Genomic DNA, 66,621 nt, shown 5'->3' on the forward strand with positions numbered 1-66,621 from the left:
GGAGGCAGGGGAGGCAGAGCCTCACCTGTCATACTCCAATGTAACGGAAAAACAACTAAAGAAAAACTAAATAGTAATAATAATAAAATGTCTCCACTGATCTTGTGTAAGTGTGATTTCTGTTTGATTCCAATTGCATTTTATAGTCAAAATCAGCAAATTTGCCGAGCTCCGCTACGGGAGCGATGAGAAGTGAGGCAGGCACGAGCTCTGCCTCTCGTAAGCCCACAGTAACTTGCTGGAGCGCGGGCACTAATTTAGCGCAGGCACTTATTTTGTGAGCGCGCTCAAGCCAGTTACTGTGGGGTGAGGTGAGGCACAGATGAGCTCTGCCTCACTTCAGAATGCGTCACCCCACAGAAACTGGCTGGAAAGCGGGCCCTAAGCGCATGCCTGTTACCATCTCACTGTAGGTCACCAATGTAATGTTTGTAGATCGCTTTATTACATTTATCCTCGCCATCCATTGTCTCTAAATAACTTATTTCACGTATATATGATATTTAGGCTCGCTGGTCTCATCGTACAACGGCAATGAAAAAAGCACCAGGAGAGGCAGCCATAACCTCTGCCGCACTGAAGGGGGGCGCACGTGAGCCCACAGGTTCTTGTTGCTACTGTTATTCTACCGCAAACAACAAACTAGACTTTTGAAACTACAGGAAGATAAGGAGGACTTTTACAAAACAGTAATAGAGATTGTTGTCCAGAAGGATAGCATGGACTTCATCTTCAAGTCAAGGTAAGACCACATTTCTAATGAAAATGGGATCTTACTAAGAAAGAACAATCCAATATTTAGATTTTGGGTATCCTTTTGTTGAACGGTCTGTTTGAAATGAATCGAAGCATCAGACTAAAAAAGCTTTTGAAAATAACCGAATATTTCGATTAAGGTCAAAATATAATATTTGTAAATCTGACTCAGTGAGTCAGTGCCTCACCGGCCATGAACCTCACCGGACATCACTGGTGTGTGTGTGTGTGTGACTGTGTGTGTGTGACTGTGTGTGCGTGTGTGTGTGCGTGCATGCGTGTGTATATTCATAGCTATACTTGGTAGCGAGAATGGAAATCAATACAGGGGCCCGAGGCAGCAGGAATAACCATGAGTCTTCCAAACACTATCAGGATCTCACACATACAAAGGAGGTAACATGGAAGTCAATACGTTATTACCTAAAACTGTCCAAACATACCTTTATATATAAAGTTGTGTGTGTTTGAATAAAGAAGCTGCACACTGAAACCTTTAATTGATTTTTTAATTGGCACGTGATGAGAGGTGTCACATCTCGGTCTCGATGGAGGAGCCGACCCGTCACTCAGGCGTTGCCTCGGGGGCCTGGGGGGTCTCGGAGGCGATGGTATACGACGAGCGGAAACACATTAGAACTGTAAAAAAAGATTTGATCATTAAGTTATTGTAACTTTTGTCTTTAAGTTACTTTCACTTAATATATCAATTTATGCAATTTCTACTTAATTTCATAAGTTGTTATTATTTCAACTCAGCTCTGTAAGCCAGTTCAATGACCTCTACATTCTATGAAGTCAATTTGACTGAACAGTGTGAGTTGTGATGTGTAATGTTCTGGAACTTTCCATGGCCTCTTAACATGGCAGTAGTGGTGACATATTCCTGCCCGGTGAAAATAGTCCCGGTCTCATAGTTGTTTTCATTAATTGAAGGCATTCAACAGGGACATGAGTTTTTTACGATATACAGCAAGTGAACCACCGAGTTCAATTCGCCATTATCAAAAGAAGAACTTCAACCGGACAGATTGATGACTACGAAAAGCTAAGCGGCGGATGAATACGTTTTTGTAAAGCGATGTGACAGTGAGTGAACATGACCTACAGAGTAACGGGTACGTACCATAGACTGTATATATAAAGGGTGTGACCTTTATATATACAGTCTATGGGTGTGACTCGACGAGAAATAAACGGAGGCGCTATCTGTGACTTTCCAAAAAGTATAAGTTCCTGAGTTTTTGTTACACAGCAGTATTCTTGAAGCCTTAACACCTCGGACGTTACACTAGCATAGACTTATAGCTAGTGTAGCACACTATGGCGCATTTCCACCACACGGTCGGCCTCGGCCACACTCGGTACTGCTTGGCCGCGTTGGGCCTTAACAGGGCCGGCTCACTTCATGCTGCGCTTCCATTACAGTTTAGGAACTGGGGTAGTTACTATAGTAACGCAGTGTAGGCGGAGCCGTGACGTCATCTTCAATGAGAACCCCAGAAAAACAACACAGCCGTTAGCTGTTAGCACTCAGAGCTCACAGCTCCTCATATATGTTCAGAAACTAGACAAAAGTGAAACAAGTACAAACCACAGACTGTCTGTGTCATGGTGAATACAGTCGCTGCTTTATTTATGTCTGTATAGGCCGTTGTTGTGAGTGTGGACGGTCGGAGCATATACTGCGTTAGCTTAGCCAATCTCCATCTAGAAAACACACATTTTAAAAGGTTCTTCGCCTGCCGTCTGTCTGCAGACTTGCCAAAGCATTAATTCATGGTTTTTACTAACCGGTATCAGTATGTTGTTACTTCGGCATCATTTTGAAACGTGTATTACAATTAAATCACGGTCAAATATGTCCATCTTGTTGTAGTTGTAGCCCCCTTGCCAGCGATTCTCTCTAGTTTAGCATACTCAGCCCGACTCAGCCCTGTTTGTTGGCCCCGATAGAACCACAATTTTGTCGGGCCAGAAAAGAGGTGAAAAAGGCCTAGTGGAAGCGCAACCAAAAACGGGCACGGCACGACACGGCACGCTTAAACCGCGCTCCGCGCCATGGTGGAAATGCGCCATAACAGTTTTTTACTGAGTTACTTCATGTTTATTGCTACATTTTAAAGCATGCAAACAGTTTCATAGTCTGAATGTAAGCTATCTGGTTAATGTTCAGTAAAATATGTGCATTTAAAAGTAAAAATGTATAGTCATAACTTACCTTTTCATTAGCAACACTCACTGCCAGTGAAGTGCAAAATGAGATCCGGCGCTGGTTCTCTCCAGTCTCTCCTCATGTGGAGCGCTTGTTTTAAATAGTCAGCACATCCTGTAAGGGTGGTCATGCTATCACAATGAGAATTCCTCTCTCCGCCCACCAGGAATGTCCCAATATGTAAATCAAGGTGACCCAATCTGACCAAGACAAGGCTATTTATTAAGAACATTTAGATTTGTATTATTTTATATATATATACAGGGATGCAAACTCATCAGGTATGAAACATGTGAAAAGTACAATATCTGAGTACTTCTATGTTTACTCAAGCACAAGATCTGAGTACTCTTAGAACATAATATATTAGCATTTTGCTAACTGTTAGCTTGTCTATGACGTTTTCAATGTTAAGTTAGCATTTATGTTAACGGTTAGCTTGTCTAAGCCGTTTTCAATGTAAAGTTAGCATGTATGCTAACGTTTAGCTTGTCTATGGCATTTTCAATGTTAAGTTAGCATTTATGCTAACAGCAGCTGTAGTCTGTAATGCACTGTAATCTCTCAAATCTTTTTATATTTATGTCATTTACCTAATTAATGATTAATGATTCATGGCTTGTTATTGTGACAACACGAGTCAAACTCACCAAAAATGTATACATTTGTGTTTTTCATTCTGTATTTCATTAAAGACACTAAGCTAAGGAGCTAAGTGCTACCAGCTAATCAAACAGCTAAAGATGTTGGAAGATGGCTGCTTGCACATGTGCAGTTCAGCAAAGTGTGTGTGGAGAATGGAATGTGTGTGTGGGATGCAGTACCTGCCTTGGCACTAACGGCCCGTCCACAGAGCAGCGTTAAAAAATCTTGGAACGCTTCTGCCCATTAGTGATGTGTCGGTCGCGAACGAGCCGGCTCAAAGAGCCGGCTCTTTGAAGTGAACGACGGGAGCCGGCTCGCGCCCGCGAACGAGCCGTTTTTTTGTTTTTGTTATTTTTTGTTAAGTAATACAAGACAGAATGATATGATGATCTCCGCGCTACAGCTGCTCCGTGCATGCATGCAGTGGCATGTAATATCAAAGGATTAGAGACTGTTGGATGCTGCTGTTTTGAGCATTGCAATATATTTATTTGTATTATGTTTTTTTATGATTAGAGACGGTTGGATGCTGCTGTACTGAGCATTGCAATATATTTATTTTCACTCTGTTATTTATTTATGATTATCCTTAGGCTCAGCAAAGATTTGATGTCAGCTGTTGCTGTCTTTTTTTCTATAGTTAATACTGAAATAGAGCCCAGCTGTTTGGTCAGGGCCTTTTCTTTAAATATAATTTTAAAATGTCGATACAGTAGCCCCTTTTTTTAAATGTCTATGCTTAAGTTTTTATAGGTGTTGCTATCTGCTTTGTGTGGCGTGGTTCAACAAGCAAGTCTGTGCATTCATTGGGTGGTATCAGAGAGATACAAGGGTCTGTCAATGCAATGAAAACAATTGGCCACAGCAAATAATTGATATTAAACATGTAATTTTTACTTTTGAATACTTCAGTACAAAGGATGTATTGAATAATTTAAGTGATATGTGTACACATATAAATCATTAGTCAAAACAGGGCTACATTTGATTGAATTATAAAAGGTATAATATGTGGTAAACTGAAGAGCCGTTTGGGAGCCGAAAGAGCCGGCTCTTCTTGGTGAGCCGAGCCAAATGATCCGGCTCACCAAGAAGAGCCGGAATTCCCATCACTACTGCCCATTCACTTTGAATGGGGTGACGTCACTTTGCCTCACTTTTCGCCAAACTGCATTGTGGGAAGCAGAGCGGAGATTTTCAGGATTTTCAGGATTCAAAGTTGAGCAATGCTCAACTTTTGAAGCTGAGGTGGAAGCGTCAGCCAATCAAATCCTGTGTATGCAAATCTGACAGTTCAAGCGCTATATCTAATAATAATTAGATAATAATAATCTATCTATCTATCTATCTATCTATCTATCTATCTATCTATCTATCTATCTATCTATCTATCTATCTATCTATCTATCTATCTATCTATCTATCCATCCATCCATCCATCCATCCATCCATCCATCCATCCATCCATCCATCCATCCATCCATCCATCCATCCATCCATCCATCCATCCATCCATCCATCCATCCATCCATCCATCCATCCATCCATCCATCCATCCATCCATCCATCCATCCATCCATCCATCCATCTCATCCATCCATCTATCCATCTCTATCCATCCATCATCCATCCATCCATCCATCCATCCATCCATCCATCCATCCATCCATCCATCCATCCATCCATCCATCTATCTATCCATCCATCCATCCATCCATCCATCTATCTATCTATCTATCTATCTATCTATCTATCTATCCATCTATCTATAACAATAGTCTTAATTTACAAAATAGACAATAGGCATACTTTTAAAACAACATACATCTATTGCAGTTATGATGTCATAATAACATGCAATTGTATAAAACACCATTTGCTTACATCTTTGTTCTCTTTTGAGAATCAAACAAAACAGATTTAAATTAAAAAATAATGCAAACAAACAAGTGAAATGAACTAAATTGCTGAATTGCTTTTAATTCACTGGCAGGAGCGACAAGTGAGGAGGAGCAGAAAGTGAGGAGGAGCGACAAGTGAGGAGGAGCAGAAAGTGAGGAGGAGCAGAAAGTGAGGAGGAGCGACAAGTGAGGAGGAGCAGAAAGTGAGGAGGAGCGACAAGTGAGGAGGAGCAGAAAGTGAGGAGGAGCGACAAGTGAGGAGGAGCAGAAAGTGAGGAGGAGCGACAAGTGAGGAGGAGCAGAAAGTGAGGAGGAGCGACAAGTGAGGAGGAGCAGAAAGTGAGGAGGAGCGACAAGTGAGGAGGAGCAGAAAGTGAGGAGGAGCGACAAGTGAGGAGGAGCAGAAAGTGAGGAGGAGCAGAAAGTGAGGAGGAGCGACAAGTGAGGAGGAGCAGAAAGTGAGGAGGAGCGACAAGTGAGGAGGAGCAGAAAGTGAGGAGGAGCAGAAAGTGAGGAGGAGCAAAAAGTGAGGAGGAGCAAAAAGTGAGGAGGAGCAAAAAGTGAACAACGAGGGAGAGATTGAACAAAGAGAAAGAGTAGAGGACAGAGAGAGTAATGAACAGGAAGAAGACAGAGAGAGTAATGAAGATGGAAGAGAGGGGGCAGGTTATGGAAAGGAGAGAGACAAGGAAAATGAATGTTGACAATGTGTTGTGAGCCTCTTCTGCATGTCCAGATCATTCATAGTAACAACTGATTCTTATGCATTACACTTTCAAAAATAATATATGCTGCAGCCCACTGACATGGTTTGAAATCAATATATTATCCAATTTGTAACCCCCCACAGGACTTAAAAAGCTCCTAACTAGATCATGAAAATCCCAAAAATCTCGGGGGGGTACCCCTCGAACCCCCCTAGCATGTTTGGACCTCGGTATTTAGGAAATCCTGGATACGGCCCTGCACACACACACACACACACACACACACACACACACACACACACACACACACACACACACACACACACACACACACGCACACACACACACACACACACACGCACACACACACACACACACGCACACACACACACGCACGCACGCACACACACACACACACACACACACACACACGCACGCACACACACACACACACACACACACACACACACACACACGCTGGCTCTCAGCTGGAGTTTCCGTCGTGTCGTCCTTATTTAGCTTCAAGGTTTTCACCTCAGCTCCTTCTGAGAGTCATCAACACACATTCACACGCTATGTAATATTCCCTCAAATATTTTAACATTGGTACCTAATGATGCAGAAACCTCTTCTCAGTCGCCCCTTAACGTCCACACAAACAGTACTTTAGCACTGTATAATATAATAATAAGGTTATAACTGAGATTTCTTTCAAAATGTGGAGCCAATAATGCAATAAAAAGTCTTTATGCAAACATTTTAACAGCTTTTAAAACCTTTTGAGTGGGTCGTTTATATGTTTCTAAAGCTACGATTTGAAGGCTGCAAGTAAACGGGAAAATGAATGTAATAATAATTCACATAAATCATTTTAACAGCTTAGTGGGTATATATTCTTTTAGCAAAAAGGGTAAACATATATATATTTGTGCGTGTATATGAAGCACATCTTGTTGCATATCTGAGTGCTTTAAACACAACACGTTTTATTAGTAATCTCCCCAGTTCTGCAAATAAAATGCTCTGTAATTAAAACGAACTCCGACTTCTCATTTATCTTGAAGATAAATAAAGATGAATCTGTTTTCAGGTGTATTTCTATCTCCAGCAGAAACACAGAATCTGTCTCTGGACGTTCAGCGCTCACTTATTTCTAAATGTAATGAGCGAAGAGTCATTCAATGTGAAATATAAACTCAGAGGCTTTTATTGTGAAGGATGAATCAGAGGCTTTTATTGTGAAGGATGAATGAATGAATCAGAAGGAAACAGGTTGGAGAGTTCATAGAGAAAGAAAAAATAGATTATTATTATTTTCATTATTATTTATTTTCATTCCTTCCTTATTTTTGCCACCTAGTTATTAAATTATTATATTTTACTATACAAATATGTGTGTGTGTGTGTGTGTGTGTGTGTGTGTGTGTGTGTGTGTGTGTGTGTGTGTGTGTGTGTGTGTGTGTGTGTGTGTGTGCAGAAGACAAAGCACGTCTCCAGGAAACAAGGACTGTTATGAGAACCAGTTATAGGTGATTGTAAAGAACAAACACACACACACACGCACGCACACACACACGCACGCACACACACACACGCGCACACACACACACACACACACACACACACACACACACACACACACACACACACACACACACACACACAGAGAGTGAAGGAGGACGTCTCCTAAATCTCAGCCGTTGATTATGGAGCGACGCTCACATCCTGCCTTCATTTAATATATCTGATATTTATAAAACAGAGTAACAGAAAGTCATGCCCCATATTTCTGCTTTTCTGTCGCCAGCGGTTTTGCATTTAAAAAAATGTCCATCCCAGTCTTTCAAAGCCCAACATGATGTCTTTAAATGTCTTGTTGTGTCCCTATGAAACCCAAAGATGTTCCCTTTAATATGAGACTATTATACATATTTGAACTTTTACCCATAATCTCTCTATTATCATTATTACATTAATAACAGTCTTGGAACAAAAACTGCCTTTTTTAATGCTGTTGATGTGCAGAAACTACTGACTCTCTGGAAAAGGTAGTGTCTGAATGCAACCTCAGAAGCAACGGTTGCAATGGTTTGAAGCAAGAATCTTAACCTGTTAAGCACCAAGCCTGTTTTTCATGTTTCAGGCTCGAAAATGACATGCCCAAAACAAATGACTACAACTTAACTTCTAAAAGGGTTATATGAATAATTTCTTTTATCAAAGTAATGATACACCTGTGAGTTGGATGTAGAAGTGTCAGAATCAATATAGATGTTTTTTATTTTAAAGAAAATTCAGATTTTACATAGTAAAAAACTGTAAATTATAGTGTCCGTCCAAAAATTATTTTTTACAGATAGTGAAAACTACCCTTGGATGATGGGTTAGTAGACTAAAAGCTTTAGGAATCCAAAGTACAACATATAATAAGTACCCTGTATCAAGATTGATGCAAAACAAGTGACATTTTACCTTTTTAGAGAGGTTTAGCCAAAACCACTCCACCTCTGAGGTGATTTGGGTGAAAATGTTTTTTTTTTCCATATCTCTGGCCCCCCTTGCTCGATTTTGATGGTTGACACCTCTTTCTGACCGTTAGAGCCAATAGAATCGAAGGGGGAGGCCCCCACACACACTCATTGTGAAGAGAAGAGGTGGGGGCTGCGTGCATGTAAATGTGCAGCAGAGTGGAGCGATCTCTCGCTCTGACATTTGGAAACGAAAAAGCAGTTTTATTGCTTATGGATTATCAGAAATCATTTCAAAGAGGACACAGACACATTGGATGAACCTATGGATTAACTGCAGCATCGTTTTTTTTATCGTTTTAATGCCATTGAAGACCAGTTTTGACCAAGGTAAACCATGTTAGCGTTTCTAGCTACCTAGCTGAGTGTTGAGGAGGGCACCGTTAGATTCAGTGTCTCCAGGACACCAAAAACGAGTGGTTGGCTGTGCATCTAGGATAAGTAATAAGGGAGTTATGAGTGAGTTTAAGTGCCGTTTTAGGTTACATTTTTTCGCTCGTGGCTAATTCAGAGGCTGAGTGCTAGCATTGTGGGTTTTTTTTTGGAAAAAAAAATTAAAAAGATCAGTTAGCTGAGTTTCTTCCCGTTACATGGATATAAAACATTCATAGTTTTATCAAATATTAAGATTCCTTAGACGTTGTTTCCTGCAAATGACGCGTTTATCCGCCTGGTACCGTAGATGGTGCGTAACAGGTTAAAGTATTGGACACACTACATCTCTTTGGGGGACGTTGCCCAGATTCCCACTTTAATATTAATATGTTAAAACAAAAAGTGCATTCATCTCAGTCACCATGTTGTCGTGTCACATGAGTAAAAACAGGCTTGATATGTTCGAGGATGCATTGACATCCAAACGCTGGAAACTCTGAGCTGTTTTTTCACAACATTGCACGAATGATATTTCACATCTAACTTGTGACAAAGCTCTTTAGACTATATCTGGTGCTTCTGTTTGCCTCGACTTCTCTCAATCTTAAGCTGTGGCTGAACCAAAATAAGAATGACTGAAACGTTTTCTCTTAACAAAGAAGAACCCATGATGTGCAGACAGTTTGTTCCAGAACATTTACTCAGACAAAGACAGAGGACACACAGCAAACATGATGAAAGCATCTACAGCGTCCAATCAGGCTGTCCTTTATTCATCGCTGCTTTACGATATTCCCGGACGGATATTGTGACTCCTTTATCGTTTCTGTTCACCCCTCGTATTTGGATGTAAGAGTTTCTTTTGGGGTTCCTCCTCTTGTGATGCTCGATGATTCGTTGTCTAATCTACAGCATCCAGCCTCTCACACATAAAGCTAGTAACAGAGAGACGTGCAGCTACAGGTCGTGTTTTCTAACTCACTCTTAGCTACAGGTAATGCCGACTGTATATGAAGTTTGATATTCCCTTTTATTGCTCGTTAAAGGAAGGTATTGGTTGATGCTAAAGAGACAGAGGATGGGTAAAGTCTGAAGAACCAACGCTCTGGGAGTCTGTCCATCACTCACTTTTTCATTTGGCACCATCTCTAAATGCTAAAGAAAACCTAACGCTGTGTGACGTGGAAGCTCTGCAGCACAGCTTTAACTGCATGTCTTTTCAAAATATGTGGTTCTGCAGGTGTTTCCAAAACCCAAATAGTCCGTAAATCTCCAGATGAACAGAAGGCCAGTTAGTCTGTTATCCTGTACAAACAAACGTCAATTGGTCAAAATCTAAATGTTAATAAAGTCCATTTCCTTACAGAGTAGTGACCTGTAGAAACGCATGAAAAGCTGCTCGTTTCACGCTCTGCTTTCAGAGAGATCTGCAATGCTAAAGAAACCCTCTGCTGTGCTCGCCAATAAGGAGTGCATGGATCAATGACAGTGAGTCATGGATCAATGACAGTGAGTCATGGATCAATGACAGTGAGTCATAGATCAATGACAGTGAGTCATGGATCAATGACAGTCACTTTTTTTGGTTGGAATTGACCCGAATTCCCCACTTCTCTGTCACCTTATTGGTTGTTATCCCCGGTGGCTCCGCCCTCTTCTTCTACACTGCAGCTGATAGGACAATAAAACCTTTGAATCTTTTGAATCTTAAACGGTATTTCTCTCCGTCTGTACACACAAACTGAAAGATTGACAATAAAGTTGACTTTGAAGTGAGGGTCTGAGGAGGTTCAGGGACAGTTTGGGTTCACGGTTGTTGTTGTTGTTGTTGTTGTTGTCTTGCAGACGTTGTAGAATCCTCTAGAAGGTCAGCACTGCAACGGGGAGGACAGTTAACCTCAGAGGCAGGTTCCTTCCAGAGAGGAGGGGTGATGTCATGCAGAGGAAGGAGGGCATGCTGGGTTCAGATCACTTACAGTCCGCCTCCAGCAGGGACCTCACTGTCCTGCCCAGGTCTTTGGCCTCCTGAGCGAGAGTCAGCGCCGTCCAGGGGGTCTTTCTGTGTCGGGGGGCGGGGCCTGGGGAGGACACACCAACTTTAACATCTCCGGAGCTGCGGAGGAAGAGACGGACAGGTGAGGAACTACACATGTGCAGGTGGATCAGATACCTAACATACATCCCAAGTGTTAGAACAATCTCCCTGGTCTCCGGCTTGAGCTTCAATCTCAGGATCCATGTATCTGTGATCCTCTCCAGAATGGAAGGAGTCATCACATACAGAGCATCAACTAGTTCCTGAACAGTGTCCTTCACATGCTGATATCCAAGAGAGGGAGTTACACAGTCACAAGATGGAGGAATAGAAAGCAGTATTCAATGTTTACTTCAGATTAGCTCCACGTCAGAAATGAGCATGCTTGTCATATGTCTATCTCCATAGAGGCTGAATCATCATGTTCATCACATAGCTATCATATGCCTCAAACAGTCCTGATGCTCTTCTAGGTAATCAGACATCCTGTCATGTTCACAGCTACAGTTGGGATACCTTTCATGTTACTCTCATGTTGGAAGAGGACATTCAGTGTTTCCCCAACACCAAGCATCTAAACTGCATCCTCACGTCTATAGAGGGAAATCCTGCTTTACATCAAGATTCATTTCATAGTTTCATTTCCTGTCTGTCTTCTTCTTAGTGTTTGTTAGTAAAGGAGGGTAAAGTCTCCGGAGCTGCAGAGGAAGAGCCGGACAGGTGAGGAGCTGCAGGTGAGGAGCTGCAGGTGGAGCCTTCAATCACACCTACATCCCAACTATAGAGGGACATCCTGTTTACATCACATTTAACACTTTATATTTCCCGTCTGACTTCTTCTGCTGTTCCCTTGAGTGTTTACTTCCCGTCTATCTTCCTCTCTCCCTCGCAGAATATTCGAAATAGACCAATCAGCATCGAGTATTGAACCAATGCCGTGTGATAAGGAAAGATAATAAAAGACACTGAAGTAAAGGAGGGTAAAAGTTCTTCTTCTGTGGTGTCTTTAAGTCAGGAAAGCCGCTAACGAGAGCTAACTGTGACCTACCTGTGTGTGTGTGTGTGTGTGTGTGTGTGTGTGTGTGTGTGTGTGTGTGTGTGTGTGTGTGTGTGTGTGTGTGTGACCCAGACACCACAGTTGGAGTCACATAATGAGAGATCCTGCAGAGAGCTGAGCCCATTAGCCCAGTTCAGACACACACACACACACACACACACACACACACACACACACACACACACACACACACACACACACACACCACACACACACACACACACACACACACACACACACACACACACACACACACACACACACACACACACACACACACACACACACACACACACACACACACACACACACACACACACACACACACACACACACACACACACTCACACACACACACACACACACACACACTACCTGAAGCTCTTGATTGGTGCTTGACTCTCCAGCAGGAACTCGTGAATGTTCTGCAGAACAAGAGAGAGTCTGATTAATAACTGAATATTGATCACGCTGTGAAACACAGAACTGATGCCTGACGTAGATTTAATGACTTTAAGATAAATAAAGAATAAAAGTTTGACTCTTCTTAACCTCCACGAAGCTCAGCAGTTTCCCCGTCGACAGCTCAAAGCCCTTTTTGGTCGCTTCGCTCTTCCGTAGTTGACACTCGAGGACGGCCACTTTCTTCTTCAGATCCTCCGCATCGTCCTGGGGGTGAAACCAAAAAAACAACGTTTATACTGAAACGCACGACCTCTCTTTACTACTATCCCACAACAGTATTAATGTATTACCCCAACTTCTGTGATCCGTTACCCAACTATCGGTAAATGTCTACATCTTTTTGGGAACAGTTTCCAGAAGCTTAATTAAACATTTACATCAACCACTCCCATGTTTGAAACTGGCACCCCATTGGGAGATTTCAAAAATGATTTTACACAAGTGTTATTCACATTGTTATAAAATATATCAGGACAATATTGGTAATTAAAAGTGTTTGACAAATCAAATGATGAAGTCTTGATTTGCATAATAAAAGCATTTGTGGACTTGTACGTTTTCCGATGAAAGGCCTAAAGAGTAAGAGAAAGCGTTGGAGTCATTCCTCTTCAAAGTTCAACATTTATATTTATAATTACAGCGCCCCCATCAGGCTGATTGGGGTAACTGTGTTTTTGTAATGTTACAATACCGTACAGTTTCTCACATTAATTATTGTCCATCTTTCTTTCTACAGCTATTGTACTGCACTGTTAGTGTACAGTTGTATCATTCCTACACCAGTGTTAAACATAAACAACAGGTTTTAGGACAATTTAAAGGACGCTCATTAATTTATGTCCAAAACTTCTGTGATTCATTCGCCTACTATCGGTTAAAGGTGGGGTAGGTACGTTTGAGAAACCGGCTGGAGATACACTTGTTGTTATATTCCATGGAATGCTCTTAACATCCCGATAGCAATGAATATCTGAAGTGCTTTGACAAAAAATCCATAAAGAAATATCATCTGAGGAAGCTGTAGTACTGTAAAAAGCACGACCAATCATCTGAGCCGGCCCGGCTAAAATAACTGGATGGCCTACCTGCCTGTCAGCCTTCCATCTGTGCACAAACTTATCTCGTGCCCTCATTGGTCATGTGCGCGTTCGTGTGTGTTGGAGGAGGGGCTCTGTGAGGAAGTGGCAGATTTTCCTCCGGTTGTGTATTTTCAAATTCTAGCGCACTCGAGCCGGTTTCTCAAACTTACCTACCCCACCTTTAACATCAAACATCTTAATTATTAGACAGATTAGAAGATTTATGGCCAAATTTGCACCGGGACCATTCCAATGTTTGGAACTAAAATGCAACATTTTGAGTTTTGATTACAGTGCCCCCATCAGGCCAAATGGGTTCATATTGATTGAGATTTAAGTGCAAACACTTTCAAATCATTGGTAAGAATGTCAGGTATCCACATTTCAGGGATTTGCTCAAACATGCAGCGAGAAGAAGTCATGATATATTCACAAAGTGTGTTTGCAGTGCAGCGCTGAAGTGCTCGTATGATTTTGACACTGTCAGAAAAGCCTGAGTCGGCACTTTGTGTTTAGCGTCTGTCAGCTTCAGATCTGCTGAGCTGCAGGCTGCTGGACAGATTTCTGTCAAATGAACCGGACGGAGAGAGAGGAGACGTCGCTGAACACACAGAGCAAAAAAACCCTGACCAAGATTCACTGAAGATGAAGATGATGATGATGATGATGATGAAGATGGAGGGGAAGCAGGGTCAGAAAAATACTCCTAGAAGTTTTACCTATAAAAAAGAAATCCTTGTTGGTTAGATTAAAAATGACTTATTTTTTTATGCTAATTTATAAAAGTAAAAACTGGATAATTCTGTGAATTTTCCAAGAGTTTTTACGATGAATTGGGAGATTTAAAAAAACCAAATAAAGTAAAGACAAAGACTTATCCACAGTCCCTTATAAGTTGGCTGAATTTGGTAATAAACTTTATATATATATAAATGTCTGTTGATTGTGTATATACATATTTTGATACATATTTTTTAGGGCTGTCAGTCGATTAAAATAGTTAATCGCAAATTAATCGCACATTTTGTATCTGTTCTAAATGTACCTTAGAGGGATATTTTTCAAGTTTGTAATACTCTTATCAACATATGAGTGGACAACTATGCTTTATATGTTTGTTTATTATCATTTGAACAATGACAAATATTCTGTGTGTGTGTGTGTGTGGTGTGTGTGTGTGTGTGTGTGTGTGTGTGTGTGTGTGTGTGTGTGTGTGTGTGTGTGTGTGTGTGTGTGTGTGTGTGTGTGTGTGCGTGTGTGTGTGTGTGTGTGTGTGTGTGTGTGTGTGTGTGTGATGGATCGTTGGAGCTATGTGCAGCTCAAGGCATATATGCTCGAATGGGAGCTGCCTGGACGCTGCAATCATGTTGCGCGCACTATCCGTGCTGAGTGTGCTGTCTGGCTACCTGCATCAAGTCAAGTGCTCGGCGCAGTTGTCGGCGAAATGTCGCTCCTCTGTTTTCATTGAAACAGCTCCTGATATCCGTTAGCGCAGCTAGCTAGCACCAGATGCTAACAACAACAACACGTAAGGTGTGCCTCGCCCGCCCCACACATACACACTCCCTCCCGGTCCTCCCGATGGCCAGTCCGGGCCTGCCGGTGAGCGTGGAAGTGTGGTCTGCCACAAGCGGGCGGCAGGTGCGGGGCTGTCAGCATCAGCTTGTAGATGGTATTTTAAACTCGATGCGCTCTGAAACTACGGGGCGGCCGAGGACACGTTAACGCGTTAACGCAAAATATTTTTATATATATTTGTATTCTGGATTGTGGGAAACGGTATTTCGATCTCTCTGTCTGTACACACAAACTGAAAGATTGACATTAAAGTTGACTTTGACCGTTTGTCCCGTCGATATCCTTATTTGTTGGAATTGACCCCAATTTCAACAAATAAGCTGGTCCAGTTTATTGCTCATGGAACGCACGTTGGAGAGAAATATTCCGGGTAGCGCACAAGTGTCCCGGCCCGAACAGAGAAAAGTGAGAATTTCCCAATTCTCTGTCACCTTATTGGTTGTTACCGCCCTCAGAGTCTTGAGCTCGGCGATCTCGGCCTCCAGAAGGTGGATCACCTCCTCGTAGTCCATCTCCATTCCTCTGGCCTGCTTCTGAGCCGCCTCCGCCATCTGCACCCGAGACCAGAGAGCCCGACTCTCCTCTGAGACCAGCTTCACTTCCTGTGGAGAGAAAACAGAGCTTCACTTCCTGTGGAGAGAAAACAGAGCTTCACTTCCTGTGGAGAGAAAACAGAGCTTCACTTCCTGTGGAGAGACATTTGAGAAAAAAGTCAATGTTTGAGAAAAAGTCAAATATAAATAGTAAAATATAAAATTCTGTGAAAAAAGTCAAATTCCGAGAAAAAGTTAAAATCTGATAAAAAATGTAATTCTGAGAGAAATGTCAAAACATGAGAACAATTTCAAAATGTGAGAAAAAAGTCAAATTCTGAGAAAAGCCTGTGTGTGTGTGTGTGTGTGTGTGTGTGTGTGTGTGTGTGTGTGTGTGTGTGTGTGTGTGTGTGTGTGTGTGTGTGTGTGTGTGTGTGTGTGTGTGTGTGTGTGTGTGTGTGTGTGTGGTGTGTGTGTGTGTGTGTGTGTGTGTGTGTGTGTGTGTGTGTGTGTGTGTGTGTGTGTGTGCAGCTTCACCTGCTTCAGAAGCCCACACTGTTTTTAAACTCCACATGTTCTGGTTTATTTTCAGCCTCACCTGTTTGACTTTACTGAGCTCCTCCTCCGTCTGATGGTGAACTCTGTGAGACTCGCCCATCTGCTCCTTTAGAGGGCAGTCAACAGGAAGTCAGAAACAGGAAGTCAGAAACAGGAAGTCAACGGGAGTAGAGAAACAGGAAGTCAACAGGAAGTCAGAAACAGGAAGTCAACGGGAGTAGAGAAACAGGAAGTCAACGGGAGATCATAGACAGGGGCCGTTTCTCAATCGCGAGGATATTGGCTTCCAAGGCAATATTTCAAGGATGCTACGTCATCGAGTGCCGCCGAAGGACTGTTCCAATCTCCAGCATACTTGGAATTCCACCGAGGCCGTGTCCTTGGTTTGGGGGAAATTTCGAGGCTGCACATGGGTAGACTTCGCGTCCTTAAAATCCCCACAATGCTTTGCGCACGGACCAATTTCCCCAAATCTGTGACGGAAGATGTAAGAGGCGGGGCCTCTCATATGACGCACACCTGCACACTTGCTAGCCTGTTCCACTCTTTGTTTTCCGAATGCCAGGAAGTATTCTTGACTCGCTTCTGAAGCAAGTGACTCGGAAGACATGTGCTACCAAGCAAGCGTACTCCACATTGAGAAACGGCCCGAAAGTCAACGGGAGTTCAGAAACAGGAAGTCAACGGGAAGTCAGCATTTTGTAAATTGTGAGACAAAATTGCGTGTGTGTGTGCGTGTGCGTGTGTGTGAGTGTGAGTGTGAGTGTGAGTGTGAGTGTGAGTGTGTGTGTGTGTGTGTGTGTGTGTGTGTGTGTGTGTGTGTGTGTGTGTGTGTGTGTGTGTGTGTGTTACCTGCAGCCTCTTGATTTCCCTCAGAGCCTCGATGTGTTCCTTCCTCAGCCTCTCCATCTCCTCCAGATCCTCTGAGTCCGACCTACACAGCTACACACACACACACACACACACACACACACACACACACACACACACACACACACACACACACACACACACACACACACACACACAATTAATTTAATCGATAAAGTTATTTTACATTTCTTTAAAAAACAAATCAGGCTGTTAGAGATTATTTTTCAGAATAAGAGCGTGCAGAGTGCTTTCTCTCAGGCTGTGAGAGAGGTTTTTCAGAATAAGAGCATGCAGAGTGCTTTCTCTCAGGCTGTGAGAGAGGTTTTTCAGAATAAGAGCGTGCAGAGTGCTTTCTCTCAGGCTGTGAGAGAGGTTTTTCAGAATAAGAGCGTGCAGAGTGCTTTCTCTCAGGCAGTGAGAGAGGTTTTTTCAGAATAAGAGCGTGCAGAGTGCTTTCTCTCAGGCTGTGAGAGAGGTTTTTCAGAATAAGAGCGTGCAGAGTGCTTTCTCTCAGGCTGTGAGAGAGGTTTTTCAGAATAAGAGCGTGCAGAGTGCTTTCTCTCAGGCAGTGAGAGAGGTTTTTCAGAATAAGAGCGTCAACAGATCGATGAGGTCGATGTGATCAGCTGAGAGAGCGGGTCACTTCAGGAACACACTGAATACTATTCTGTATATTGTCATTATGTTTGTTCTGAATGTACCAAATCATGAAAGCTTTGTTTTATTTCTCCACCTTTTCAGAATGCTTAAATGTTTCCCCATTTGACATAAAGTTGTTGTTGCTTTCGGCATCATTTCTTTTATTCTGCAGTGATCTCGTACCCGAGTGTTCGGCGACTCCAACAGAGCGGACAGATCTTCAGACGAGAAGCTCGAGTCGTCCAGCTGAGACCTGAACAGATCCCGCACCTGACTCTCAAAATCTGCACAAACAGAAGTTACACAAATATGCAGGTTTTAAAATACAACACAGAAGCAAAAACAACCGAAATGAGATATAATACAGATGCAAACAGTTTATAAAGCGATGCAACATGTGGAAAAAGAGAGCGAATATGAAAGAAACGTGACATATAATGTAAAGTCTGCAAAGTGAAGAGAAAACCCACAAACAACCAAGAAGGGAATCAAAACCCAGAAAGAAACGGTAAACAACATCAATTGACCAAATGTAATCTGTGCTCTGGTCTGTGTCTAGCTTTCAGATCCAATCAGAGGGGACATCACATCACAGGAGAACATGTTAAGGGTTACATAACGATAATGCATCAGAGTGAGGGGTATTTAAGGGTTAACTTAAGGGGGATTTAAGGGCAATTTAAGGGCGATTTAAGGGTATCTTTAAGGGGGATTTAAGGGTATCTTTAAGGGGGATTAGTGTTACCTGCGAAGGCCACGGTTCCTGCAGCGTCGGCTCTCAGTCTGCAGAGGAGGGTCTGCTGCTGAGACCCAGAGAGCTGCAAGCCTAACACACACAGAGCCTACACACACACACACACACACACACACACACACACACACACACACACACACGCGCGCACACACACACACACACACACACACACACACACACACACACACACACACACACACACACACACGCGCACACACACACACACACACACACACACACACACACACACACACACACATCAATACACAGTGGTGAACGTGCATGCTGTCACTCTCCAATCAAATGAAACCCTCTGAGTTTCTGCTCCATGTTTGATATTAAATAAATGTTTTTCACATCTTTATTTCCACCTGAGAGAATCCTCAGATCATAAAGAATAAAATCTCTCATTTCATTTATTTAAAAACAGAATAATTAACAGATTTGGAGGATACGTTTTCAGCAGAGGCCTGAGGCAGCATGTGACCTACAAACTGAACTGCTGACATCACACTGCGCTCAATGATATCATATAATAATATATATATAACTAATAAAATAATACAATAAATAAAATAAATAAAATAAATAAAATAAATAAAATAAATAAAATAAATAAAATAAATAAAATAAATAAATAAATAATTAAAATAAATAAAATAATTAAAGGGAAATACATAATAATAGTATAAATAAATATGCTTCTCAGACCTGCTCCAGCTTGTCCAGTTTGAGGCGACAGTTTGTTCTGAGCGGGTGTTTCCTGTGAGGAGGCTCTGCAACACAAACACTATCATTAACAACTACAAATAATTACTGTTGGTGCAACATGCCTACTGACGTGCACAAATAGAGAATCCAGCAGACTCTCATGGCGACGACGTGTTCGAAGAATGTTGGAAACACTGCAGAAAATGTCTCTTATTGTGTCCTGCTCCTTTCTAAACAAAGAGTCTGTCCACATCCAGTACAACACACGGCTCCTTATGTGAGTCCCATTGTAATAAAGGAACGCACACACACACACACACACACACACACACACACACACACACACACACACACACACACACACACACACACACACACACACACACACACACACATCATATATAAATACCGGTGTTTGTGTCTGCGCTGCTGTCGCTCTCTGGCGTCACCTCGGCTATCACTGCAGGAACGCTCACCTGCACACATTAACACATCTTAATAATGAGTGTGTGTGTGTGTGTGTGTGTGTGTGTGTGTGTGTGTGTGTGTGTGTGTGTGTGTGTGTGTGTGTGTGTGTGTGTAGACACTGTGATGGATCGTTGGAGGAGCTATGTGCCGCTCAAGGCATATATGCTCGAATGGGAGCTGCCTGGACGCTGCAATCATGTAGCGTGCACTATCCGTGCTGAGTGTGCTGACTTTTCGTACAATGTCCCACTGGCTGGCTACCTGCATAAAGTCAAGTGCTCGGCGCAGTTGTCGGCGAAATGTCATTGAAACAGCTCCTTATATCCGTCAGCGCAGCTAGCTAGCACCAGATGCTAACAACAACACGTAAGGTGTGCCTCGCTCGCGCGAGTCGCACCACACATACACACTCCCTCCCGGTCCTCCCGATGGCCAGTCCGGGCCTGCCGGTGAGCGTGGAAGTGTGGTCTGCCACAAGCGGGCGGCAGGAGCGGGGCTGTCAGCATCAGCTTGTAGATGGTATTTTACACTCGATGCGCTCTGAAACTACGGGGCGGCCGAGGACAAAAAATACACATGCGTTAATCGCGTTAAAATAATTAGTGGCGTTAATTTTTTTTTGCGTTAACGCGTTATTAACGCGTTAACTTGACAGCCCTAATAATAACCCATTCATATCTATTTTATTCATGTGTTCCTCACCTGCCTGACGCTGACGGGGGGCAGGGTCTCACAGACTGGGTTCCTGCTGGAGGTGATCCTGGTCCCCGGGGCCCCTGAAGCTCCTGAGTTCCCCAGCATCGAGGCCCTCTGCTGGGGCACGGATCCTCCCCCCGCCCCCTGCTGGGAGACGGGGCTGTGGGGCCCAGAGGAAGAGGAGGAGCGGTGGATGAAGGCGATCTCCACCGTGGGGTCCGGTCTGAACCAGCAGAGAGGACGTTAATATTCATTATAAGTTAAGATCAATATCGCACGGTGTGTTTGTACCTGAGTTTGGTTCTGGTCAGGACGCTCCTCGCCTCCTCGTACGTGACCCCGATCAGAGACTCTTTATTGATGGAGACCAGCTGATCCCCGGCCTGCAGACGGCCGTCCTGAACATACATGTTACATGTTACATGTTACATGTTTATGATGGAGATCTTTCAAATCATAATTAAGGCTAAAAAGATTGAGAAAATGTAAAAAAAACAGAAATGCTATTTTTTTTTTTTTTTATTTAGAAATACAATTCCAAATAAAAAGCTATTTGAGAATATTTGTATTAAATGATTATAAGATGTTTTATAAATTGCTAAATAAAATAGACCGTCCGCTGACCTTGTGGGCGTCTCCTGCAGGAACCACTTCCTGGATGAACACCATTGGTCCGTCGACTCTGTTAGCTCCGCCCCTGATGACGAGCCCCAAGCCCGTTCCCTTGGAAACGCAGATCAGCTGGATCCCACTGTCACTGCGAGGAGAGTCAATAAACAACAAACAATTAACAATAAACAAACTATTATTATTGTTTGTATTTGTATTTAAAGGTTATACTATTTTTAGGCATATATTACAGGTCTCAGATGTATACAAATATATAAAAAACATGTCTCTGAAGTGTTTTGCTCCAAATACCAAACAGATCCTTCTAGCCTCACCCCCCCCCTCTCTCAGCTGTTACTAAAGAGATGATTCTGGGTCTAACACAGACCGTATTACTTCCAGAACACGTCTCATTGTTTCTGACAGCAACGTTTCTGATTGGCCCGTGGGTGTAAAGCCCGCCCACATTTTAGTAATGTCGTCATGACGCAGCAAATCTGGATCAGCTCCGTTGTTCCCCCGTTTTTAGAGATGTGGGTACGGAGGAAAAGAGAGAGGGGTTTATTTCCTGACACTTTGAGAGTCTCCTGACACACGGGGGACACACCGGGGACACACCGGGGACACACCGAGGACGCACCGGGGACGCACCGAGGACGCACCGGGGACGCACCGGGGACGCACCGGGGACACACCGGGGACACACCGGGGACACACCGGGGGGGGGACACCGGGGACAAACCGGGGACGCACCGGGGACACACAGGGGGGACACCGGGGACACACCGGGGACACACCGGGGACAAACCGGGGACACACCGGGGGGGGACACCGGGGACACACCGGGGACACACCGGGGACACACCGGGGACACACGGGGGACACACCGGGGGACACACCGGGGACGCACGGGGGACGCACGGGGGACACACGGGGGACACACGGGGGACACACGGGGGACACACCGGGGACACACGGGGGACACACGGGGGACACACCGGGGGACACACCGGGGGACACACCGGGGACACACCGGGGACACACGGGGGACACACCGGGGGACACACCAGGGACACACCGGGGACACACCGGGGGACACACCGGGGACACACCGGGGACACACACCGGGGACACACCGGGGGACACACCGGGGACGCACGGGGGACACACCGGGGACACACACACACAGGGACACACCGGGGACACACGGGGGACACACCGGGGTCACACCGGGGGACACACCGGGGACACACCGGGGACACACGGGGGACACACCGGGGACACACGGGGGACACACCGGGGACACACACACAGGGACACACGGGGGACACACCGGGGACACACGGGGGACACACACACACAAGGACACACCGGGGACACACCGGGGGACACACCGGGGACACACCGGGGGACACACCGGGGGACACCGGGGACACAAGGGGGACACACGGGGGACACACCGGGGACACACACACAGGGACACACCGGGGACACACGGGGGACACACACACACAAGGACACACCGGGGACACACGGGGACACACACCGGGGACACACGGGGACACACGGGGGACACACCGGGGACACACGGGGGACACACCGGGGACACACACACAGGGACACACCGGGGACACACCGGGGGACACACCGGGGACACACCGGGGACACACCGGGGACACACGGGGACACACCGGGGACACACCGGGGACACACCGAGGACACACGGGGGACACACGGGGGACACACCGGGGACACACGGGGGACACACCGGGGACACACGGGGGACACACGGGGGACACACCGGGGACACACACCGGGGACACACCGGGGGACACACCGGGGACACTTATTGATGTAGAGAAGACATCACAAAGTGACTCTTGTATGATAGGAGACCTTTCAATAAAGCGTCCTACCTGAAGGCGTGCAGGGGGGGGTGCGCGCTGGGGGGCGGGGCGCTGACCCCCTCTTTAGGACTGAGCAGCTGAGGACTCTCCGACCGGGAGGAAGAAGAAGAAGAGGCCGTGTCCGTCAGCCTCCCTGACACCAACGAAGAAGAACAGAGAGGATGATGGGAAATGGAGTCACTTAGAGATCACTTTAATAACATCGTTTTTGCAAAGTGAGGACGTTTCAAAGAAATGTCCATGAGGTTAGCGACTTCAGGACAACATGAGAACAGTGAGGACAATTTAAAAAGGTGACGACATGTGTGCAGAGTCAGAAGAACGGGGACACCTTGCAAAGTGAGCACAGTTTTGCACAGTTAGAAAACGTTCTTTGTGTGTGTGTGTGCGTGCGTGCGTGCGTGCGTGCGTGCGTGCGTGCGTGCGTGCGTGCGTGCGTGCGTGCGTGCGTGCGTGCGTGCGTGCGTGCGTGCATGCGTCTTACCTGTGGTGGTCTGTGTGGGAGAGATGCATCCTGAAGACGAGACATTATTGGATCCGTATTTTCCCATCAGCTCAGTGAACTCCCTCCTGACGGAAACACAGAAACTTAATCAAATAAATGTTTGGAGGAAAGCGTTAGTGATAATATTCACATTCACGTTGTGCATTCAAACGACTGTAATTTGTTTGCAATAAAAGTAGGTTTTTGGCTGTAATTAACCTTATTTTTATTATGGTGATTTAAGACTTTTATTGACATGCATATCAAGAGAAGTGTAATAAATCAAATAAACTGAATGTGCAGAAAGTATTAGGATTAAGAAGGAATATTTACATATGTTTAAATATATTTAAAATATTAAATATGTCACGTTTTCTTCTGTCAAAGCTTTGCATGCAAAATGATATTACACTTTTGAACATTCTTTTTTTGAAAAAAAATGTGTATACATATTTTTATTTTATTGAGTTTGTATTGCATATTTAACTTCTGTGTAATCGTGTTGTTTGTCTTCCTAAAATGTTGAACTACTATTTAGTTTAATTTGGATATTTGAGTTTAACTATAAATCTGAATGCAGAATAAAATAATGTTATATTTCCAAGATTTGATGAAGCAGATTTCTGAGTGTTTGTCTCCCTCTCCTGGCTGCAGAGGGAACTGCATCACCTTTAAAGAGTCCCTGTTCCTCTCCTGGCTGCAGAGGGAACTGCATCACCTTTAAAGAGTCCCTGTTCCTCTCCTGGCTGCAGAGGGAACTGCATCACCTTTAAAGAGTCCCTGTTCCTCTCCTGGCTGCAGAGGGAACTGCATCACCTTTAAAGAGTCCCTGTTCCTCTCCTGGCTGCAGAGGGAACTGCATCACCTTTAAAGAGTCCCTGTTCCTCTCCTGGCTGCAGAGGGAACTGCATCACCTTTAAAGAGTCCCTGTTCCTCTCCTGGCTGCAGAGGGAACAGCATCACCTTTAAAGAGTCCCTGTTCCTCTCCTGACTGCAGAGGGAACAGCATCACCTTTAAAGAGTCCCTGTTCCTCTCCTGGCTGCAGAGGGAACTGCATCACCTTTAAAGAGTCCCTGTTCCTCTCCTGGCTGCAGAGGGAACAGCATCACCTTTAAAGAGTCCCTGTTCCTCTCCTGGCTGCAGAGGGAACAGCATCACCTTTAAAGAGTCCCTGTTCCTCTCCTGGCTGCAGAGGGAACTGCATCACCTTTAAAGAGTCCCTGTTCCTCTCCTGGCTGCAGAGGGAACTGCATCACCTTTAAAGAGTCCCTGTTCCTCTCCTGGCTGCAGAGGGAACTGCATCACCTTTAAAGAGTCCCTGTTCCTCTCCTGACTGCAGAGGGAACAGCATCACCTTTAAAGAGTCCCTGTTCCTCTCCTGGCTGCAGAGGGAACTGCATCACCTTTAAAGAGTCCCTGTTCCTCTCCTGGCTGCAGAGGGAACAGCATCACCTTTAAAGAGTCCCTGTTCCTCTCCTGGCTGCAGAGGGAACAGCATCACCTTTAAAGAGTCCCTGTTCCTCTCCTGGCTGCAGAGGGAACTGCATCACCTTTAAAGAGTCCCTGTTCCTCTCCTGGCTGCAGAGGGAACTGCATCACCTTTAAAGAGTCCCTGTTCCCTCTCCTGGCTGCAGAGGGAACTGCATCACCTTTAAAGAGTCCCCGTTCCTCTCCTGGCTGCAGAGGGAACTGCATCACCTTTAAAGAGTCCCCGTTCCTCTCCTGGCTGCAGAGGGAACAGCATCACCTTTAAAGAGTCCCTGTTCCTCTCCTGGCTGCAGAGGGAACAGCATCACCTTTAAAGAGTCCCTGTTCCTCTCCTGGCTGCAGAGGGAACAGCATCACCTTTAAAGAGTCCCTGTTCCTCTCCTGGCTGCAGAGGGAACTGCATCACCTTTAAAGAGTCCCTGTTCCTCTCCTGGCTGCAGAGGGAACAGCATCACCTTTAAAGAGTCCCTGTTCCTCTCCTGGCTGCAGAGGGAACTGCATCACCTTTAAAGAGTCCCTGTTCCTCTCCTGGCTGCAGAGGGAACAGCATCACCTTTAAAGAGTCCCTGTTCCTCTCCTGGCTGCAGAGGGGAACAGCATCACCTTTAAAGAGTCCCTGGCCCTCTCCTGGCTGCAGAGGGAACTGCATCACCTTTAAAGAGTCCCTGTTCCTCTCCTGGCTGCAGAGGGAACAGCATCACCTTTAAAGAGTCCCTGTTCCTCTCCTGGCTGCAGAGGGAACTGCATCACCTTTAAAGAGTCCCTGTTCCTCTCCTGGCTGCAGAGGGAACAGCATCACCTTTAAGAGTCCCTGTTCCTCTCCTGGCTGCAGAGGGAACTGCATCACCTTAAAGAGTCCCTGTTCCTCTCCTGGCTGCAGAGGGAACAGCATCACCTTTAAAGAGTCCCTGTTCCTCTCCTGGCTGCAGAGGGAACTGCATCACCTTTAAAGAGTCCCTGTTTCCTCTCCTGGCTGCAGAGGGAACAGCATCACCTTTAAAGAGTCCCTGTTCCTCTCCTGGCTGCAGAGGGAACTGCATCACCTTTAAAGAGTCCCTGTTCCTCTCCTGGCTGCAGAGGGAACTGCATCACCTTTAAAGAGTCCCTGTTCCTCTCCTGGCTGCAGAGGGAACAGCATCACCTTTAAAGAGTCCCTGTTCCTCTCCTGGCTGCAGAGGGAACTGCATCACCTTTAAAGAGTCCCTGTTCCTCTCCTGGCTGCAGAGGGAACTGCATCACCTTTAAAGAGTCCCTGTTCCTCTCCTGGCTGCAGAGGGAACAGCATCACCTTTAAAGAGTCCCTGTTCCTCTCCTGACTGCAGAGGGAACTGCATCACCTTTAAAGAGTCCCTGTTCCTCTCCTGGCTGCAGAGGGAACAGCATCACCTTTAAAGAGTCCCTGTTCCTCTCCTGGCTGCAGAGGGAACTGCATCACCTTTAAAGAGTCCCTGTTCCTCTCCTGTATTGTGTTCTCTAGGTGTTAGTGCATGTCAATGGTCTGCAGAGGCTAAAATCCCCCGTGTCCCCTCTCTCCTCTGAACAGTAAACCCTCGCAGCAGCTGCACATTCATATCATCATTTATTTTTGAGTTTGAAACAAAAAAAAAAAAACAGCAGAGGTCGAGCTCTGAGGTGAAAACCTGACGCGTCGGCACAAAGCTGCTTCAACACACACACACACACACACACACACACACACACACACACACACACACACACACACACACACACACACACACACACACACACACACACACACACACACACACACACACACACACACACACACACACACACACACACACACACACACACCACACACACACACACACACACACACACACACACACACACACACACACACACACAGGTTATATAATAACATTATAAACCGCTGTGAGCCTCTGCTACTCACTCAATCACATCGGCTCATTTTCATAAATCTTTATTTCCCCATTTCAGGTTTTATAGTAAATGTTCTTTTGAACATGTTTCTTAATGTTTCTCAAATATATACCAACAATATATTTAAAAAAATCCCCAAAGTATCCTTTTTTTTTTAAATCTCTGAATCTTAAAATGTTCCTTAATATTTCTACATTCAAGAGATTTTCTATGATTCTCCTGAATTTTCTTAAATGTTTTAATATTTAAGAATATTCCCTATTTGTTCTATATTTCGATTTACATTTTCTATACTAAGTTCCCTATTTCCCTAGATGTTGCTATACTGTATGTCCCCACAGTTAGTTTAAGAAGTAGTGTTACGTTGTGTTTCATATATTAATACGGGTCAAAGTCTGTTGCTAACCCTAACCCTCAGTCAGTGTGTCAGTGTGTGTGTGTGTGTGTGTGTGTGTGTGTGTGTGTGTGTGTGTGTGTGTGTGTGTGTGTGTGTGTGTGTGTGTGTGTGTGTGTGTGTGTGTGTGTGGTGTGTGTGTGTGTGTGTGTGTGTGTGTGTGTGTGTGTGTGTGTGTGTGTGTGTGTGTGTGTGTGTGTGTGTGTGTCTTCCTGTGGACAGACAGCAGCGTCCTGATTGTGTCACAGTGTGTTTCTGTTTGAAAAACCCCGGCGACAGCAGCCTGCCAGCTCAGATCAGAGTCTGAGACAAAGACCGATCAAAACACAGACAAGACTGAGGTCAACAGGACGGGATACAACCTGTCTCACTGCAGAGACATCACCTGTCTCACTGCAGAGACATCACCTGTCTCACTGCAGAGACATCACCTGTCTCACTGCAGAGACATCACCTGTCTCACTGCAGAGACATCACCTGTCTCACTGCAGAGACATCACCTGTCTCACTGCAGAGACATCACCTGTCTCACTGCAGAGACATCAGCTGTCTCACTGCAGAGACATCACCTGTCTCACTGCAGAGACGTCACCTGTCTCACTGCAGAGACATCACCTGTCTCACTGCAGAGACATCAGCTGTCTCACTGCAGAGACATCAGCTGATGTTAGGGGGTCGGCACATTGGGGAAACCAGAGGAATCATCAGAGAACGCTTCCTCCAGGAATTCACGAGAAACACTTCTGTATTATGAGACGCTCTATAGTCACATGTGGAGCGCTAGCCAATAGGAGCGCACGTTTGATTGCTAAAGTAAAAAAGCCCCTTTTTCTCATTTCCCCCTGAGTGTTTGTTTCTGTCTCACCTGGACTCCTCGTCTCTGGCGATCAGCAGAGTCATGTGATTGGACAGCGACGCCATCCTCAGGTTCTCCACCGCCCTATCAGAGACAGGAACAGAGACAGGAAGTACTTTATATAGAACAGGAATGAATAAGGAGGTTAGAATGAAGTACAAATAAATAAATAAAGGTCAGATAACCTGCTCACCTCTCATTGGTCGCGTCCATCAGACTGATGTTATTGACATCCAGAATCAGGTCACCTGACTTTAACCGACCTGGAAGAGACGGACAGGTATGTGGTTTAATAATAATTATATTACTTAAAATATAAATAACCCTAAACCCCTCGTACCGTCCTGAGCGGCGAGCCCCCCGGCGATCACTCTCTTCACGTAGATACCGAACTCCTCTCCGGTCAGATCTCTGTACCCCCCGATTATCTTCACACCTGATGAGAGGCAGAGGATGTATTCTACAGAGTCTGGCATATTCTAAATGTTCCTATTTATTTTTTAAATGTTCTTAAACTTCCTACAAATATTTTACATTTGAATTCTCTTTCCATTTTCCATTTTATTATTTTATTATATTTTCAAAAATATTCTTACTTTTTTTCTACATTATATTCATATTTATTTTTGCCAATACAAATTATTCTAACTTTTAAGATATAGTTTTCTTTGCTTTACTTGAAAGGTCATTCATTCTTGTTTGTGTGGTATTCTCTAATATAAGTTGGAGATAACACAGACCTAAGAAGATGCTAACAGAGAGAAGCTGTCTGCACACTTCTATAAGAGCATTTAAAGACATTTCTGCACAAACGTTAAGTGTTATTAGTCCACAGCATGCAGAGGTCACAGAGGTCAGGTGTGGTGTCCTTGGGTTTATGAAAGGCTTCTATATAAATGTCAGTTATTATTATTATCATTATTATTTAGGGTTAGCATGCTCACCGAGTCCCTTCTTGCAGTTGCAGAACTCCAATCGCTGAACAGCTCTGTTTGTGCCGTGCGGGCTCATGATGCTCCTGAAGCAGAAAGCACAGGAACAGATTCAGAAACCTTCCTCTGCCTCCTCCTCATCCTCCGCCACACAACACACTCTCAGGTTTGTCTGATTGTCTGATTGTCCTCCAACTCAGACCAATAAACTCAGCGCTCTGCTCTTAAAGACTCGGTGACCTCGCTGTGAAGAAGTTTCTGCTCAGACAGACTTCACTGTGTCGGACAGGCTGAACCTCGCAGGGCCGGAACCACAGGCTGCTTAAGGGGTCTTTAACCCCCACTATATCCCCCCAACACACTTATGAACACACATACGTTTCTACAGAAGCTCTGAGAAAAATAAATGGAGGTGAAATTCCCAGGAAAGGTGTTTTTAGGATAATAGTTTGTTATTATTTAATTTGATACAGGTGGAGATGAAAGGCTCTAACAGGGGATTAGTTATTGCATGAGAGGCTTACTTTTAATTCACCAGCGGGGTATTATACACATCTCTTGAGCTTGTGTTAATCACAGATTTCAGGCTAACAACCCAAAACACAATTTGTATCCTCTGCAGACCATTGACATGCACTAACACCTGTAACACTCACTACAGGAGAGGGAATAGGGACTCTTTAAAGAGAAGGTTGATGATCCAGATTTTGGGTCATTGAGTTAACCACAGATTTCAGACTAACAACCAAAAACCCATTCAGGAAACCATTGACTTTTTCCCTAAAAACATAAAATATTGTTACCAAGGTCAAAAAACTACTTTCGCACCAACGTAAGTACTAGTAGCTTTCTTATCAGTTTCAACTTAAGATAGGAACTCCCGCTGGAGGTAACACTTTAGGATTTTAACCTTTGCAGACCATTTACATGCACTATATAACACACTACAGGATAGGGAATAGGGACTCTTTAAAGGGAAGGTTGAGGATCAAGATTTTGGGTTATTGAGTAAATAATAGATTTCAGACGAACAACCAAAAATATGTTCAGAAAACCATTGATTTTTTTCCCTAAAACCTAAAATATTGTCCCCAAGGTCAAAAAACGACTTTCGCACCAACGTAGGTAGTAGTAGCTTTCTTATCAGTTTCAACTTAATATAGAAACTCACATTTTAGCATTTGCAAACCATTTACATGCACTATATAACAGAGGGAATAGGGACTCTTTAAATGGAGGCACAAGGGATAATAATCCAGATTTTGGGTAATTGTGTTAACCACAGATTTCAGGCTAACAACCAAAATCACAATCAGAAAACCATTGACATTTTTCCTAAAACCTAAAATATTATAAGGTCAAGAAACAACTTCTGCACCCACGTATATAAAGTAGTAGCTTTTCTCATCAGTTTCAACTTAAGATAGTTAGAAACTCCCTCTGGAGCAAACAGGGATTTTAGCCTCTGCAGACCATTTACATGCACTAACACCTGCATGAAACACTACAGGAGAGGGAATAGGGACTCTTTAAAGGGAAGGTTGATGATCCAGATGTTGGGTCATTGAGTTAACAACAGATTTCAGAATAACAACCAAAAACACATTCAGGAAACCATTGACTGTTTTCGTACAACCTAAATATTTGCACCAAGGTCAATAAACGACTTTCGCACCCACGTAGGTTGTAGTAGCTTTCTTATCAGTTTCAGCTTAAGATAGAAACTCCCTCTGGAGGTAACAAAGGGATTTTAGCCTCTGCAGACCATTTACATGCACTAACACCTATATAACACACTACAGGAGAGGGAATAGGGATGCATGAGGGTTAATGATCCAGATTTTGGGTCATTGAGTTAACAACAGATTTCAGGCTAACCACCAAAAAACACAATCAGAAAACCATTGACTTTTTTCCTACAACCTAAAATATAGTCACCAAGGTAAAAAAACAACAACGACTTCTGCACCCACGTAGGTAAGTAGTAGCCTTTCTCATCTGTTTCAACTTAAGATAGAAACTCCCTCTGGAGGAAACACAGGGATTTTAGCCTTTGCAGACCATTTACATGCACTAACACCTGTAGAACACACTACAGGAGAGGGAATAGGGACTCTTTAAAGGGAAGGTTAATGATCCAGATTTTGGGTCATTGAGTTAACATTCAGGAAACCATTGACTTTTTCCCTAAAACCAAAAATATTGTCACCAAGGTCAAGAAACGACTTTCGCACCCACGTAGGTTGTAGTAGCTTTCTTATCATTTTCAACTTAAGATAGAAACTCACATTTGAGCACCTGTATGAAACACTACAGGAGAGGGAATAGGGACTCTTTAAAGGGAGGAACGAGGGTTAAAGGTGGGGTAGGTAATGTTGGAGAAACCAGCTAGAGTGCGCTAGAATTTGAAAATACACAGCCGGAAGAAATCTGCCACTTCCTCACAGAGCCCCTCCTCCAACACACACGAACGCGCACATGACCAATGAGGGCACGAGATAAGTTTGTGCACAGATGGAAGGCTGACAGGCAGGTAGGCCATCCAGTTATTTTAGCCGGGCCGGCTCAGATGATTGGTCGTGCTTTTTACAGTACTACAGCTTCCACAGATGATATTTATTTATGGATTTGTTGTCAAAGCACTTCAGATATTCATTGCTATCAGGATGTTAAGAGCATTCCATGGAATATAACAACAAGTGTATCTCGAGCTGGTTTCTCAAACTTACCTACCCCACCTTTAATGATCCAGATTTTGGATTCTGGGTCACTGAAAGTTAAGGTGACCCAACAGGAGCTGAGGCCTCAGAGCCGTAAACAGATAATGAGATTACCTCGAATCAAAAACACCTCACTTAATCTTCACACCTGAGACACTAAAGATAAGAGATCAGAGAAGATAAGATTAGATAGGACTTCATTTATCCTGAAGGAAATTGTCGTGCCAGAGTCACAAAGAGACGGTAAACACAGCAGCATAACAATACAACTGCACACTAACAGTGCAGAAAAAAGAGCAATTATATAACTGCAGGAAACACAGACGGGCACATAGTTAATGTAAAATACTGTAGAGTGACGAGCAGTGTTTAGTCGTGCAAAACAACGTGGTGGCAGATCCGTAATTGCACGTTATTATAGAACATTATTAATAATATGGCACATGTTATATAGCAGAGAGTGTGTAATGATGGTAATAGTATTTATTTTGCACATAGTGGTGGAAGTTCTCAGTTCCCTTTACTGAAGGGTGAGGAGTTATAGAGTCCAACCATGATTAACTCATCAGTGTCTTCGTCTATAAATAAAATCACAAACAGTCGACAACGTACAGAGACACAGGGGAGCAATTCAACTGATCACTTAATACCTGATCATCTGCATCACCTGCCACAAGACATTCGCACACACACACACACACACACACACACACACACACACACACACCACACACACACACACACACACACACACACACACACACACACACACACACACACACACACACACACACACACACACACACACACACACACACACACACACACACACACACACACACACACACACACACACACACACACACACACAGCAATGCTCCAACCTGCAGAAGTCCCACCTTTAGCAGTGGAAGCTAGTTGTAAACAAAACGTCCTCGGCTCCTTTCCACCTCGTTTCATATCAAATCATCCTGCAGACAAACACACAAATCCAACTAGCATCCAGGCAGAGGAAACGATAAACAATACGGCCCCAAAAGCTACGAGGAAAGCAGGAATATGAGAGACTTCCTGTCTGGAAGTGCAGCAGATTGTTTTTCCAAAACAGACGGATTATCTCAGAAAAAGGACTAAAAATACATCATCGTGTCGTTGGATTAAGGTACAGAGACGCAGGAGTTAGGAGTTAAAAATAGCACACAAACATATAAAAAAACACTTCGAAAAGAATGTGTTACATACAGACTGTGAGAGAAGAGAAATAATACCTTTTCTTTGTTTAATATGTTGGTATTAAAGCAGCCGTTAACATGCATGATGGAGAGATGTGCACATGCATGAGGACTTGTGTTCATCAGAACAACAACACAACCTTACAGAAACATGAATTTGCATCTTTTCACACACTTTAAAAAGCCACTAAACTATATGTCTGTTATTTTACTAGACGTTTAAATACCCGATAAGAAATGGTAAAATATGAATTTCCTTTAAAAAATAATGTTGCTATCTCCCTTTAAAGCAGCTGTTAGCATGCATGATGGAGAGATGTGCACATGCATGAGGACTTGTGTTCATCACAACAACAACACACCCATACAAGATGATTCATTTGCATCTTTTGTGCAGCGTTCAACCAGCTCTCACACTAATCAACAAGCATACTATCTTACTATATATATTGAATTACCCTAGCAATAATAACTTCCTTTAGAAAGTGTTGGTATGTCCCTTCACAGCAGCTGTTGACATGCATGATTTACAGATGTGCACATGCATGGATGCTATGATCATCACGTTAATGTTGCAGATCACAAAACACCAGTGGCGAGCCGTGAGCTTTATACCTAGGCCCTCTGACCCCCACCCCTTCCCTCGAAAAAAAGAAAAAAAAAGAGTTATTACGTCACAGCGTATACTTCAGCGGAATATCAAAACAACGGCCCAGGGTGCAAAACGCATCAATGACAGCGACCCTCTACCACACAAAACAACACCTGGGAACCCAATTTGTGTTCTTTGACATTGAAAATGATATTGCATTGTGTTTGTTACTTTCGTTGCAGTTGTATGTCTTAAGTGTAATTTGGCATGCTTTTATTTTGAAGGCGAGTTCACGCAGTTGACAGGAAGTTGTTGTTGCTATGGAAACAAGAAAAGTTTCACAGCGGGCGGAACTCGTCATAAAGTCCGCGATAATAAAACCCACCCATTTAGAGGGAAGATATGTACTGTCATTAGACATTACTCTCTCGTTCAGTTACTATAGCAACCCTCTGTGAATCGCAGAGAGGGCCAGACGAGCTTCTTTCATGTAACCCTTCACATTCAAACAGAGACTGAACAGGCAGATTCGAAGGATTTATTTCTTTGGAAATGTTATTTTATTAAATCAAGTTTTTTTTCGGTAAAACGAATGAAAAATATAACAAAAATAATATTAAAAAAATATATATTTTAAAAAAATATATATTTTTTTAATGTTTTTAAATATTATTTTTTGGAATATCTTAGGCCCTCACAGAGGGCCTAGAGGGCCCTGACGGCTCGCCACTGCAAAACACCCATAAAAAAGCACTAACTTTCATCTTTCTCACAGCGCTCAGCCAGCTAACACGTCTCTCACAGCGCTCAGCCAGCTAACACGTTTCTCACAGTGCTCAGCCAGCTAACACGTCTCTCACAGCGCTCAGCCAGCTAACACGTCTCTCACAGCACTCAGCCAGCTAACACGTCTCTCACAGCGCTCAGTCAGCTAACACGTCTCTCACAGCGCTCAGCCAGCTAACACGTCTCTCACAGCGCTCAGCCAGCTAACACGTCTCTCACAGCGCTCAGCCAGCTAACACGTCTCTCACAGCGCTCAGCCAGCTAACACGTCTCTCACAGCGCTCAGCCAGCTAACACGTTTCTCACAGCGCTCAGCCAGCTAACACGTCTCTCACAGCGCTCAGCCAGCTAACACGTTTCTCACAGCGCTCAGCCAGCTAACACGTCTCTCACAGCGCTCAGCCAGCTAACACGTCTCTCACAGCGCTCAGCCAGCTAACACGTCTCTCACAGCGCTCAGCTAACACGTCTCTCACAGCGCTCAGCCAGCTAACACGTCTCTCACAGCGCTCAGCCAGCTAACACGTTTCTCACAGCGCTCAGCCAGCTAACACGTTTCTCACAGCGCTCAGCCAGCTAACACGTCTCTCACAGCGCTCAGCCAGCTAACATGTTTCTCACAGCGCTCAGCCAGCTAACACGTCTCTCACAGCGCTCAGCCAGCTAACACGTCTCTCACAGCGCTCAGCCAGCTAACACGTCTCTCACAGCGCTCAGCCAGCTAACACGTCTCTCACAGCGCTCAGCCAGCCAACACGTCTCTCACAGCGCTCAGCCAGCTAACACGTCTCTCACAGCGCTCAGCCAGCTAACACGTCTCTCACAGCGCTCAGCCAGCTAACACGTCTCTCACAGCGCTCAGCCAGCTAACACGTCTCTCACAGCGCTCAGCCAGCCAACACGTCTCTCACAGCTCTCAGCCAGCTAACACGTCTCTCACAGCGCTCAGCCAGCTAACACGTCTCTCACAGCGCTCAGCCAGCTAACACGTTTCTCACAGCGCTCAGCCAGCTAACACGTCTCTCACAGCGCTCAGCCAGCTAACACGTTTCTCACAGCGCTCAGCCAGCTAACACGTCTCTCACAGCGCTCAGTATGGAGCTAATTTCCTGCCATAACTCCACAAACAAACTAAACAGAATTAGCTCCATAGCTCAGCCAGCTAACACGTTAGGTTACGATACGTTGAATAACCCTAGAGCAATGGTACAATATTAGTTTCCTGTAAACACGTGTGGGTATGTCACGTTAACATGCATGACTGAGCACATGCACGAGGTTTAATGGAGCTGCAGAGAAACAAAAGGCTTTAATGCAGATCGTCAGGTATTCTGAAAATAAAAGAGAGCTAGAAGAGGCGGAGCTTACCGGGAGAGAAGAGACATGGAGTCCCTCAGAGTCCTCTGGGAGGAATGGCATCTCACGGCGAATGAAAACACACACACACACACACACACACACACACACACACACACACACACACACACACTCTTTGTGTCAGGGCTGCACATGTGTGTGTGTGTGTGTGTGTGTGTGTGTGTGTGTGTGTGTGTGTGTGTGTGTGTGTATGTGTGTGAAGAGAGAGAGAGAGAGAGAAGGGGAGGTTCATCCGAGGGCGGAGGGATGGAAATCCGCCTGCACGGGAAGAGACACACGCTTACCTTTACCCACTAATCCCTGCTGACACACACACACACACACACACACACACACACACACACACACAGACACACACACACACACACACACACACACACACACACACACACACACACACACACATACGCGCACACACACACACACACACACACACACACACACACACACACACACACACACACACACACACACACACACACACACACACACACACACACACACACACACACAGCTGCAGGATTAGAGCAGTGGAAACATCAGAGGGAGATTAAAGGGTCTCAAATGTTTCCCCCGGAAAGTATTCAGAGATAAAACATGAAGGGTCTGCAGGTGTTTTATTAAAGAGTAAAATGTTTTTAAAAATCTAAATCAGTTTTTAAAAAAATGCAAAAACTAACTAATAATAAGATAAAAACAAATAAATAAATGTCAATAATATTAGGGAAACATTTAATAATAAACACATGAAAAATAAAATGATTTCCTGATTTAAATGTGATGCCAGTTTTATTTTAAAATGTTTAAAAAAAATCTAAATACATAAAAAATGCAAAAACTAACCAATATTTAGATTAACATTTTTTTTTAAAGACAATAATATCGGAAAAAAAATAAACACATAAAAATAATAAGATGTCCTGAATTAAATGTGATTTTCTTTTTAAATGTTTAGGTTTGTTCTCAGTCCACGCTGCTAATTTCCCCATGATTGTGCAAACTGTCCTATTTTAACATTGACAAAACCATGATGATGTTTTATCGAGTCAATTCTGTCTTTTTCACTAATGTCATGGTTTGGTAACCTGAAACTCTCTGAGTCAGATCGTAAAGTGGTCCAGCAGACTGATTGGTGAGCCACAGCCAAACCTGGAGACCCTGTACCTCAGGCAGCCACAGCCAAACCTGGAGACCCTGTGCCTCAGGCAGCCATAGCTAAACCTGGAGACCCTGTGCCTCAGGCAGCCATAGATAAACCTGGAGACCCTGTGCCTCAGGCAGCCATAGATAAACCTGGAGACCCTGTACCTCAGGCAGCCACAGATAAACCTGGAGAACCTGTGCCTCAGGCAGCCACAGATAAACCTGGAGACCCTGTACCTCAGGCAGCCATCGATAAACCTGGAGACCCTGTACCTCAGGCAGCCATAGCCAAACCTGGAGACCCTGTACCTCAGGCAGCCACAGCCAAACCTGGAGACCCTGTGCCTCAGGCAGCCATAGCTAAACCTGGAGACCCTGTGCCTCAGGCAGCCATAGATAAACCTGGAGACCCTGTGCCTCAGGCAGCCATAGATAAACCTGGAGACCCTGTACCTCAGGCAGCCACAGATAAACCTGGAGAACCTGTGCCTCAGGCAGCCACAGATAAACCTGGAGACCCTGTACCTCAGGCAGCCATCGATAAACCTGGAGACCCTGTACCTCAGGCAGCCATAGCCAAACCTGGAGACCCTGTACCTCAGGCAGCCACAGCCAAACCTGGAGACCCTGTGCCTCAGGCAGCCATAGCTAAACCTGGAGACCCTGTGCCTCAGGCAGCCATCGATAAACCTGGAGACCCTGTGCCTCAGGCAGCCATAGCTAAACCTGGAGACCCTGTGCCTCAGGCAGCCATAGATAAACCTGGAGACCCTGTACCTCAGGCAGCCACAGCCAAACCTGGAGACCCTGTGCCTCAGGCAGCCATAGCTAAACCTGGAGACCCTGTGCCTCAGGCAGCCATAGATAAACCTGGAGACCCTGTGCCTCAGGCAGCCATAGATAAACCTGGAGACCCTGTACCTCAGGCAGCCATAGCTAAACCTGGAGACCCTGTGCCTCAGGCAGCCATAGATAAACCTGGAGACCCTGTGCCTCAGGCAGCCATAGATAAACCTGGAGACCCTGTACCTCAGGCAGCCACAGATAAACCTGGAGACCCTGTACCTCAGGCAGCCATCGATAAACCTGGAGACCCTGTACCTCAGGCAGCCACAGCCAAACCTGGAGACCCTGTGCCTCAGGCAGTCACAGCCAAACCTGGAGACCCTGTACCTCAGGCAGCCACAGCTAAACCTGGAGACCCTGTACCTCAGGCAGCCACAGCTAAACCTGGAGACCCTGTACCTCAGGCAGCCATAGCCAAACCTGGAGACCCTGTACCTCAGGCAGCCACAGCCAAACCTGGAGACCCTGTACCTCAGGCAGCCACAGCTAAACCTGGAGACCCTGTACCTCAGGCAGCCATAGCCAAACCTGGAGACCCTGTACCTCAGGCAGCCACAGCCAAACCTGGAGACCCTGTACCTCAGGCAGCCATAGCTAAACCTGGAGACCCTGTACCTCAGGCAGCCATAGCTAAACCTGGAAACCCTGTACCTCAGGCAGCCATAGCTAAACCTGGAGACCCTGTACCTCAGGCAGACCCAGATAAACCTGGAGACCCTGTACCTCAGGCAGACCCAGATAAACCTGGAGACCCTGTACCTCAGGCAGACCCAGATAAACCTGGAGACCATGTCCAGCGTCCGTGAGTGTTTTTTTATTGGTTAAGTGGTCCTTGGTATGAAAAAGTTTGAGAAACACTGCGCTAGTGCAGGGGTTCCTAAAAAACACATCGTTTTTCTAGAACAGATTACAAATCGCCTGAAAATGGTGCAAACAAGTGGCAACATGTGTGACGAAGGTGTTGCGCTGGGCTATATCATGCAATCGAAAGTGAAACTTAAGCTCGCTCCATTGCGGAGATATTCCCGCGAGAGTGCAGTGGGCAAGGAATCCATTTAATCGAAGTGAAACGCAGCCAGTGTATCCTCGATTATAGCTCCTCCAGAGAGCCTCCTCGACGCTCGATGCTCGGTCCTCGAGGTGCATTTAGAGAAATTAGATGTCCTTCAACATGGCACGCTGAAATCCATTTCCGGGTCACTACCGGAGGACCGAGGAGTCGAGGAGTCGAGGAGTCGAGGAGTCGAGGAGGGGAAATTAGAGTATTGAGAAGCCTCTACACAACAGTCGGCCGTTCACGGAAACAACCGATTATGACCGAGAAATGATATCATGAAAGTTACGGTACTTATTAAGCTTTTTAAAACTGTAAGTTGCCAAAGTGCTTTGTTTTGAACGTTCATCAGTATTATAATCAAAAAGAGAAATATGAACGTTAGTTTTTACTGAAATGATCAATTAAAGTCAACATTTCACAGTCTTTACTGAGCTGTGTGGGGTTTGTTCAACTTTTAAAAGATGTTTGAATGGTGATATACACAGTGATAGATGTTAAGGACTAACGTTTATAATAAATACATTTGTATTGATTTTAAGATCTTTTCATACAATCATACGTATTGGGATCATTTGTATTAATGTGGACCGGAGGGAGAGGGTGACGAGCATAAGTTTCACTTTCCTTTTTTATTTCAATTCCAACTTTGGTCATGAAGAATATGTTTCTCTGTTGTCCCCGTTCATAAAGCATAACAGCATCAGAGCACGGTGCAGAGTCTCTAGATGAGTTTACAGTAGTCCCTCGTTCTTATTAAACATCCATGTTGTAGTCCGCTGTATAGAAAACTGTAGTTTCCATAGTTTCCCCACAGCAGCAGACGCACATTTATGACCTCTGCTGGCACATCATAAACACGTCGGATAGTGAAAGTGCAGTCGATTCTCTAAAGTACCGCAGTCTCTTCTCCTAAGTCCTTTTGAAGTCTCCTATCCACTATCCCTTAACCCCGTGACCTTTCACTCAGAGGTCAAGGGATAGACGATAGGGTTAGAACTTAGGAGCTGATTTTTGGACTATTCGACCGCAACCCATGACTCCCACCCTCTGCACTCTGAATGTAAGCTTCTGTTAAGGAAATTGTGTGATCAAATGTATTAACATTGCTAACTGTAAACTGTTTCTCTGATTAGGTCGTATCTTTGGAGTGACCTTTAAATGTATGTGTAAAACAGATGTGTTTGGAGAAGGGGGTTTTATGACAACCACAGGAAGACAGGATGAGGGGAAGGAATTTACGAGAAGGCGTCATTTGCATATCCCATTTGTTCTTTGTAGGGTGTGAGTTTTGCATACAGAGTGAAGTAAAAAGATATGATTCTAAACTGTATTGAAGTAAACATGTATTGTTTGAACTGTTTTAAGTAATCACATATATAGAGATTATATTCTCACTTACAACTCACTGACACAGAGATCCTGTTTCACCCACACACACAGCTCCTTTTCACCAGAGCGCACACACATGTTCTTTTCAAGGTTCTTTCTGGGTATCAGTATGTTCTTTCTGGGCTCATTATATCTATGTACAATGTTTAATTGTCTGAGAGTAACAGTTTATGTGAAATATTCCATGGGAAAATAAGGGAGTGAATACCGGTGCAGAGATAAGATTGACTTTGACCTTGTGGAAACTTAGAATCTCACGTTCTGGTCAGAACTCTGATTCGCTGTATTGAACCCGACCAGAGGTGGATCCAACCAGTAAGGACACCTGGGGGAGTGAGCAGCTCACACAGCTCCTCCCCACGGACTCTTTGATTCGCTTCGGAGTAAAATGGGAAGGAAGAGTCGACCCATCTCCGCCCCAAAATATGGATATAAATGCTGTTGTTTTTGTATGTAAAAATACTTCTGGTTTGCTGAAAGCTGGTCTAGAGACGGTAAACCGCATCACAAACCTGGAGTCCATACTTCTCGTTTTCTGAAAGCTGGTCTGTCTACCTGTAAACCGCATCACAAGCCTGAAGTCCGGAGTACTCTGTATAACTTGTATATGTGTTTTGTTTCCTACCAGAGTAAACTCAGATAATTGTTATAACTTTTGATTCCGGTGTTTTCAATTCCTTTCTTTATTAAATAGAGATCAGCCTCATCCAACGAACGGCGCGTAGCAGAGGGGGTGGCTATCAGCCACCACAATAGGTGTTCTGCTCCAACAAGTGGTGACCCCGACGTGATGAGTGCTTGTCTCTAGAAAGGAACACCGACAGCCAGGGGACGGAATCCAGTCCAGGGGGAGGACGCAGAGATACTGTTGACAACTAAACCAAGGCGCCATATACAAAAGGTGAGCAGACACCTGTTTTGACTCTCAAAAATCTGTGATTGATTATACTAAAAAATGTAGAGTTGTCAGCAGCGTTCTCAGTGTTCTTAGTCACGGTGGGAAATACAATACATATTCAAGTTGGAATAGTTTGATAGTGCTTAGAGTCGGGTATTCAGTCCTGTACCTAAGGCACAAAAGTGCTTGTAAGAGGCGGGTAGATAAGTCCCGTCCTACAATCACTACAAACGAACGCTACAAGGCTGTAAAAGATGTATGGGTTAAATTCCCCGTAAGTCAAGATAAAATTGATTAATATGGTTGGCTTGTAGTGCTTTAATTAAAGGCTGCGGGGGTGTAAAAAACAGAAGGGTTAAATTCCCCGCAGATCATGATAAGATTGATTAATGCGGTTACCTTTCGTGGTGCTTTAAATGTATAAAATGGCTGTAATTGTTATATGGTGGGTGATAGAGGAGGAGAGAGACGCGACCTCCAACTAATTATTTGGAACGACCGACTCTCATCACAAAACTGCTGTGGGGTTAATCAGGCTCATTAAACGTGACGATAAAGAGATTTTGTTGACTGGTTTCCGACTCCTTGCCTGAAGCCGCAATCGCCGTAAGGGGGTTGTAGAAGCTTGCTTCAGGAAGTCACGCTATCTGTTGAAATATACATCGCACAATAAAAATCTGCCTGACTGTATGGGATCAAATGTGTGTAAAACTGCAAACATAATTTAAGAACACCACTCTGTACAGAGATAGAATTCAGATAGTACAAAGTCTGCAAAAGGGACTCTGTGTGATTTTTTAAGTCAAATCTGTGTAATAATTGAGATAAAAGCATAATTGACACTAGTGGAGATAGATTTGCAGTATCAGTGAGCGGGGACAACTTCATTCGTGGTCAGCTGCTGCCCTCTGGTGGCGAACAGGGAGTGTTACAATATTCTAAACAAATACACACAGGACGTTAAGAGTAAAGACAATAATTGCCCAGTATATTAAATAAATACAAACGAACACGTATCAACAAAGTCAGATAATATAAAACGAGGTCAATCATGGAAGGAGATTTTGAAAAAATTATATAAGCGTTCCAATTTCCGGAAGCTTCCGCGAGCAACTGGTCAGGTGCTACCATCTGGTGGCCAATAGGGTGTGGCACAAAACAAACAGACTAATGATAAATTAAGGTTTGGCTCCATCTGCTGGACATATATTATATTATATTATTTTTAGAATTTGAACGAGAAGAACAGTGGGGGACCGGAAGAAGGCTGACATTTAATGCCTGATGTATAAGTAATAATAATATATAATATATAGCTGATATTTAATATCTGATGTATAAGGCTAGATATTTCTGAAAATAAGAACACCGTCAACGGCATTCTATTTCAGAAAAAGGGGGGATAGGATATACCATCAGGCAATATGTATGTGAGATTATTACGTTTTTAAGAGAAATTGATACATTTAAAATAATCTAGCTTTGGTTATTTTTTGTTTTGTTTGTTTGTTCCTTTTTTGTTCGGTTTTGTTTTATTTTTGTTTTATTTTTTTTATTTTTTATTTTTTGTTTATTGTTTTCTGTATAGTCTCTTGTCCACACTCCAGTCTAGTTGGTGGCGGTAATGCACCTACAAGTTGGTTTGCCAACCGCCAATAAACACTAAAGAAGTAGAAAAGATGAGTTCAAAACCATATTTCCAGCAACTTAAGGGCTTGGTATGAGACTTCTCCACACAGGTTGCTGACGCCAAAGGGGGACCCGAGAAACACGAGGCCAACACAGCAGAGTTCGTCTGGCTGAATGCCATCAGGCCTAAGTGGCTCAACCCCAGGTTTTTCGGCCCCTACCGAGTGACCCAAAGGACCTCCCATGCCGTCCGCCTAGATGGAAAGGGAGACAACTGGTACCACTGGAGCCAGTGTGCGGTCGGGAAAACACCTGCGAGGACCCTAGACGACATCAGGACAGATCTGGCCCTCATCAAGGCAGTCGACCCAGGAGGCGCCATCAGCGGACCGGAGGAGGGGGATCGGGACGTCTCTCCAGCATCGACCCGGAAGCCGCCATCAGCGGGCCGGAGGAGGAGAATCCAGAAGACATCTCTCCAGCATCGACCCGGAAGCCGCCATCAGCGGGCCGGAGGAGGAGAATCCAGAAGACATCTCTCTAGCAGGCAGCCCAGATGCCGCCGTCAGCGGGCTGGGGGGACGAAGACACCAGCAAACCAAGACGGCACAGAGAACTCCACTTCCCGCTGAAACAGGTTGATATAGCCGGTGTGGAACTTTGTTTGAACAATCCATTTTTTGGAGGAACTTTCAACTTTATTTTTATATCCCATAATTTAAGGGATTTGTATTTTTTTATTCTACAGAACTATGTGTTACCAAAAGAGGGAAAAGTTTAATAATGTCTTTTCTAATTTCTGTGGCTACTTTTATTGCCATTTTGGTGACATGTGGTTGTTGTTGTGTGCCTTGTATCTGCTCATTGTGTGTTAGACTCATCAGTTCCACCATTGAGGGAAAAGTTATCAGTTCCACCATTGAGGGAAAAGTTGCCCTTTCCCCTTCGTACCAAATGCCCTTGTTGGCTTATGCGTCGGAGGGGGGAAGAGTATGGTGACTCAGCTGACAAGGACGAACTTTTTAAAAGCATATTTTATTCTCCCTCCACTGTCATAAGAAGTTGTTGTTGTGGACTGTTCCTAAAGGTTTAAAGTGCTCTAAATCCCAGCTTCTGATGGATTTATATAAATGTTGGGACAGACACAGTAGAAAAGAATGACAGTGGTTATGTTTCAAATGCTATATGTTGATCTCGTGAGGTGAGATCAAAAGAGGGATTGAAGTAAAAAGATATGATTCTAAACTGTATTGAAGTAAACATGTATTGTTTGAACTGTTTTAAGTAATCACATATATAGAGATTATATTCTCACTTACAACTCACTGACACAGAGATCCTGTTTCACCCACACACACAGCTCCTTCTCACCAGAGCGCACACACATGTTCTTTTCAAGGTTCTTTCTGGGGTATCAGTATGTTCTTTCTGGGCTCATTATATCTATGTACAATGTTTAATTGTCTGAGAGTAACAGTTTATGTGAAATATTCCATGGGAAAATAAGGGAGTGAATACCGGTGCAGAGATAAGATTGACTTTGACCTTGTGGAAACTTAGAATCTCACGTTCTGGTCAGAACTCTGATTCGCTGTATTGAACCCGACCAGAGGTGGATCCAACCAGTAAGGACACCTGGGGGAGTGAGCAGCTCACACAGCTCCTCCCCACGGACTCTCTGATTCGCTTCGGAGTAAAATGGGAAGGAAGAGTTGACACATCTCCGCCCCAAAATATGGCTATAAATACTGTTGTTTTTGTATGTAAAAATACTTCTGGTTTGCTGAAAGCTGGTCTAGAGACGGTAAACCGCATCACAAACCTGGAGTCCATACTTCTCGTTTTCTGAAAGCTGGTCTGTCTACCTGTAAACCGCATCACAAACCTTAAGTCCGGAGTACTCTGTATAACTTGTATATGTGTTTTGTTTCCTACCAGAGTAAACTCAGATAATTGTTATAACTTTTGATTCCGGTGTTTTAAATTCCTTTCTTTATTAAATAGAGATCAGCCTCATCCAACGAACGGCGCGTAGCAGAGGGGGTGGCTATCAGCCACCACAATAGGTGTTCTGCTCCAACAAGAGCCATGGGATATCAGCCTGCCTCAACAAATGTTGTTTGTAATGTAAATAAGCTTTGATGTCCTCCTATAAAGAGCGCCTGTTTCACTCAGAACAGTACGTGCTCTTAGGTGGAGACGTCATACTTGCAAGTATAAAAGATCTTTGATACCTTTAATACGAATATTGTGTTGCTGTACGTTTGTTACCTAACTGATCATTTTATCTAGACCGCAGCTGATTTGAAGTTGCTACGACACTTCTTCCTTCGGGCCGGAGGTTAGTCGTCCCAAAGAGTAGAACGAAGCGGTATAAAACAGTTTTATCCCAGCAGCTATTGCACAAATGAACACATCATAGGAGCGCCACACAGATGCCTATTTATTTAAAGGGGACCTATCATGCAAAATGCACTTTTGCACGTCTTTTCTACATGAATATGTGTCCCCGGTGTTCCAGGGAACTCACCAAGTGTCAGAAAACACAACCCTCTCTATTTTCCTCCATACCCAAATCTCTAAAAAAGGGGCTGCAACGGATCTGATAAAAACTGATCCAGATTTGAACACTGTCCTGACGTCAGGACGGTGGCGCTACGGCTATTGGGCCAACTCCACCAATCAGGAGGAGACAGCCACGGCCATTGCCGTTCGAAAGCGCTGGAGACGCTGTAGTACATATGTCAGGCCTGTAGGTGGTGCTGTTCTCACTGAATCAGCCCTTACAAAAACAGAGCTAAAAAATGTCAAATTGAGTGAAATGAGGCATGGCTAAAATGCATGATCTGTTTGGTATTTTGAAAAAAAAAAAGTATAAATATGCCTTATATAGGTATGGTCCTACACTATATTATTATAATATAGCATGATCGGTCCACTTTAATTAAGAATTTTGAATGTCCATGTTTGTACTAGTGCTTTCCTTCTTAAATGTTTTTGAAATAGATTTGACGGAGCAGAGTGTACTTGTACTTTTTATTAGTCCTTTTATTATTAAATATGTGTCTGTTGTTTGTGTTTGTTTTTAGAGTGTATCAGGAGGATGGATAGATCCCTTGTCTTTATCTCTGCAAACAAAATCTACCTACGGGTACAAATAAAGAACCTGAACCTGAACCTGAACCTGAACCTGAACCTGAACCTGAACAAGGAGCAAATGGACGTCACTTAGAATATAAATAACTGAAGTTTGATTTAAAATGCTAAAATGCATCCAATCAGCATTTCCTCTTCATGTCATGGATCTTATTTCAGAGACAGTGGAAAACCCCCAACATGCAGAAACGTCTCTTTTAGCAGCAACAGCGTAAATCCTGAGATTTCTAAACTTCCTGTAAAGTTTGTAATTTTGAACCCGGAGAGGAAACGTTTCAAAACCTGCAGAAACTCGTTCGTCTGACGTCAGCTGGGACGAAACAGGAAGTGACTCCTTCATCATAAAAACACAGACTGAGTTAACGAGCTGCTTCTGATTGGAGTCCTTCACACGGTGAGTTCTGCTTCATTACTATAACATTATATAGTGTTTCACTTACAGTATATGCGTGTTCAAAATGGGATTTCCTATAAATGAATGGGCCAAATGCGTCATTATCTTTGCTATATATTTATTAAAATGTGAGGAAAAGAACATATTAAAAAAAGTACATTAAAAAATAATTAATTAAGTTTAATTTCAATTTTCTGAATCTTTTAATTTGACATTTTCAATTTGGTGCATGAGAAGTGCTCTGCAAATACAGCTTTATTATTATTATTATTATTATTATTATTATTATTATTATTATTATTATTATTATTATTATTATTATTATTATTATTATTATTATCATCATTAGGTTTTTGGGTCATTTTTCTGTAATTGTTTTTACATACGTGTGGAGGTCAACGGGTTTCTGAATGTGTTCAATCTTGATTGGGGGGTGTGTGTGTGTGTGTGTGTGTGTGTGTGTGTGTGTGTGTGTGTGTGTGTGTGTGTGTGTGTGTGTGTGTGTGTGTGTGTGTGTGTGTGTGTGTGTGTGTGTGTGTGTGTGTGTGTGTGTGTGTGTGTGTGTGTGTATTTTGGAATTGTCTGATAAAATATAACACTTGGAAGAATAAGGGATCAACCATGTTTTACTGTTTTAATTATATTTGTAAGATTTATAATATTTATTTCATTATTTTAAAAGCTTTAAAATGCTTAATCTAATTAAATTGGTATATATTAAAAAAATATATACTGAGATGTTCAGGTGCAGTTGTGTACTAAATATATAAAATAAAAATAAGATATTATAAATAAATAATATGTAAATACAAAAATATGAAAAATAAACAAAAATAAATAAATATTATAAGCTTTAATTTCTTTAAAAATGTGCTTTAAGAATAATGTCAAATGTAATCAACCACTTTATTTAACATTAGACTCCCTGTGTTTTGTACAAAATGTGTTATTATCTGAACAGGAAGTCACATTACTTCATGTTCTTACGCTAAAAAGTACTCTCTGTGTTTTCCTCATTTTCAGAGAAAAGGAGGAAGGTGAAAAGGTGAAAAGGGGAATTGGCAAACGTCCTGAGTCTCGACACCTCCCTGTGTGCGTCCACCCTCTAAAAACACAACATTATTTATGAGAATCATCTAAAAATAATCATATTTCTGTCCGTCTTCCTGGAAACTCATCCCCATAATTAAACGTTTATCTGGGTTAGAGTAAAGATAGAATTAGCCGAGATGCTAACGGAGCTAAATGTCACCACGATGTTGAACTTCACGACCGCGCCCCCCGTTGGCGGTTGCCCTCCGGTCGGGATCCAACTCGAGGGTCTCATCCTGCCCCCCGTCCTCACCATCGACGTCACCCTGGGGCTTCTGGGTAATGCAGTTGCCCTGTGGATCTTCTGCTTTAAGGTGAAGAAGTGGAACCCCAACACGCTGTTCCTCTTCAACCTGGTGATCGCAGACTTCCTGGCGCTGGTCAGTCTGCCTCTCAGGATCCACGCTCTGATCGTCCGTCACTGGGTGTTCGGAGACGCCATGTGTCGGATCAACCTCTTCCTGATGTTCTCCAACCGCTCAGCTAGCATCGCACTGATGACCGTGGTGGCCATCTACCGCTACTTCAAGGTGAGGGGATCAAATCTACCGCCAACAGTCGTGTGTTGACAGGGTTTAGCTAACGCTCTGTGTTTCAAAAGAGTTGCAAAGAGAGACCAATCTGAAAATTGGTCTCAAAATAATGAATTCTCTCGTGATTTTTGTACGAAGAATATCATTTCTTATGTGTTTTCATCCTAAAATGGTGCCAGAATGCTAACGTTAGCGCTCTCTCTGCAGGTGGTCCACCCTCACCACCGGGTGAACCTCATGACGAGGCGTCAGGCTGCGTTCGTGTCTCTGATCGTCTGGTTTCTGGTGATCGGCCCCCGTGTTCCCATGCTGGCCTTCAACCACATTAAGAGGCGCGGCCATCGCTCGCAGTGCTTTTTCTTCACCTCCTACAAGGTGAGAGAACTGCTAGCAGAGGTGGAAGTAGTGGAGAACAAATACTTTGTTACTGTACTTAAGAACATGTTTCTGGTATCAGTACTTTACTCCACTACTTATTTTTCTGACCACTTTTTACTTTGATTTCTTACATGTTGAACCCAAATACCTGTACTTTCTACTTCTTACATGTTGAACTCAAATACCTGTACTTTCTACTTCTTACATGTTGAACCCAAATACCTGTACTTTCTACTTCTTACATGTTGAACACAAATACCTGTACTTTCTACTTCTTACATGTTGAACACAAATACCTGTACTTTCTACTTCTTACATGTTGAACACAAATACCTGTACTTTCTACTTCTTACATGTTGAACACAAATACCTGTACTTTCTACTTCTCAAATGTTGAACACAAATACCTGTACTTTCTACTTCTTACATGTTGAACACAAATACCTGTACTTTCTACTTCTCACATGTTGAACCCTAATACCTGTACTTTCTACTTCTCACATTTTCCAAACAGGCTGGTTCCTTTAGTTTGAATGTGTGTTTGGTGGCGTGATCATTATTATTTAGAGTCATTGCGTGCCTATTGATTTGAACACGATCCGTGTATCCATCATTTCCTGGTCTTCTCTAAAGAAGAGGGACCAATGAAAACGTTGTCATGTTGCCGTTGTTCAGCATGGAAACATTCATTAGCTAACAATGACATTATTGTTCTATTAATATAAAGGGAGGTCAGGTACTCTTTAAAACAGCTGCTAGTTATGGGTACTTTTTACTGAAGTACATTTCAAAGCCTCTTTACTTTGACTTGAGTGAAGAAGTTTAGTCAGTACTTCTACTTTCACCAGAGTATTTTTAAACACGAGTATCTGTACTTCTACTCGAGTAAAGTGTGTACTTCTACTTGAGTAAAGGATGTGCTTCTTCTTCACGTCCTGTAGGAGGCGTCTCGCTCCATCCTCATCTTGCTGAAGATGCACCGCATCCTGACGGTTCTGGAGTTCTTCCTGCCGGCCGCCATCTTGCTCTTCTGCTCCGTCAGGATCCACAGCTTCCTGCGAGGACGACAGATCGGGAACCCGGAGAAGGTTTGTCTTTGATCTGTCCTTTATTTCACAGAGAGGGATCCATCTACCTTTGACCTCCTTCTGTCCCTTATAGTCTAGCAGTGTGAACCTTGTGTAAATGTCCCAACATCTGCAGCTTAGCATCCGGCAGCTTCTATGTGCTGGAGACCCTACTCTACATTTCTATCATAACACGTTTGGGTACTCAACATTACCCGGGTTTGTGTGCGTGTGTGTGTGTGTGTGTGTGTGTGTGTGTGTGTGTGTGTGTGTGTGTGTGTGTGTGTGGTGTGTGTGTGTGTGTGTGTGTGTGTGTGTGTGTGTGTGTGTGTGTGTGTGTGTGTGTGTCTGTGTGTGTGTGTGTGTGTGTGTGTGTCTGTGTGTGTGTGTGTGTGTGTGTGTCTGTGTGTGTGTGTGTGTGTGTGTGTGTGTGTGTGTATATTGGACATTTGTGTGTAACGTTTTAAATATTATTTTAGACATTTTCTGCTTTTTTTTTCAATTTTCTGAATATTTGAACATATCTTTTTTACACATCTTTAGATTCTGGTGTACATTTTTCATGCAAAGTGCTGTACGAATAAAGTTTCATATTATTCTGATCCTCACTAGGTGCGTAAGGCGATGCGTGTGTGTGTGGCCATCGTGCTGGTCTTCACGCTGTGTTTCCTGCCCACCACCCTCTCCACCCTCGGGCTCTGGTTCATCACCTCCTTCAGACCCTGGGACTGCGCCTCCTTCTACTCCTTCACCCAGATCACCATCGTGTCTCTGGGGATCAGCTCCCTGAACTCTGCTCTGGACCCCGTGGTCTACGTGTTCTCCAGCTCCACCTTCAGGAGGGCTCTCTGCGGCTCGCTGCCCAGGAGCCTGCGCTGCTGCGGGAGGGAAGAGGAGGCGCAGTCATCCTCCTCCACGGGGACTCAGAGCACCGTCCAGCAGGAGCTGAAGACCATCAGGAGCTGAAGACCATCAGGAGCTGAAGACCATCAGGACCTAAGAATTTCATCGGCATAACTGTAGCTATGTTCGTATGACAAAATAAAGAACCTTGAACCTTGAGCTGAAGTCCATCAGGGGAAGAGGAAGAGATGTGTGTGTGTGTGTGTGTGTGTGTGTGTGTGTGTGTGTGTGTGTGTGTGTGTGTGTGTGTGTGTGTGTGTGTGTGTGTGTGTGTGTGTGTGTGTGTGTGTTGAAGTAAAAAGATATGATTCTAAACTGTATTGAAGTGAACATGTATTGTTTGAACTATTTTAAGTAATCCCATATATAATGTCTTCTCACTTACAACTCACTGACCCAGAGATCCTGTTACACACACATGCAGCTCCCTTCTCACCAGAGCACACACACATGTTCTTTTCAAGGTTCTTTCTGGGCTCATTATATCTATGTACAATGTTTAATTGTCTGAGAGTAACAGTTTATGTGAAATATTCGTTGGGAAAATAAGGGAGTGAATACCGGGGCAGAGATAAGATTGACTTTGACCTTGTGGAACTTAGAATCTCACGTTCTGGTCAGAACTCTGATTCGCTGTATTGAACCCGGCCAGAGGTGGATCCAACCAGTAAGGACACCTGGGGGAGTGAGCAGCTCACACAGCTCCTCCCCACGGACTCTCTGATTCGCTTCGGAGTAAAATGGGAAGGAAGAGTCGACACATCTCCGCCCCAAATTATGGATACAAATACTGTTGTTTTTGTATGTAAAAATACTTCTGGTTTGCTGAAGGCTGGTCTAGAGACGTGTAAACCGCATCCCAAACCTGAAGTCCGTACTTCTCGTTTCCTGAAGGCTGGTCTGTCTACCTGTAAACCGCATCACAAGCCTGAAGTCCGGAGTACTCTGTATAACTTGTATACGTGTTTTGTTTCATACAAGAGTAAACTCAGATAATTGTTATAACTTTTGATTCCGGTGTTTTCAATTCCTTCAAGTTGGAATAGTTTGATAGTGCTTAGAGTCGGGTATTCAGTCCTGTACCTAAGGCACAAAAGTGCTTGTAAGAGGCGGGTAGTTCAGTCCCGTCCTACAACTCACTAGAAACGAACGCTGCAAGGCTGTAAAAGATGTATGGGTTAAATTCCCCGTAAGTCAAGATAAAATTGATTAATACGGTTGGCTTGTAGTGCTTTAATTAAAGGCTGCGGGGGTGTAAAAAACAGAAGGGTTAAATTCCCCGCAGATCATGATAAGATTGATTAATGCGGTTACCTTTCGTGGTGCTTTAAATGTATAAAATGGCTGTAATTGTTATATGGTGGGTGATACAAGAGGAGAGAGACGCGACCTCCAACTAATTATTTGGAACGACCGAATCTCATCACAACTCTTGCTGTGGGGTTAATCAGGCTCATTAAACGTGACGATAAAGAGATTTTGTTGACTGGGTTCCCACTCCTTGCCTGAAGCTGCAATCGCCGTAAGGGGGTTGTAGAAGCTTACTTCAGGAAGTCACGCTATCTGTTGAAATATATATCGCACAATACAAATCTGCCTGACTGTATGGGGATAAAATGTGTGTAAAATTGCAAACATAATTTAAGAACACCACTCTGTACACAGTACATACTGTAAACAGAGATAGAATTCAGATAGTACAAAGTCTGCAAAAGGGAATAGACTCTGTGTGATTTTTTAAGTCAAATCTGTGTAATAATTGAGATAAAAGCATAATTGACACTAGTGGAGATAGATTTGCAGTATCAGTGATCGGGGACAACTTCATTCGTGGTCAGCTGCTGCCCTCTGGTGGCGAACAGGGAGTGTTACAATATTCTAAACAAATACACACAGGACGTTAAGAGAAAAGACAATAATTGCCCAGTATATTAAATAAATACAAACGAACACGTATCAACAAAGTCAGATAATATAAAACGAGGTCAATCATGGAAGGAGATTTTGAAAAAATTATATAAGCGTTCCAATTTCCGGAAGCTTCCGCGAGCAACTGGTCAGGTGCTACCATCTGGTGGCCAATAGGGTGTGGCACAAAACAAACAGACTAATGATAAATTAAGGTTTGGCTCCATCTGCTGGACATATATTATATTATATTATTTTTAGAATTTGAACGAGAAGAACAGGGAGTGTACTAGAACAGTGGGGGACCGGGAGAAGGCTGACATTTAATGCCTGATATATAAGTAATAATAATATATAATATATAGCTGATATTTAATAACTGATGTATAAGGCTCGATATTTCTGAAAATAAGAACACCGTCAACGGCATTCTATTTCAGAAAAAGGGGGGATAGGATATACATCAGACAATATGTATGTGAGATTATTACGTTTTAAAGAGAAATTTATCAATTTAAAATACTAGCTTTGGTTATTTTTTGTTTTGTTTGTTTGTTCCTTTTTTGTTCGGTTTTGTTTTATTTTTGTTTTATTTTTATTTTTTATTTTTTATTTTTTTGTTTATTGTTTTCTGCATAGTCTCTTGTCCACACTCCAGTCTAGTTGGTGGCGGTAATGCACCTACAAGTTGGTTTGCCAACCGCCAATAAACACTAAAGAAGTAGAAAAGATGAGTTCAAAACCATATTTCCAGCAACTTAAGGGCTTGGTATGAGACTTCTCCATACAGGTTGCTGATGCCAAAGGGGGACCCGAGAAACACGAGGCCAACACAGCAGAGTTCGTCTGGCTGAAAGCCATCAGGCCTAAGTGACTCAACCCCAGGTTTTCCGGCCCTTACCGAGTGACCCAAAGGACCTCCCATGCCGTCCGCCTAGATGGAAAGGGAGACAACTGGTACCACTGGAGCCAGTGTGCGGTCGGGAAAACACCTGCGAGGACCCTAGACGACATCAGGACAGATCTGGCCCTCGTCAAGGCAGTCGACCCAGGAGGCGCCATCAGCGGACCGGAGGAGGAGGATCGGGAGGACATCTCTCCAGCATCGACCCGGAAGCCGCCATCAGCGGGCCGGAGGAGGAGGATTGGGACATCTCTCCAGCATCGACCCGGAAGCCGCCATCAGCGGGCCGGAGGAGGAGAATCCAGAAGACATCTCTCTAGCAGGCAGCCCAGAAGCCGCCGTCAACGGGCTGGGGGGACGAAGACACGGCAAACCAAGACGGCACAGAGAACTCCACTTCCCGCTGAAACAGGTTGATATAGCCGGTGTGGAACTTTGTCTGAACAATCCATTTTTTGGAGGAACTTTCAACTTTATTTTTATATCCCATAATTTAAGGGATTTGTATTTTTTATTCTACAGAACTATGTGTTACCAAAAGAGGGAAAAGTTTAATAATGTCTTTTCTAATTTCTGTGGCTACTTTTATTGCCATTTTGGTGACATGTTGTGTGCCTTGTATCCGCTCATTGTGTGTTAGACTCATCAGTTCCACCATTGAGGGAAAAGCTGCCCCTTCCCCTTCGTACCAAATGCCCTTGTTGGCTTATGCGTCGGAGGGGGAAGAGTACGATGACTCAGCCGACAAGGACGAACTTTTTTAGACATATTTTAGTCTCCCTCCACTGTCATAAGAAGTTGTTATGGTGGACTGTTCCTAAAGGTTTAAAGTGCTCTAAATCCCAGCTTCTGATGGATTTATATAAATGTTGGGACAGACACAGTAGAAAAGAATGACAGTGGTTATGTTTCAAATGCTATATGTTGATCTCGTGAGGTGAGATCAAAAGAGGGATTGAAGTAAAAAGATATGATTCTAAACTGTATTGAAGTGAACATGTATTGTTTTAACTGTTTTAAGTAATCCCATATATAATGTCTTCTCACTTACAACTCACTGACCCAGAGATCCTGTTACACACACATGCAGCTCCCTTCTCACCAGAGGACCCACACATGTTCTTTTCAAGGTTCTTTCTGGGTATCAGTATGTTCTTTCTGGGCTCATTATATCTATGTACAATGTTTAATTGTCTGAGAGTAACAGTTTATGTGAAATATTCGTTGGGAAAATAAGGGAGTGAATACCGGGGCAGAGATAAGATTGACTTTGACCTTGTGGAACTTTAGAATCTCACGTTCTGGTCAGAACTCTGATTCGCTGTATTGAACCCGGCCAGAGGTGGATCCAACCAGTAAGGACACCTGGGGGAGTGAGCAGCTCACACAGCTCCTCCCCACGGACTCTCTGATTCGCTTCGGAGTAAAATGGGAAGGAAGAGTCGACACATCTCCGCCACAAAATATGGATATAAATACTGTTGTTTTTGTATGTAAAAATACTTCTGGTTTGCTGAAGGCTGGTCTAGAGACGTGTAAACCGCATCCCAAACCTGAAGTCCGTACTTCTCGTTTCCTGAAGGCTGGTCTGTCTACCTGTAAACGGCATCACAAGCCTGAAGTCCGGAGTACTCTGTATAACTTGTATACGTGTTTTGTTTCCCACAAGAGTAAACTCAGATAATTGTTATAACTTTTGATTCCGGTGTTTTCAATTCCTTTCTTTATTTAATAGAGATCAGCCTCATCCAACGAACGGTGCGTAGCAGAGGGGGTGGCTATCAGCCACCACAATAGGTGTTCTGCTCCAACAGTGTGTGTGTGTGTGTGTGTGTGTGTGTGTGTGTGTGTGTGTGTGTGTGTGTGTGTGTGTGTGTGTGTGTGTGTGTGTGTGTGTGTGTGTGTGTGTGTGTGTGTGTGTGTGTGTGTGTGTGTGTGTGTGTGTGTGTGTGTGTGTGTGTGTGTGTGTGTGTGTGTGTGTGTGTGCGTGTGTGTGGACTAAAGGACTAAAAATGCTACCAGAGAAATAAAACATTAGAAAGGTTCTGGCTGTCATTCTTACAAATCAAACTACATAACAAGGTCTGTGTTTGAGGTCACTGATAGATTTCATTCTTGATTTCTAAGAAGGTGCTTGCCAAAATATAAGCACACTTAGAAAGCAGGAAATGTGCTGATTAGTCATAAAATGTAACACTATATTTAAATGTAAAAGTTTAATTAATATTAGCTATAAAACGTGGCAGAAAAATAATCGTCCTCTTTTTCAAACAGTTTAGCAGAATATGAATTTTTCTATAGTTACAAATATATTCTTTGCTGCTCTCTGGTGGACAAACCGTGTTCTGCTAGAGCAGCCTCCCTCTCCTCCATCCTCATCCTTCTGAACCGTTTTCAGCGTTGACATTAAACCACCAGATCTCCTTCACACCCTCCAAGAACTTTGAGTTTCCGGCTCTGCACTCTCGCTGCATACCTCCTACCTCAAATACCTACAGGGTAACTTGGAGAGGATCTGTACTCAAATTCATTCAGCTCCAATATTTGCTCTCATGGCTTCTCCTGCTAAAACTATACAGATGACACTCAACTGCTTCCCTTTTTTCCAAGGTCTGAAACACAGGTGGTCTTACGCATCTCTGCTTGTCCAGCTAACATCTCCCAGTGGATGCCTGCACACCACCTGAAGCTCAACCCAGACAAGACAGAACTGCTCTTCCTTCCAGGTAAAGACTCTCCCATCCATGATCTCTCGATCAACACCGGCACCTCTGTTGTTTGCCAAACCTACACTGCCAGGAATCTGGTTGTGACATTTAATGACCACCTTTCCTTCAATGCTAACATGGCTGTTACTCCCCGTTCCTACATAAGGATACGTCTACGACTGACTCAGAATGCAACACAGGTTCTGGTCCAGGCCCTTGACCTCTCACATCTTGACTTCTAAAACTCTGGGACTCCCTCCTGACTGGTCTACCTGCAAGCACCATCCAACCTCTACAACTCATTCAAACTGCTGCAGGTTGACTGGTTTTCAATCTCCCTAAATGATTCCCATAGACACACCACTCCTCTGCCTTCACTGGCTGTCAGTGGCTGCCTGAATCCGGTTCAAGACGCTTGTAATGGTCTACCATGTGAATGGATCAGGCCTTTCCTACACACAGTAGCGGTTATAGACTCATTTTACCGGGGGGGGGCAATCATTTAAGGAGAGGTGCACATTTAGTGCAGGAAGAAGGAGATTTTAAAATGTTTAGTTTAGTCATGGCGCATAAAAAACCTAAAATACCATTATTGGTGTTTCATTAAGAAACAAAGTTTTTGTCAATGATCTTGTTACAATTGTATTTTTTTGTTTTAGTTACTTTGTCCAAGATACAGAAGAATAAAAGAAGTTATGGGATTTGTTTCAGTCACAACATTTGTTCCAGTGACTTACTTATTAAATTGATTGACAATAAAGTTGACTTTGACTTTGACATGTATTCAGGCCTCTTTATCAGCATAAGGACATGAAAACAGCGATGCCAAATTGTATTACAAATGTGACTGTTGGCATGGCAGAGTTAATCAGATAGCAGAGAAATATGGGATAGGTCTGTTTAGGTGTGCTGCAAACCATAGCGGGCACTCATTTGACTTGTGATATGTTTCCTCCTAAGTCAAGTAAGAGCAGTCTTTGTTCTAGTTGTGCAGTTTTGAATGTTCATGTAAATGTGATGTTACACAGTGTTCTGTACATGGCCTGGCTGGATCAGTCTGCAATCCCTACTGTATTACTTATATTTATATTAAATATTTTACTTTAAACATGATATGTGAAGCTAGATATTTGCCAGTTAAAGGGGACCTATCATGCAAAATGCACTTTTGTACGTCTTTTCTACATGAATGTGTGTCCCCGGTGTTCCAGGGAACTCACCAAGTGTCAGAAAACACAACCCTCTCTATTTTCCTCCATACCCAAATCTCTAAAAAAGGGGCTGCAACGGATCTGATAAAAACTGATCCAGATTTGAACACTGTCCTACGGCTATTGGGCCAACTCCACCAATCAGGAGGAGACAGCCATTGCCGTTCGAAAGCGCTGGAGACGCTGTAGTACATATGCCAGGCCAGTAGATGGTGCTGTTCTCACAGAATCTGCCCTTGCAAAAACAGAGCTAAAAAATGTCAAATTGAGCAAAATGAGGCATGGCTAAAATGCATGATCTGTTTGGTATTTGGAAAAAAAAAAGTATAAATATGCCTTATATAGAGTGGCGAAGTCACGCCCATCTACTTCCGCCCCATGGGACCTTATTTCGGAAAAATAATGTATTGAAGTCAATGGAGAAAGAAAACGTATCTTTCTATCCCGTTTGAATTGTGCCATGAATTACACATATGATGTTTGTCAATTTTAAAAAATAATTTCCATGTCAAAAAAGTCACAGTTTGTCGTAAAACTGTTGAAATATAAGACTATGAAAAATACGCAACTAGAAAGACTACAAATCCCAGAGTCGCGTAAGTGATGTCACAATTGTTTTCCTCCACTAAGAGATAGCTAAGATCAGCGCCATATAGATATAATCTATCTATATGGCGCTGGCTAAGATAAGATAACTTTAACAAGATGCCTGTGTGCTTAGTACCAGGTTGTTATTATACCAGCAATGGGTCTTGCTCGTTCTTTCGCTTCCCGTCTGATAAAAGGACCAGCAGTGTCTGGATCAAGCTAGCTAGTAGCTAGCACGTTAGTTAGCATTACAGCCTTGTCATTTGTATTAGCCTTAACATGAAGTAACATTAAGTAACCCAAAATGTTAAACAGTAAGAGTAGTAGTCATATTTCGTGAACCCTTTGAAGAGTACTGTCACCGGTGTGATCATTCTATAATACACCATTTAAGCCCGGGGGAGAAATGCTAACGCTAACGCTAGCGATCTTCTCTACTTCATGCTATCTGCACAAATGGTTGACATTAAACATTAAAACGACCAGGCAGTTCAGAGAGAATCAAAGGAAGGCAGGCAGGCAGCTTTGCATGACATTCTTCAGGACGTGTTTCATTGTGGTGATAGTGAGGGTAGTCAATCGTTTTGTTGACAAGACAGTAGTGACGGCCATCTTGGTGACGTGTGTTGTTGACCAGAGATGTAGTTCATTGAGCCTTTCACACAAACAAATGTGTTACTTCACAGTTTTACCACACATTTTTTTTTTTTTTACTTGCAAAATTATCTTTTAAATTGACAAACATCATATGTGTAATTCGTGGCACAATTCAAACGGGATCGAAAGATAATCTTTCTCTCTCCATTGACTTCAATACATAATTTTTCCAAAATAAGGTCCCATGGAGGTCCACCGGAAGGGGAGGGACTTCGCCACTCTATAGGTATGGCCCTACACTATATTATTCAAATATAGCATGATAGGTCCACTTTAAATAAGTGGTTGTTATCACTATCTTTCTTGGAGAAATCAGGCAGTACATTCAAATCGTTCAATATCAAGTCGATCTAAAAGAGATGTGGTGTCCCACAGTGGCTTACACTTGGTTTTCTTTGTTTTGAGAAATTCTAATCCCAAAACGATCTTGTTTATGCACGATTATTGCTATTTACTGATCGGAAAGTTGAGTCACATTGTCATAGCTAACATTATAATTCTTGTTACGGCCACACAATCTTGTTTTGTGAGGTCACAGAGACTGTTGGCCTCTTGAGCACACTCAAAGGTCAAACATGTGACAGAAATGGATTCATCCTTGAGTCCAAGTGGAAGATTGTGCAAGACTTGAATGACTTCCTCACGTTCTCCTGAGATATAGCATTCACAGGAATGAAATAGCTGGATGGACAGACTCATACTGTAAGAAGAGAGACAACAAAGAGATCATGTTTTTGACTTGTGTTTCAGAATAATAATAATAATAATAATAATAATACATTTTATTTTAGGCGCCTTTCATGACACCCAAGGACACCGTACGATTTGTTAAAAAAGAAAACGCTTATAGGCAACAGAACATGATACAAACACAAACAGGAAATCATGGAGGACTCAAATGAAACATATAATGGGGAGCACTACAGTGAGTAGGCAGATCTGAACAGACGGGTTTTTAATTGGGATTTGAATATGGTGATTGTGTCTGACTGTCGGATGTGCGGGGGGAGGGAGTTCCAGAGTCTGGGAGCAGTGCAGCTAAAAGCCCGAGCACCCATGGTGACGAGGCGTGGGGTGGGGACGGTTAGCAGACCAGCAGAGGAGGAGCGGAGGGAGCGAGAGGGGGTGTACTCCTGAAGAAGGTCAGCCAGATAGGGGGGGGGGGGGGGGGGGGGGGGGGGGGGGCAGGTTATGTAGGGCTTTGTAAGTGAGCAGTGAGAAGAATAAAGAAACTATGTGACTGAATTTTAAATAATATTGACAAACTTGTAATATGAGGGGCTCAAATACAGCCAGAATGTTCTCTTAAAGTTTTTTCGACATATGTTAACAAGCAATATTACAAATATAAACATTCAATAGTTATCATTAGTGCATATTTTGGAATGGTACCTTTCTTTCCGTGTGTCAGACAGTCAACAAGGAAGTGTGTTCAACTTGTTTCCCAGTTACATGTTTGATATTCCTTCCATCAATGGATCCCATATCCACCATGATAGACCGGTTTGACATCTGAATTTCAATATTGAAATATTTGCCCAAAGGTGGCTCAAAGAGAGCAGCGACCTCGTGGATATCTGAGTCTTCAGCAGCACATCGAGAGAAGCAGCCGACGACGACTCAGGAGAAGTAAGTGTGATTCTGTTCACTTCAGAATATTTTCCAAAGGGAGGAACATTTAATGACTCACATCTCAATCAGAAGAAATGAAATCCATAACCCTATTATGTTCATGTATTACCTTAAATCATTGGTTCCTCTTGAAATCACTTGGAATGTTATTTATTTATTATTTATATTAAATATTTAAAAAAGAATATTAAAATATTAAAAATTAAGAAAATGCAAATACAATATATAATAAAGGACCCAATAATGAATATATTTTATAAAATAAATATAAATATTATAAATTAAGATATGTCAATAAAATAAAGAAACAAAAAAATATATATATTATAAGCTTTAATGTCTTTAAAAATGTGCTTTAAGAATAATGTCAAATGTAATCAACCACTTTATTTAACATTAGACTCCCTGTGTTTTGTACCAAAATGTGTTATTATCTGAACAGGAAGTCACATTACTTCATGTTCTTACGCTAATAAAGTACTCTCTGTGTTTTCCTCATTTTCAGAGAAAAGGAGGAAGGTGAAAAGGTGAAAAGGGGAATTGGCAAACGTCCTGGAGTCTCGACACCTCCCCTGTGTGCGTCCCACCCTCTAAAAACACACATTATTTATGAGAATCATCTAAAAATAATCATATTTCTGTCCGTCTTCCTGGAAACTCATCCCCATAATTAAACGTTTATCTGGGTTAGAGTAAAGATAGAATTAGCTGAGATGCTAACGGAGCCTAAACGTCACCACGATGTTGAACTTCACGACCAGCGCCCCGCTGTTGGCGGTTTGCCCTCCGGTCGGGATCCAACTCGAGGGTCTCATCCTGCCCCCCGTCCTCACCATCGACGTCACCCTGGGGCTTCTGGGTAATGCAGTTGCCCTGTGGATCTTCTGCTTTAAGGTGAAGAAGTGGAACCCCAACACGCTGTTCCTCTTCAACCTGGTGATCGCAGACTTCCTGGCGCTGGTCAGCTGCCTCTCAGGATCCACGCTCTGATCGTCCGTCACTGGGTGTTCGGAGGACGCCATGTGTGGATCAACCTCTCCTGATGTTCTCCAACCGCTCAGCTAGCATCGCACTGATGACCGTGGTGGCCATCCACCGCTACTTCAAGGTGAGGGGATCAAATCTAGCGCTACTTCAAGGGGGGGGGGGGTAACAAAAAGGTGAGGGAATAAAATCTACCGCCAACAGTCGTGTGTTGACAGGGTTTAGCTAATGTCACCGCTCTGTGTTTCAAAAGAGTTGCAAAGAGAGACCAATTTGGAAATTGGTCTCAAAATAATGAATTCTCTCCTGATTTTTGTACGAAAATATAATTTCTTGTGTTTTCATCCTAAAATGGTGCCAGAATGCTAACGTTTAGCGCTCTCTCTGCAGGTGGTCCACCCTCACCACCGGGTGAACCTCATGACGAGGCGTCAGGCTGCGTTCGTGTCTCTGATCGTTTGGTTTCTGGTGATCGGCCCCCGTGTTCCCATGCTGGCCTTCAACCACATCAAGAGGCGCGGCCATCGCACGCAGTGCCTCTTCTTCAAATCCTACAAGGTGAGAGAACTGCTAGGTGGGAAGTAGTGGAGAAACAAATACTTTGTTACTGTACTTAAGAACATGTTTCTGGTATCAGTACTTTACTCCACTACTTATTTTTCTGACCACTTTTTACTTTCTACTTCTTACATGTTGAACACAAATACCTGTACTTTCTACTTCTTACATGTTGAACTCAAATACCTGTACTTTCTACTTCTTACATGTTGAACACAAATACCTGTACTTTCTACTTCTTACATGTTGAACCCAAATACCTGTACTTTCTACTTCTTACATGTTGAACCCAAATACCTGTACTTTCTACTTCTTACATGTTGAACACAAATACCTGTACTTTCTACTTTCTTACATGTTGAACACAAATACCTGTACTTTCTACTTCTTACATGTTTGAACACAAATACCTGTACTTTCTACTTCTTACATGTTGAACCCAAATACCTGTACTTTCTACTTCTTACATGTTGAACTCAAATACCTGTACTTTCTACTTCTCACATTTCCCAAACAGGCTGGTTCCTTTAGTTTGAATGTGTGTTTGGTGGCGTGATCATTATTATTTAGAGTCATTGCGTGCCTATTGATTTGAACACGATCCGTGTATCCATCATTTCCTGGTCTTCTCTAAAGAAGAGGGACCAATGAAAACGTTGTCATGTTGCCGTTGTTCAGCATGGAAACATTCATTAGCTAACAATGACATTATTGTTCTATTAAAGCTCCCATGTCATGCTTTTCCGGTTATTACCCGTCCCCTTGTGTATGAAGGTTTTTATGCATGTAAACGGTGTGCAGAGTCAAAACCCTCAAAGTACACCCTGTAGCGAGTAAACTCTAACACAGAAAATACCTCCCCAAAACGCCTCGTTGGAGATACGTCACTGCCCATTTGAGTCTTCCATTTAGTTCCGGGTACGGCATGATGTCATGCGGTACCCGGAACGAAATGGACCAATCCCGAAGAGCGATGGCCACACCCAGCGGCGCTGGCCGCACCCTCTGCCAGCCTAACATTTACTGTTGGAAGCTCTGGTTCAGTTCACAATCGATCCAGTCATGCCACTGCCAAGGACCTGTTTCCTGAAATGTGAGGAGAAATCTGAGCTGTTTGTCCTACCGACGGAAGAACCACCACGAAGTCAGTGGTTGAAATTTATTTTTAACACTGTTCCTTCAGAGGTTCGAAGAACGTTACTGTGTGCGCGGCATTTCACAGACGAAAGCTTCCAAAACATTGCCCAGTTTGAGGCCGGATATGCACAGCTTGTTTGGACCGTTTGGAGCAGGGGAAGATTTGGGTACACAACCTGTAAGTTTGCATTGTTATTTGTGTATTTATCAAACAAGACTGTTTAAATGTATAAACTGTGTCGGACTGCTAAGCTATTGACACAGTGCTAACTGTGCTAACTAAGTTGCTAGCGTTTCCATATATCAACTCTAATATCAGCAGATGGCCTTGCATACATGTATCTCATAGCAGGAGAATGTCTGCATTCACACACGAAATACTCATAGACAGTATACTCCGGGTGATTTGCCGTACGGTCAGTCGCGAAACGTAATTACATTATAGCTGGCGTAGCGTGTATGCTACCGAGCTAACCAACGGAGCTACATGGGTTTGCTCGGGAAAACACGTTCTTGCTAGCCTAATATGAATCACTAGCTTTTGTTCATAGTGGTTTTATTACACTAAACAAGCCCAGCTCATAAAGTATACTCCGGGTGATTTGCCGTGCATTGTGACAGTACATGTACATACTGCATGTCAGCGACGTGCAGTCAGTGGAGGCAGGGGAGGCAGAGCCTCACCTGTCATACTCCAATGTAACGGAAAAACAATTAAAGAAAAACTAAATAGTAATAATAATAAAATGTCTCCACTGATCTGTGTAAGTGTGATTTCTGTTTGATTCTAATCGCTTTTTATAGTCAAAATCAGCAAATTTGCCGAGCTCCGCTACGGGAGCGATGAGAAGTGAGGCAGGGACGAGCTCTGCCTCTCGTAAGCCCACAGTAACTTGCTGGAGCACGGGCACTAATTTAGCGCGGCCACTTATTTTGTGAGCGCGCTCCAGCCAGTTACTGTGGGGTGAGGTGAGGCACAGATGAGCTCTGCCTCACCTCAGAATGCGTCACCCCACAGAAACTGGCTGGAAAGCGGGCCCTAAGCGCATGCCTGTTCCCATCTCACTGTAGGTCACCAATGTAATGTTTGTAGATCCCTTTATTACATTTATCCTCGCCATCCATAGTCTCTAAATAACTTATTTCACGTATATATGATATTTAGGCTCGCTGGTCTCAACGGCAATGAAAATGCACCAGGGGAGGCAGCCATAACCTCTGCTGCACTGAAGGGGGCGCACGTGAGCCCACAGGTTCTTGTTGCTACTGTTATTCTACGCAGAGACGGTAGACGCAAACAACAAACTAGACTTTTGAAACTACAGGAAGATAAGGAGGACTTTTACAAAACAGTAATAGAGATTGTTGTCCAGAAGGATAGCATGGACTTCATCTTCAAGTCAAGGTAAGACCACATTTCTAATGAAAATGGGATCTTACTAAGAAAGAACAATCCAATATTTAGATTTTGGGTATCCTTTTGTTGAACGGTCTGTTTGAAATGAATTGAAGCATCAGACTAAAAAAGCTTTTGAAAATAACCGAATATTTCGATTAAGGTCAAAATATAATATTTGTAAATCTGACTCAGTGAGTCAGTGCCTCACCAGCCATGAACCTCACCGCACGTCACTGCTGCATGTATAGCTAACGAGGCTAGCTATACATGCTAGCGCAAAACAATGTATTCATGACCGTTACAATGAATGACCGAACGTGGCAGACTACCCGTATCAGATTGCAATTATAAACACGTTATTGCTAGCCTAATATGAACCACTAGCTTTTGTTCATAGTAGTTTTATTACTCTACATTATAGTTGCCGTTCCTCCGAGCTAACGTTAGCTACCAAGGTAAACAAAGCTAGGTTAGCATATTAGCTGGCAAGCTGTTCATTAGATTGATTAGATAGATCCACACTCCTACCACAACTACTACTAACGAATCTAAAACAACTAAGTTTCTCTAATATTTTGTGATTTGCATTTGATTTCGTCCAGCCAGATCCTGCCGGACAATATATGACGGGACTACCACACTGAGGCCTCGTCCTAAAAAGCACCGGCTGCTATAGGCAAGATGCCGACAACGGGGAGGAATTGATGATATACCGTGTATATATGTATATTTACGTTCATTTTGTACATTTCTAAAAATAAAGTTGAATGGAAATACTTCGTAGGCCTATCCTTTCTTCCCTGAATTATTTGCTCCTATAACATATCATTCATATATAGCAAACCATGATTTGATTTCTCATCAAACAGTAGTAGTTTATAACGGGTAAAAATAACTTACTCTTTGTTATGACCGGCTCGTAGGCCACAACGGAAAGACAAGGAGACATACACGAGTTTACAAAACCACGGCACATTTATTGTGGTAAATGCAGAGATAGGTGGTCGAGAGGATCGCCGAGCCGCTTTGGAGAGAGAGAGGGGCCGCAGTGTGACTCCGGGCAGCTGGCTAGCACCTCGGCTCCGGAGGTGTCCGTGATCGCGCTGATTAGCCTCTTCAGCTCCACCCCATCGTAAGACAAAGGCCCTGGGGCCGTCACACTCTTCTATAACAACAGTTGTAGGTACAGTTCGGTTAGTTAGCGTATAAAATATACGGCTGTACTGACGCCATTATAAGACTGATGTTACGCTGAGAGCAGCCGGGAAAAGCACTGTTAGACATGGGCGCAGCCTCTCTGGTGGTTGACTAATCAGAACAGAGTGGCCGAGCTGACCAATCGGAGCACACTAGGCTCACAGGGAGGGGGGGGGCAAGAGCTCCAACGAGTCGTTTAGTGGAGAAAGTGAATACTGCTGAATACACATGCTTGACAGAGATGCTGTATGCGAAACCAATGTGAGTTTGGAAAATTGCACAGTATAAATCTATTTTAGTATACCTCAACAATGTAATTATGATCAGTGGAAATGGCCATGACATGGGCCCTTTAATATAAAGGGAGGTCAGGTACTCTTTAAAACAGCTGCTAGTTATGGGTACTTTTTACTGAAGTACATTTCAAAGCCCTCTTTACTTTGACTTGAGTAAAGAAGTTTAGTCGGTACTTCCACTTTTACCAGAGTATTTTTAAACACGAGTATCTGTACTTCTACTTGAGTAAAGTGTGTACTTCTACTTGAGTAAAGCATGTGCTTCTTCTTCACGTCCTGTAGGAGGCGTCTCGCTCCATCCTCATCTTGCTGAAGATGTACCGCATCCTGACGGTTCTGGAGTTCTTCCTGCCGGCCGCCATCTTGCTCTTCTGCTCCGTCAGGATCCACAGCTTCCTGCGAGGACGACAGATCGGGAACCCGGAGAAGGTTTGTCTTTGATCTGTCCTTTATTTCACAGAGAGGGATCTATCTACCTTTGACCTCCTTCTGTCCCTTATAGTCTACGTACACTGGAAAAAATGCTGCTAGTAAATATAGAATAAAAATAAGTAAACGATAAACATTACAGAGGTTTTCTGAATATTTTAACATGTTTTCTTTACACATTTTTAGATTCTGGTGTTTGCAAAGTGCTGTACTAACAAAGCTTTATTCTGATCCTCACCAGGTGCGTAAGGCGATGCGTGTGTGAGTGGCCATCGTGCTGGTCTTCACGCTGTGTTTCCTGCCCACCACCCTCTCCACCCTCGGGCTCTGGTTCATCACCTCCTTCAGACCCTGGGACTGCGCCTCCTTCTACTTCTTCACCCAGATCACCATCGTGTCTCTGGGGATCAGCTCCCTGAACTCTGCTCTGGACCCCGTGGTCTACGTGTTCTCCAGCTCCACCTTCAGGAGGGCTCTCTGCGGCTCGCTGCCCAGGAGCCTGCGCTGCTGCGGGAGGGAAGAGGAGGCGCAGTCATGATCATCGGGAACTCAGCGCACCGTCCATCAGGAGCTGAAGACCACCAGGAGCTGAAGACCATCAGGAGCTGAAGACCACCAGGAGCTGAAGACCATCAGGAGCTGAAGACCACCAGGAGCTGAAGACCATCAGGA

The 66,621-nt window shown here is 43.6% G+C and overlaps 2 protein-coding genes and 1 pseudogene across 3 annotated transcripts; 2 read left to right on the top strand and 1 right to left on the bottom strand.

Moving 5' to 3' along the window:
• Positions 1–9,494: 9,494 nt before the first annotated feature.
• stxbp4 (syntaxin binding protein 4) lies at positions 9,495–35,889 on the bottom strand. The gene is made up of 21 exons (XM_034138387.1): positions 35,848–35,889; positions 29,162–29,235; positions 28,558–28,653; positions 28,411–28,480; positions 28,227–28,301; positions 23,574–23,659; positions 23,099–23,222; positions 21,198–21,330; positions 20,865–20,971; positions 20,580–20,796; positions 19,819–19,885; positions 19,410–19,474; positions 18,690–18,786; positions 18,128–18,228; positions 17,285–17,374; positions 16,473–16,538; positions 15,773–15,943; positions 12,772–12,888; positions 12,595–12,644; positions 11,104–11,240; positions 9,495–11,001 (listed from the first exon to the last, which is right to left on the bottom strand). The coding sequence occupies exons 1-21, from the start codon at positions 35,862–35,864 to the stop codon at positions 10,988–10,990; spliced, it is 1,974 nt and encodes a 657-aa protein (XP_033994278.1). The 5' UTR covers positions 35,865–35,889; the 3' UTR covers positions 9,495–10,987.
• A 10,428-nt stretch (positions 35,890–46,317) lies between these two features.
• LOC117489215 (hydroxycarboxylic acid receptor 2-like) lies at positions 46,318–66,601 on the top strand. Of its 2 annotated transcripts, none has more exons than XM_034138389.1 (6): positions 46,318–46,368; positions 47,392–47,990; positions 48,201–48,368; positions 49,313–49,459; positions 50,051–50,428; positions 66,532–66,601. In XM_034138389.1, exons 2-5 carry the CDS (start codon positions 47,598–47,600, stop codon positions 50,402–50,404), a joined length of 1,062 nt encoding a protein of 353 aa, XP_033994280.1. In that variant the 5' UTR covers positions 46,318–46,368; positions 47,392–47,597; the 3' UTR covers positions 50,405–50,428; positions 66,532–66,601. The 2 variants fall into 2 exon arrangements, with proteins under 2 accessions (XP_033994280.1, XP_033994279.1); XM_034138388.1 differs by having other exon boundaries at positions 50,051–50,431; positions 66,535–66,561.
• Positions 55,706–66,541, top strand: LOC117489202 (annotated as a pseudogene).
• Positions 66,602–66,621: the final 20 nt, after the last annotated feature.

Source organism: Trematomus bernacchii, unplaced genomic scaffold, assembly GCF_902827165.1.
Source record: "Trematomus bernacchii unplaced genomic scaffold, fTreBer1.1, whole genome shotgun sequence".
Classification (NCBI taxonomy): Eukaryota; Metazoa; Chordata; class Actinopteri; order Perciformes; family Nototheniidae; genus Trematomus; species Trematomus bernacchii.

Coding starts and splice junctions, on each gene's coding strand:
- stxbp4 (XM_034138387.1), bottom strand. Junction 20,797..20,864: donor CTGACCAGAACCAAACTCAG/GTACAAACACAC, acceptor CTGCTGGTTCAG/ACCGGACCCCACGGTGGAGA. Junction 19,886..20,579: donor CCCCCGTCAGCGTCAGGCAG/GTGAGGAACACA, acceptor TAATGTGTGCAG/GTGAGCGTTCCTGCAGTGAT.
- LOC117489215 (XM_034138389.1), top strand. CDS start 47,598: ATGCTAACGGAGCTAAATGTCACCACGATGTTGAACTTCACGACCGCG. Junction 47,991..48,200: donor CCATCTACCGCTACTTCAAG/GTGAGGGGATCA, acceptor CTCTCTCTGCAG/GTGGTCCACCCTCACCACCG. Junction 49,460..50,050: donor AGATCGGGAACCCGGAGAAG/GTTTGTCTTTGA, acceptor GATCCTCACTAG/GTGCGTAAGGCGATGCGTGT.